Raw genomic sequence first — 72,089 nt, 5'->3', positions numbered from 1 at the left:
GTGTCCTTTGCCAAAGACAACATCTATTCTCTTCTACCCCCTCATCTCATGGTCCTTTTAAGAACAGCCCTCTTAGTTTTCTTCTATTCCTGTGTGAACTTCTAATTTAAAAATTATCTATTGAGATTCAAATAGATAATTATAGATTCACTTTCATTTGATGTGTGGCCCAAAGACCACTTGTATCAGAAGCACCTGGGGACCTTGTTTAAAATGCGGATTCCAGACACCTATCCTAGACCACTTTATTTTTTAAGGATAGGATCTATAATCTGCATTTGTGAAATGCTTCCCAGGTACCTAATTCTGATGTACCTAAAAATTTGAGAACCAACACTCTAAATCAGTATGGTTTGGTGTATAAAAGGAGTAATGGTACCAGGTACTGATAACTTAGTGAACCTGGCTCTACAACTAATTCCCTCTGTGACTTTAGGCAAATCAATTAATTTCTCCAAACTTCAATGTCTTCATTTGTAAAAAGGAACAATTCTCTCGTTTCCATCCTCTCAAAGTTGTGTACATCAAATGCAAATATGTATGAAAGTTCTTTTAAAGTTTTATAAAAATAACACACATTACTTTTATGGGTGAGGTCAAAAAACAGACTGAAAAGGGAATGCTATTGGCAAGGACTGAAGGGAGAAGAATCCAGTTTCTTTCTTTTTCCTATTAGAGTCCAGACAATGGATTATAGTTTTGTGGAATTTTAAGGTTCTTTCCAAGTCACAACCTCCCCGCTCCTTCATGCATTCACAGTTGACTGTTAACAGTGAAAGAAGGCTCTTCTCTTCCACCATATTCTTTTAGTTGAAAAAGCTGTCTTAGCTGGTTGAGGTCAGCTCCAGGTTCTAATCGGTGCCCAACAGAGCACTGTCAGTCTGTAAGATACTTCATCTTTCCCTTTATTTATTGGAAGAAAATTTAATTAAACAATAATGATCTGCATACTGGCAGAGGAGGAGAAACAAAACAGATATTTTTGTTCTCGTTCATAATCAAGCTTAGGAATGGTATGTGCCACAAGTAGTCATCTTAAAAGACACAAAAAATATTGTTTATTCTTCATGCCTAATAAGTCCAAACATTTGTTTCTGATATAAATGGGGTGATCTATTTATTTTTAAGGTGCATTACCCTAGCCCCCTTCCTTATTCTCCACTCTCCAAAGTTTTAGTCAAAGGATTTCAATACTTCTAAGATTCGAATTGGGTCTAGGATTTTGTCCAAACATCTGGCTTTCAACTTTGGAATGCCTAGGTCATTTCTGCCTCTTGGAAAAGAATGTCTGCCCATTCTTGTCCATTCCCTGAGTGCTCCAACTCAGTGACTTTCTTCTTTGCTATTTTGACTTTCCAACCAGGAAATGAATTTCATTAACTTTAGCTCACAAAGCAGAGGCTGTATCTGAGGTGACTCCAAAATTCATTCAAATATTCCAACCAAATGCAAGCAAATGCTGTATGGGAAATCACAAAAAGGAGGAAAAAAGAGAAAGATGAAATCAGGCTTTGACAAGCAGTTCAGCCCAGCCAGTCCCTAGGAAGGGAGCCAGTGTTGGTAAGCAGCAGCAGCTCTGGGTCAGTCAGTCTGGAATGCACTTCAGTACAGCCCAGCCTCCATCTCGTTAGAGGCCTAGCGTTTGATGATTCAGCTGCTTCCTGGCTGCCAGGAGAGATCTGGCCAACTGTTTGAAAAACACTGTTTGCCCCAGACCACACTTGTTTTTATTCTCTGCCTGTTGTCAGGGGCCTCTTCTGAAATGGAACACCTCGGGAAATCAGATGCAAACTCTAAGGAGTTTGTGCTGCCTCTTGTGCCCCTTTTTCAAAGGCAATTATACCAAAATAGGAATTGTTTGCAACAAAGCGCTTGCCTAGTGATGTTGAAAAGCAGACAATGTGTTATCAGGAAATGATCTCTCATTAGATCTCCTTTAGATCAAATGAAAAACATAGTGTGCTAGCCGACTCATCAGACATTAAAGGCACAGCTGAGATATGCCATTGCTGAACTCCTCATATATCGGTTTGTTCAAAGATGCAGGTTAAAGGGTAATGGAAGGAATTGAGCAAGAGCCTTAGCTGTAGTCTGGACTCTTGAACTGTTTGTTTCTGAGAAGTCCCTTAGAGCTACAGGTCCAACTTTCTAACAAAGAAAGCTGATCCTCAAAGTGAACTGGGCTGCCTCATGCAGAAATAAATATATTACCTTCAATATAGCTTAGCAGTTAAGAGGATGGTCTTTGAAGTCATACTGCCTGAATGTGTAGCCCATTTACACCACCTATTAGTTTCATGAACGTAAGAAATTTAGTTCTCTGTGCCTCACTTTTCTTACCTGTAAAATAATAGTACCTTCTTTATGAGGTTGTGAGATTTAGAAGATAAATGAGTTGATACATGGATACCATAGGATAAATCCTCAATAATAGTGTTAATTATTAATGTTATTAAGGCCTTGAAGGTATTCTAACTAACATCTCTTTTGTACTGTGTAATACAGTGATTGAGAACACAACTATTTTAGTAAGACAGTCTTGGGTTTGAATCCTAGTTCCACCATTTACTTGCTGTTTAGACTTGGGTAAGTTGCCTAACCTCCATAATCCTCATTTTACCCCATCTGTAAAATGGAGATAATAAAGCATAGTTACCCAAGTTAGTAAGAAATAAAAATGGAACTTCTCTCTCCTTAACCCTTAGATGCTTTAATGGTCTCAACAGTCACTTGGGACAGTCAGCTGAAAAGGGAACCAGTTGAAGCCAAACCAGGGTAAACTGGCAATTACCAAACTCCATTTTATGAAAATGCTGGGTTGTTGGTCAGACTTTTGGCCCACACAGTACCTCTCAATCTATCCTTCGTTTCTCTTGAATGGTGAAAACCTGAATGGAAAAGACAGTAAGGGAAAGAAACAAATTCCTGGCCCCCAAAACCTTACCTGTGGCCTAGCATGGAAACCTGATTTCCCTTTCCAGAGAAGATAGTGTAACCTTGCTGAGAAAAGAAACCAATTCAAACAGTTGCAGTGATTCTGTACTTCTCTTATGCTCCAGCATGTTCCTCAGCTGAGAAACATTGTGCTTTAGAGAAAAAAACATGATCCTTCCTTTCTCTTACACTTGCTGTGTGAACAGGAAGAAGGAACCATATTCTCTCTCATTCTTCAAGCAACAAATACACTGAGTTTGAGGAGGACAGCATTGCTTTAGCTCCATCTTGGGGCATGAAAAGAAACTAGATCCAAATCGACAGTCTCAAAAAATGATTTAATGTATCACTGGAGAATTTGCCTCCACAATCTTGTAACCTGACCTTTTGCCCAAATCTACAGAATTGCACATGTAAGTCCTGGCAAGGAACACCCTTGCGTGTGGCTGTGGTTCTGCAAAATCCAAACTAATTCTCTCCTTTCTCTTCCTTGATTTCTAGTGTGGTTTCAAAGCAGCTTCAATAGAATTCCTGATTTATGATTAACTTTGTCCTCCTCAGGCCCTTCTCGATTCTCTTGCCCCCACTCCCTTCATCTTTAGCATCTTCACCAGGTCTGAGAAGATAGTAACACAGTTAATCCCTTTTGAAAGCCCTGCCTTGCTTCCTACAGATACAGTCATTAACAACCAATTTTATTTTAACTTTCAAGGAGACAAATAAAAATATATGCAGGGTCCATTTTCTATTACTATGTAAAAACAATAAGATGCCATAATGTAAGTTCTCAGCATTTTAACAATAAAAAGCAGTGAACAATAATAGTCACTGTAAACAGCAGTCCACTGGACTGTGATTCTTAATAATTATTCATAGGGTACAACAGAATACAGAATAGACTATTCTGGTAGATAGATTTCTGTGATTCATTGTCCAAAACCAACCTGGGGTGCAAAGTGAAGCTTGCATAAGCAGATCCCATTGACACTGGTTTAAAGAAGAGCAAGAAGTATCAGGATAGAGGCTTTAAGGATGGTCACACTTGTCCATGTGGGGTGGGAGAACAGGAGATTGGTTCTTAGAGGTAAAGTGTCTACCTTCTCAGATCTGTGGGTCCAAAACCTTGAGAGACAACTTACTTAAGGATAATTGAGCCCCATATCACTGGTTTAAGGCATTCTAAATCTGAACTGAACCAAAATCCAAGCCTGAACATCCCGTTTTCTATACAGGATAACGTCGTTGTTGTTGTTGTTGTTCAGTAAACATTTATTAAGCATTGATCTAGGTCCTATGAATACAGAGCTGAGTCAGATGTACTTGTTGGCCTTAAGGAGTTTAGTTTACTTAAAATAAGATAGAATATCATAGGCGTTATTACAGAGAACTAGAGATCTTCATGAACTATAACTCTTTATCCTAAATCTCTAACATGAATTGCAGACAGCTATTCCTTCAACTGTCTACCTGAGATCTCCACTGAAATACATAATGTGCAGCTCAAATTTAATATGTCCAAAACTGAGCTCCTTATTTACTGCTCAAAGCTGCTCCTTCTGCTGGATTCCACATGGCAAGAAATTGCAACTCCAATCTCCCAGTTGTTCAATCTAAAACCTTGAAATTATTATTTCCCCTCTCTCCCTCTCTTCCTCACTTCTTTTTTATTGAAATTAACTTTATTGGGCTAACAATGATTAATACAATTATATAATTTTCAGGTGTACATTAAAATTTGACATCTGTATATTCTATTGTGTTTACCACCCAAAGTCCAGTTTCCTTCAGCTACCACATATTTCATCACCTTTACCCACTTTACCCTCCCCCTGAACCCGCTTTACACCATCTACCTCCCCAGTCCTAACCTACCCCACTAGTAACCACTATAGTCTTTGGTAAACAGTAGCCTATAGTCCATGTCCATGAGTCTCTCTTTGTTTGTCCTGCTCATTTGTTGCTTTTAGGTTTATATTCCACAGAGAAGTGATATCATATGATTTTCAACTTTTTCTGTCTGGCTTATTTCGCTTAGCATGATTATCTCAAGGTTCATCCATGCTAATGCAAATGGCAGTATTTCATCTCTTCTTATGGCTGAGTAATATTCCATTGTACATATATACCACTGCTTCTTGAGCCAATCATCTATCGTAGGATACTTCGGTTGCTTCCATGTACTGGCCACTGTGAATAATGCTGCTATGAACATCAGTGCACAAATAATTTTATGGATATGGGTTTTCAAGTCTTTGCGGTAAACTCAGAAAAGGGATTGCTGGATTATAAGGTAGGTCATTTCTTAGTTTTTTCCATACTGGCTATACAGATTTGCAGTCCCACCAGCAGAGTAAGAGGGTTCCTTTTTCTCCACATCCTCTCTAGCATTTGTTATTACTTGTCTTGTTGATTACAGCTATTCAAACAGGTGTGAGATGGTATCACATTGTGGTTTTGATTTGCATTTCCCTAATAGCTAGCGATGTTGAGCATCTTTTCATATATTTTTTGGCATTTGTGTGTCCTCTAGGGAGAAGTGCCTGTTCAGGTCCTCTTCCTATTTTTTGATTGGATCATTTGTTTTTTGCTTTTTTTGTTTTTTTTGCTGTTATTCAGTTGTATGAGTTCTTTGTATATTTTGGATATTAGGCCCTTATCAGAGGTGTTGCTTGCAAATATATGTTCCCATTCGGATGGTTGTCTCTTTACCTTGTTGATGATTTCTTTTGCTGAGCAGAAGTTTTTTAGTTTGATGTTGTCCCAGTCATTTATTTTAGCTTTTACTTCCCTTGTTTTTGAGGTCAAATTCATAAAATCCTCTTTAAGTCCAAAGTCCTTGAGTTTCGTTTCTATGTTTTCCTCTATACATTTTATTGAATCAGGTCTTATGTTCAGGTCCTTAATCCATTTTGAGTTAACTTTGGTGTGTGGTGATAGACAACAACCTAGTTTCATTCTTTTGCAGGTGGCTATCCAGTTTTCCCAGCACCATTTACTGAAGAGGCTTTCCTTTCTCCACTGTATGTTTTTGGCTTCTTTGTCGAAATTATTTGTCCGTATAAATATGGGTTTACTTCTGGACTCTCAATTCTGTTCCACTGGTCCGTGTGCCTGTTTTGCTGCCAATATCATACCGTTTTGATTACTGTTGCTTTGTAGTATAATTTGAAGTTGGGCGGAGTGACGCCACCAGCCTCGTTCTTTTTTCTCAGGATGGCTTCGACATTTTGGAGTCTTTTGTGCATCCATACAAATCTGATCATTTTTTGTTCTATTTCCTTAAAAAAATGCCAATGAGATTTTGATGGGGATTGCATTAAATCTGCATAATGCTTTAGGTAATATGGTCATTTTAACTATGGTGATTCTTCTAATCCAAGAATACAGAATATCTTTCCATTTATTTGTATCATCTTCGATTTCTTTTAATAGAGTGTTATAGTTTTCATTTTATAGGTCCTTCACTTGTTTCATTAAATTTATTCCTAGGTATTTTATTCTTTTTGTTGCAATTGCAAAAGGAATTATTTTTTCCACTTCTTTTTCTGACACTTCATTATTAGAGTACAGGGATGCTATGGATTTTTGAATGTTGATTTTGTGTCCAGAGACTTTACTGTATTTGCTTCTTGTTTCTAGAAATGTTCTTGTGGAGTCTTTAGGGTTTTCTACATAGAGAATCATGTCATCCACAAATAGTGACTGTTTGACTTCTTCATTTCCTATTTGGATGCCTTTTATATCTTTCTCTTGTCTGATTGCACTCGCTAGGACCTCCAATGTTATATTGAATAACAGTGGACAACCTTGCTTCGTTCTTGCTCTTAAAGGGATGGTTTTTAGTTTTTTACCATTAAGTATAATGTTGCCTGAGGGTTTGTCATAGATGGCCTATATTATATTAAGGTATTTTCCTTCTATACCAATTTTGTTAAGTGTTTTGATCATAAATGGATGCTGTATCTTGTCGATGGCTTTTTCTGCATTTATTGATATAATCATATGATTCTTATTTTTTAATTTATGTGGTGTATCACATTAATCAATTTGCGCATGTTGATCCATGCCTGTGCCCCTGGGATGAAGACCACTTGATCGTGGTGTGTAATCTTCTTAATATGTTGCTGTATTCGGTTCGCTGGTATCTTATTTAGGATTTTTGCATCTGTGTTCATGAGAGATATTTGTCTGTAGTTTTTTCGTGTGTGTGTTATTTTTACCAAGTTTTGGTATCAGGGTAATATTGTCCTCATAGAATGAGTTGAAAAATTTGATTCCTCTTCGATTTTTTGGAAGAGTTCGAGGAAAATAGGTATTAAATCATCTTTGAATGTTGGTAGAATTCACTGATGAAGCCATTTGGTCTTCATCTTTTACTTTTTGGTACGTTTTTGATGATTGTTTCAAATTCCATACCGCTGATCGGGCTATTTAGATTATTCAGATCTTCTTGATTCAGTCTAGGAAGGTTGTATTTTTCTAAGTACTGCTCCGTTTCTTCTAGGTTATTAAATTTGGTGTTATATAATTTTTCATATTATTCTTGTAAGATCCTTTGTATTTCTGTGATGTCAGTCATAATTTCCTCTCTTTCATTCCTGATTCTGTTTATTTGTGTCCTTTCTCTTTTTTCTTTAGTGAGTCTAGCCAGGAGTTTGTCAATTTTATTAACCTTCTCAAAGAACCAATTCTTTGTTGCATTTAGTTTTTCTATTGTTTGTTTTCAGTTTCATTTATTTCTGCTCTAATTTTAATTATTTCTTTCCTTCTGCTGACTTTAGGCTTCATTTGTTCTTCCTTTTCTAGTTTTTTAAATTGAAGCCTTAGGTTGTTTATTTGGCCTCGTTCTTGTTTCTGGAGATAGGCCGGTAATGATATGAACTTTCCTCTTATGACCACTTTTGCCATGTCCCAAATGTTTTGACATGTTGTACTATCATTATCATTCATTTCTATGTATCTCTTGATCTCTCCTTTTATTTCTTCTCTGACCCAGTTATTTTTCAGTAAGTAGCATGTTGTTTAATCTCCATGTATTTGTGGTCCTTCCTGATTTCTTTCTGCAGCTGATCTCCAGTTTCGAAGCATTGTGATCAGAGAATATGGTTGATATGATTTCAACCCTCTTATATTTGTTGAGGCTATCTCTGTGTCCCAGTATGTGGTCGATTCTTTAGAATGTTCCGTGTACCTTAGAGAAGAATGTATAAACAGCTGTTTTAGGAGGGAAGGCTCTGTAAATGTCAACTATGTCCAGTTGGTCTAATGTGTCATTTAAGGATGTAATTTCCTTATTGATTTTCTGTTTAGATGATCTATACATATCTGAAAGTGTGGTATTTAGGTCCCCTACTGTGATAGTGTTTTGGTCCGTTTCTCCCTTTAGTTCTGTTCGTAATTGCTTTACATATTTTGGAGCTCCCTGATTGGGAGCATAGATATTAATAAGTGTTATGTCTTCTTGGTGCATGATTGCCTTTATCATTTTGAAGTGTCCCTCAGCATCTTTCTTTACCTTTTTTATTTTGAAGTCTATTTCATCTGATATTAGTACTGCTACTCCCACTTTTCTCAGAATGCCATTTGCTCGAAATATCATTTTCCACCCATTCGCTCTGAGTCTATATTTGTCTTCGGAGCTGAGATGTGTCTCCTGGAGGCAGCATATGGTCGGGTTTTGTTTTTTGATCCATTCTGAAACTCTGTGCCTTTTTATTGGTGAGTTCAATCCATTTCCATTTAAGGTGATTATTGAAATATAAGGTCTTCTTATAGCCATTTTATCTTTTGTTTTCTGGTAGCTCATTGTTTCCATTGCTTTCTTGGCCTTGTGCTTCTGTTTTCTTTATTTTGGTTGGCTTTGGGGGGTTTTCCTTCTGGTACTCCTTGTTTTATGTTATATACTTCAATTCTGAATCTTTGGCATGTGGTTATCATTTGAATATGTAAAGAATAGTTATACGTATACAGTCGTCCATTTTCTTCTGTGAGTGCCTTATCTCCATTTCCCTTTGTGAATTTGGATCTTTGAATCCTCCCCTTTTCAGTCATTGTTATCTCAATTTGTTCTTATGTATGCTGAACATTCATTACTATCTTCTTATAACAAGTCTCTTCTTATTACTTAAGCTTATAATGCCCTCTTCTTAGTAAGGGTTGCACTCCTCTGCTTCTATTTGCCCAATAGTCACTTTTCTCCTTATTATGTATTTTTTTGGCAGTTTGTTTTAGGTGAACTGACCCCTTTCAGTATTTCCTATAGTGCAGGCCTCGTAGTGGAGAATTCCCTCAATTTTTGTATGTCTGGAAAAGTCTTAATTTCTCCTTCATAGCTTAAGTAGAGCTTAGCTATATACATTATTCTAGGCTGGTCGTTCCTTTCACTTAACAGTTGCAATATTCGATTCCATTCCTTTCTGGCTTGTATGGTTTGGGCTGAGAAGTCCGATGATAATCTACTGGGTTTACCTTTATATGTTACCATTTTATTTCTCTCTACCATGAGAATTCTGTCTTTGTCATTGATTTTTGATAACTTTAATACAATGTGCCTTGGTGAAAGCCTTTTTGGGTTGAGATAATTGAGTGTTCTCTTGACTTCTTGAATTTCAAGCTCCAGCTCGTTCTTTTTTTTTTTTTTTTTTTTTTTTAGCTTTGGAAAATTCTCGTCAACTATTTGTCTGAAAATCCTTTCTAATCCCGGTTCTTTTTCCTTGCCTTCAATAATGCCTATTATTCTTATGTTTCCTCTCCTGATGGTATCAGCTAGTACTTGAATTTCTCTTTCTTTATTTTTCATTCTTCGGTTTCTCTCTTCTTCCTTCTGATTTATTTCTAGATGTCTTTCTTCGATATTACTGATCCTTTCCTTCATTTGGTCCGCTCTTATTTCCCAAACTTGCTATTTCATTTTTCAACTCTTGCAGTGTGTTCTTCATCTCCAGAAGTTCTTTTTGGTTCTTTTTGAGGGTTTTGATCTTCTTGCTTTGCTCGTCTAGTTGTTTTTTCAAGTCCTGAAATTGTTGAATTGTTTTGGATCTCATTGAGTTTTTTCAAAAATACCATCTTGAATTCTCTGTCGTTTAAGTCACATATTTCTATGTCTGTAAGTTTATTTTCTGAAGATTTTTTTCTTACTTTCTGAGATGCCATTTCATCTTGGTGCTTCATGGTTGTTTAGTGGACTATTTCTCCACCTAGGCATTAATAGAAGTGTATTACTGTTTTTCCAGGAAGACTTTATAAAGGTCTCTCTTTCGCCTGTTGCAAAGAAGGCGCTTTTCTTTTGGTTTCCAGTAGGTGGCCGTCTAAGCCTGTTGGATCCCTGCTTTTATAAAATCTTAATAACGCTTTTTAAATTTTCTTGTAGATATTTAATCATGCTTGTAACCCTCAGTTTCAGTCCCTGTCAGTGTCAGCGAAAGTCTCGGCAGCGTTTGCTCAGGTTCCCCTGGGGCTCCGCAGTGATCGGACTCCGAGGGTATGGGTAGAGGGGCCCCCTGGATTGGGGTTTCGGGGCTGCGGCTCATCCTCAGTTTTGCAACCGTGGCTGGCAAAAATCAACTGTTGTTCCTCTGTGGTCCCGTCCCGCTTCTCTGCTTTCTTTCCTGATGACTGGGCCCTACAGCTTTCCCAGGTAAGGCTGTTTGGAGAACTTGCTGCAGGAACTTGCCTCTCCTTATCCCCTTCCCCTAGTCCTGCTGGGAGCTCCCGCGGCTGCGAGATGCAGGTACTGTATTACTCCTGGTCCACCACCCAACACCCGGGGTTCTGACCTATGGTAGCTCTTATGCACAGATCCCATGCTCAGACATGCTGGCATGCAGTTTGGGTGTTTTTTTTTGTTGTTGAGGTTTAGATATTCAGCTTATTGTTGTTTCAAGGGGAAAGATCTGGAGACGTCTCTCACTCCACCATGTTTCCAAACATCTCTCTTTATGTTTTAAAAGCATATACCATACCATAGTGTCTTTCACATAGTAGATGTAATGTGTGTTAATTCACTTCTGGTCTTATTAAACACAGGAAATATTTGGATAACCATAAGTCAGGGAGGTAAACAAAAGAGAAGAACTCAAACACTTAAACACAATTAAGTCATATTGAAGGGCAAACACAAAGTTAATATTACTATTCTTAATCACCTTCCCCACTTCTCACTCTCCTCCGCGTCCCCCCTCCACCCTTGAAAGTCATCCAGTTTGATCTTCAAATCAATGCATTAGAGCTGGCTGCCTTCCTGCCTTAGGACTTCATCCAAACCTACACCCACACAAGCCACATGTGTCTACTCCTTCCTGTATCTTATTAAAGGCCATGTTGATGATCGAAACAGAATAGGAAAATTATGTTTGGGAAGAAGAGTGTATGCCTGGATACACTTGGCTAGGCCAGAACTTGCTTGTCTACAGAAGTTTTCTGAGGATCCCTCCAATAAAAGAGTGAATTGTGGTTCCTAGCCTCTCAGAATATAATCTGTAATAAAGTTGCATTTTGTTGCACTATACACTCTCCAAAGAAGTTTTGAAGATGTTATCTCATGTGATATTCACGAGAAACTTGTGAGCTAAACAGACCATTCATTCAGTAAGTATTTAACACATCCTACTATATGCCAGGCTTTGTGCGAGGCATTGGCTTAAGCATATAAATAAGGTTAACTGCTACTCATCCTTCCAGTCTCAACACAAATGTCATTTTTTTTTCAGAGAGAACTTTGCTTCCCCCCTCCACTTATCATATCTTGCTTGTATCTATCATAGGACTTATCATAATTTAACTATAGATTTATTTGTTTATTCTCTGGCTTCCCTATTTGCACTGTTAGCTTCAAGAGGGTTGAGACTGTCATGTTCTCCACTGAATCTCTATACATAACACAGTGGAGAAGAGTTCAGAGTCTGGTAAAGAAAAACAGACAAGCATACACATAAGTATAATAGACAAGTGCTGATGCCTTGGAAAACGACTGTTTAGAGTAGGGGCCAAACAACAGGAGGAACAAATTCTATTTTTATGTGTAAGAAAAAAACTTCCCTAATGGAGTTAAACTTGAGCTGAATGTTGAAAGATTATAAGGGAACAAAAATGGGTAAATACTCCCCAAAACTGAAAGCAACATAGACAATAGTTTGGAGGCATAAAGCAGCATGCCACATTCTAGGAACTATATATATTTTTGTTATTGCTAGAGCATGTAAGAATGAAGTAAAGGGGGTGAGCTGGTAAGAGATGAGCTTGAAGAAGAAGGAGCCAGGTTAGCAAGAGGACCTTGAATGCTGTACTACCCAATTTGAACTTTATTCCATTCACAATAACAACAGCTGCTATTTGTTTACTACTTCCATTCATAATAATAATAGCTACTATTTATTGACTACTAATTTTGACCTGAGCACTTTATATTTTCTTTACAAAAGCTATTATGGAAAATTTGTCACACATATAGAAGAATGATATAATGAACCTCCATGTGTCCATTACCCAGCTTTAACGATTATCAATTCATGCCAATTGTTCCAGTTATCCACTGCTGCATAAAGAACTACCTTCCAAACTTAGTAGTATAAAAATCAACCAGAAATTTGGGCAGAACAATTCTGCTCCTTGTAGCACTAAGTCCCCTGAGTAGTACTTGGCTGATAGATGCACTAGTATGGAGGGTCCAAGATGGTTTCACTCCTAGGTTTGGTGGCTTAATGAGAATAGCTGGAAGATTGAGATGAGCTAGAACATCGACTGGAATACATAAATGTAGGCTCTCTGGTATGGCAGTCTCATGGTAGTCAAATTTCTTGCTAGTTTCTCTCTGAGCAAGTGTCCCAAAAGAAGGTGGAAGCTTCACGACCTTGTCTGACCTCACCTTGAAAGTCATAATATAGCATCACTTCTGCCACATTGATGATGAGTGAGTTATAAGGCTTGGTGAGATTTAAGGGAAGCAGAATTAGATGCAATAGCTTAAAGGTTCCCTCTGGCAACCACCAATCTGCTTTCTGTTTCTATGGTTTTACCTATTCTGAATAATTCATATAAATGGAATCACATGGCTCTTCGTGTCTGGCTTCTTTCACTTAGCATAATGTTTTCAAGATTCATCCATCTTGTAGCATATATGAGTACTTTATTCTTTTTTATAACTGAATAATATTCCATTGTATAGATGTATTACTTATCTATATTTTATCCATTTATCAGTTGATGGACATTTGTTTGGTTTTTTTCCACTTTTTGGTTATTATGAATAATGCTACTATGCTCATTCCTGTATATATTTTTTGTGACCTTTTGTGTCTGGCTCTTTCTCTTACCATGTTTTATATATCCAATGTGTTTGTTTAGGCTCTCATCTTAAAGTGGAAAGATGGCAAGGTCACACTGTAGAAGAGCATGTGGGATGGGAGATATCATTGCAGTAATATTTGGAAAACACAGTCTGCCACACCAATCTTGTTACATCTATACCCCCATCCACACCCTACTCACTGTCATGGACTATTGGGAAGTAAATCCCAGATATCATATCTTTATCTGTGAAATTTCTGCATATAAGCACTCATTTAATCCTCACCCTGCCATCTATGAGGTTAGAAATTTTTATTGCCATTTTATGAATGAAGAAACTGAAACTGAAAGAAGTTTGATTCACTTACTAAAAATCACAGAACTAGTAAGTGGTCCAGGCAAGACTTGAACCTAATACGTTTGATTCTAGTACCTATGCTCTTACCGTCTTGCTATTTCATAATGGGAAGCTTCTGGGGGATTTTAAATAGAGAACATAATCAGCTTGGCCTATTGAAAAGATTTTCCTAGTCACAATGTAGAAGGTGGATTGGGAGGGGCTACAGTTGAGATGGAGAAACCAGCTAAGAGGCTGTAATTAGTCTAGGCCACTGCTTCTCCAATTTTAATGTTTATATGATTCACCTAAAGATCTTTTTAAAAATGCAGATTCTGTTTTCATAGATCTGGGGTGAAGCCTGAGATTCTGAAGTTCCAGCAAGCTGCTGCTTGGCTATAGACCGTATTTTGGTTAAGAAGGGCCTATGCTAAGGATGATGAGAGCCTGAACTAGAGAAGTGATACCGGAAAAAAAGGAGTGGCAGAAAAAAGAAAATGGAATCTGTAGAAATTTTTTATCAACAGGTAAAGCATCCCCATTTTCCAATTGATTCATTGGGAAAGTTAAGATAGCTCAAAAATTATATACCCAGTTAGCAATTAAAGCTATGACCAGACCCCAAACCTGCCAATTTCTTATCCCACTTATTTGGCCACCCAAGGGAAGTCACACAATACAGCTACAAAGCATTAGTGTTCCAAGTAAAATCAAACAATGAACGTCTTTTATCAATGAATTACACATAAAATATAGTTCACATTTGTTCCATCTTAAATTCATCTCCCTTAGAATGATTTACCATATAATTTATTTACCTATGTTAAATTAAAATACTGGAACATTGTATGGTATTTAATTAAGAGTACTAATGATATCCAGGAATTATGCTACTGAGTCACGGGGCACTTCTATTCTGAGTTTGATGGAGGGAAGTCTTTACAAAGAGGGTAATATTTGACCTGGATCTCACAGGATGGGAAGGATCTAGACAAGGTGAAAGTAATGAAGAAGGCATTTGCAGAGGTAGAATGGTGGGGATAAGATCCAGAGGCAGGAAAATAAATACTGCGAACTGTATATATAAGTTACATGGTAAGGCTCTGTTCACTTTTCCAAAAACAAAATCACAAAAACAAAACCACAAGTGACTTTTTCTGCACCAGTTATTTGGGAGAGAATTCCTATTGCAGTAGAATGCCTGCTATTTAGAGAGGTGAGAGGTGAAGGTAGAGTTGGGGACAGGACAGGAAGTGACACCAAAGGATGAATATCATATTCATATATCTATCCGTCTATCTGAATGAGCATGTGTTTAATGAATGACTAGCCCACCCCTGGGAGAGCGGGGAGGCCCTCTTGCTATTCTGTTGATACCCTGAAAACTCCCTACCCCAAGCTCAGGAAACATTAATAAATACAGGGGTTCTATGTTTAACCATCTGAGGAACTGCCAGACTGTTTTCAGAAGCATCTATACCATTTTACAATCCCACTAACCATGTATGAGGGTTCTCATTTCTCCATATCCTCACCAACACTTGTTATTGTCTTTTTGATTATATCCATCCTGGTGGGTGTGAAGTATTATCTCACTGGGGTTTGCATTTAATGTTGGGTAAGGTCGTTAAGAAGATGTGACCACTGGTTTGACCCACAAGTTAGACCCAGGCAATTGGAGGCTCCCTACCTACTCCTCTGTGCTTGCAATGTGCACTCTGTTTGCCTTCCTTGCTCCCGGAGGCTGCTCCAAGGACACAGCCTTGAGATAGAAATTTGGTGTTGAGACCATTTTGTCTGCATATGTGATTAAACCCAGTTAAGGCCGCCTGTGTATGTGACTGACCCAACTTAAGGCCTCTGTATAAACTTTTAAAATTTGGCCAGTGGATACGGAAAACTACATGTCTTGAAGTTACCCAAGACAAACCTCGTAAGTTCCCTTGCTTATTAAAACTGCCACCTACCAATCTGAAGTGGTCTGCCTTTTTATTCAGTCTCTCCTTGACCTTAGCTATGGGGACTAGTTTCAGATCACACCTGGAAAGCTCCCTGCCATGACACTGGGGCCCAACATTTGCATTTCCCTGATGGTTAATGATGTTGAAAACCTTTTAATGTGCTTATTTGCAACTGGCTCTTGAGAGCTGATTATAGGCATCTGTTCCCACTTCTGGTAACATGGAGTTACCATGTGACCCAGCAACTCTACTCCTAGGTACATACCCAAGAGAACTGAAATGCTCACACGCAAAAAAAAAAAAAATTATACAAGAATGTTCATGGTAGTATTATTCATAATAACCAAAAACAGAAAAAGCCCACTCAAATGTCCATTAACTGAAGAATGGATACAAAAAACTAAGAATTGAATTACCATTTGATCCAGAAATCCCTCTACTGGGTATTTACCCAAAAATCTGAAAACGTTTATCCACAAAGACATAATCATAACTGAATGTGATGTTCAAAGCAGCATTATTCACAGTGGCCAGGACATGGAAGCAACTGAAGTGTCCTACGATAGATGACTGACTAAAGAAGCAGTGGTACATATATACAATGGCATAATATTCAGCCATAAGAAAAGATGAAATACTGCCATTTGCGACAAGATAGATGGACCTCGAGATAATCATGCTAAGCGAAATAAGCCAGACAGAAAAAGTTGAAAATCACATGATATCACTTATATGTGGGATATAAAGCTAAAAGCAACAAAAGAACATGACAAACAAACAGATACTCATGGACATGGACAGTGGATTATTGGTTACCAGAGGGAAGGAAGAGACTGGGGGTGGGTAGATAGGAGTAAAAGGAGTCAAATATTTGGAAGGAAATCTATCTATCTATCTATCTATCTATATAATATATATATATATTATATATATATATATATATATATACTGTTGAATTGTACACTTGAAATTTATTGGATTTTGCTGATCAATGTGACCCCAATAATTTTTAATTAAAAAAAAATGGATAAACAAAATGTAGTATGTGGTATATCTATACAATGGAATATTATTCAACCATACAAAGGAATGAAGTACTGATATATACTATGAGATGGATGAATCCTGTAAATATTATGCTAAGTGAAAGAAGCCAAACACAAAGGGTCACAGGATTCCATTTATATGAACTATCCAGAATATGTAAATTTATAGAAACAGAGAACAGATTGGTGGTTGCCAGATGCTAGGGGTAGGGCAAAAGTTAAGATAGCTCAAAAATTATATACCGAGTTAGCAATTAAAGCTATGACCAGACCCCAAACCTGCCAATTTCTCATCCCACTTATTTGGCCACCCACGGAAAGTCACACAATACAGCTACAAAGCTGTATATGGGGTTTTATTTTGGAGTGATGGAAATATTTTGGAACTAGAAACATGTTGCTGAATTGTTCACTTTAAAATGGTTAATTTTACATTAAGTTCACTTTGAATAAAATTAAGAGCCAGGTGGAGCTGGCTCCAGCATACCATTGCCTAAAGACTTTGTCCCTCCAAAGTCAGGAAGATCCTACTGTTTATGCCTTATAAAAGATACATGCAGCTGCTTGAGGCAATGAGTACAGAAATGACTAGCAACTGAAACAGGAAGGGGTGAATTTTACTCTGGAGAGTAAAAATTCAATATTTCAAATATATTATTCCATAACTTCTGTCTATATTCCTACTCACATTTATTGTTATCGTACTTAATTCTTACAATTTTATATATGAAAAAATTGAGGACTAGATATAACCTAACCAAGATCATACACAACTAAGAAGTGTCAGAGATGGGATTTAAACTGAGGTCTAACACAGCCTGTGCTCTTATATTCAAATGGAAGCCTAGGGAACCCACTGTGGTGGCACACAACCATGCTCCTTTAGTAACCCCAGGCCATGCGGAGACCTCTACGGTGAGTATGGCTGCTTGCCAAAGACTTCAATCTCATTCAAGAATTGGTGGCCTTGGGACCTTCTGAGGAACTGTGGGGCTGTAGAGCTACTTAGCTGTAAGAAATGATCTGGTCAGGACCATGGGGATTGCTCTGAGTCTTCCTTTGGCATTTTTCAGAAAATTCAAAGAATTTAAATAGTTCAGGGTGTTGCAGGAAGCTGAAATATGTATCACTTGCGGGGGCCTAAAAGACTATCTTTTCTAAAGACCTCAACTGACTAAGAAACGGAAGCTTATAGAAGGGAAATGACTTGCCTACGATCACAGAGCTGGTTCAGTCAAGAACCAAGACTAAATGAAAAAGTAACTGGAAGAAGTTTGTCCTCATCCTCAATTCTCCATTTCCCATTTTTCCTTTTCTCATGTTCCTTCCTCAGTTCTCTAGTCTGGATATGCTTTAAACAGAGAGAGTCTAGTATGCTTATTCAAAACAAGGTATAATAAGGTATACCTAAAATAAAATTTTAAAAAACCTTTATTATAGAATTTTCATGTATATTATTTATTTACAAGTTTATTATAGTTATATTTTACTTATCTGCTTGTTTGTCGCTAGAATATTTTAAAGCAGGTTCTAGACTGCAAGGCATATATTCTTAAAGAAAAGCAGTATGATATAGCTGTGGGTCTCGGCATACAAAACAAAAACAAACGTAAAGTCTACACTGGGCTGAAGGTAGGGAACTTAGGCCTTGTTTTACATAGCTCTGCCACTCACTAGCTATATATGATCATGAGAAAGTTGTTTAATCCTTTAGTCTAAGACCTCTTTCCCTAAGAAAGAACAAAACTAGACTTTATAACTTTATAACATTAAAATTCCATAACTCTTAGAACTCTTCTAAGGAAATTTAAAAAGAGACAGGTGTTTAATATACCTCAGTTATCTGGCAAAGGATAATGGTTTGGGGGAGCATTAATTAGAGCTGTTGGGAAGGGAGAGGAATTGTTCAGAGGTCTTCAAGTTACTCTTTGAAGGCAGCTGCCACAGAAGGCTGATCTTGACTACGACCATGAAGTGTGGCTCTAGGAAATACACAATTATGCCATCATTCCTCTACTAGTGAAGTTTCAGGATTAGTTGTTTAAATAGCCTGAATTAAACTGGGGAACTGTGCTGTAAGGAATGTTTTCCAGCTTCAGACAAATGTCCATTTTCTGAAATACCTGAACACTCCACAATTTTTTAACCATAAGGTTTCTTCCTCTCTCCCTTTTTTCCTTCCTTTCCTTTCCTCCCTTCCTCCCCTTTTCTCCCTCTTACCCTCTCCCCACTTCTGTGGGGTTTGTAGGTCAGTGAAAGGCAATATTTTAGAGGTTGAATGCTGCCATCTGCTGGTTGAGCAGCAGTACTGAGCTGGAACAGGGAAGTTTTTCTGCCAGATCCACAGACCCACAGCAAAAAACAAAACCCCACACCAATCTGCAGTAAAAGGGATCAAATATGTGGTGACAAAAAGAAATCTAATTATGGGTGGTGAACACACAATGCAGTATATATATATATGCCTCACTGTTGAATTGTACACTTGAAACTTATTGAATTTCATTAACCAATGTCACCATAATAAAAATAAATTAAAAAAAATAAAAGTTAATTACTTAAATTCAATTGATTGATTTAATTAAAATTTTTAAAGCCCCACACAACTAAAGGCACTGGATTTACAAACCAAAAAACAACTTAAATACTTTTATGACATTATTTTACCCATAACTGTATTTATTTTTTCTGATAGCAATGTGATTATTTCAGAAAATTCGTAAAATCTGAAAAAGTGGATGTGGAAAAACACCAATCTCTAACAAAATTCTTAGTTCCCAAATTCTAACACATGATGGTACATTTTTACCAATCTTTGTTTAATGTATTTTTTTGCAATACTTTTTTATTCAAAATGCATTTTTTCATGACTCTGACTTTCCCTTAATGACAAATATTTATCACCACCTTCTATGTAACAGGTATTGTGTTAGGCACTGGAGATAAAACAGAGAAAAAAAGAATCAAGAAAGTCCCTGCCCATTCCCTTGTGCTTACAGTCAAGGGTACGGGTGACAATAAACAGATGAAGATATAATTAAATGTTAGATAATGATAAATGCTATTTTAGATAGGGTGATCATGGAAGGTCCCTTTGAGTTGTTGTAAGAAGTGATATTTGAGCAGAAACCTGAATGAAAAGAGGGGGAAATGTCTTCTGGAGGGAAAAGTGTTCTAGGCTAATGGAAAGGCAAGTGCAATTGCTCTGAGGCAAGACTATGCCTAACTGTGTTAGAGGCATAACAAGGAAGATAGTGTGGCTAGAAAGATGTATGGGAGAAGAAAACTGGAAGGAAATAAGAGAAGCCAGGGATCAAATTATAAAAAGGCCAAATAATAGTGTTTCCCCTTTTTAATCCCATGTAACATAACACAGCTGAAACAAAGGAACAAAAGAACAATTCCAGAAGAGACAACAATATTGAGGCAAAGCCATGAATGCTATAGAGGGTAAGAGCATGGGCTCTGGAACTTGAGAGATCTGGGTTCAAATGCCAGCTCTGCCACTTACTTCTATGATCTCCCCTTCCACAACCAATGAATAGCATGTAATAAGTTGGTACATCTTGGGCCCTATTGCTAGGAAACCTAAGATCAGATACAGGTGCCTGCATTGAGAGTGCTACAGGTGAACAAAGCAGAGGGTCCTCCAACATTCACTATTATATACAGGATAGAGTATTAGAGTGGGAATGTAGTTGAGGGGAGAGATGCAGGGCATTTGACATGTAAAAAGTAACAAGTAGAAAGATTGAAACAGATGGAGAGAGACAGGAAATAGTCTCTTCAATTTCACTTGGTCTTGGGTAGATTTTTAGTTACCACTAAGGCGCAGTATGCTATAAAATCTCAGACTTGAGCATGAATTCCACAGATTGCTGGGGCCTACAGCCAGAGCTTCTGATTCAACAGGTCTAGGGTGAGACTCGAGAATGTGCAAGTTTCCAGGTGATGCTGATGATGCTGGTTTGAGGACTTCACTTGAAAAATTAATGGTATGATTACTGCCAAAGGAGGCAAAATGGAAAATTCAGTCCGCTTGTTTCTTTGTTCATGTATTGACAAATGGCTAGAGTGTTTATCTTTTGGCATTGACCGAACCGGTAGTTTACGCTCTTGTACTTCTTATGTTATTCAAGGCAGAGAGGAAGAGAGTTATGAGTTATATGGCCAGTGTTTAATATAGAAAAGAGACCGTTCGAAGCTTGGAAAATATTGCTAGGTTCATTGACTTATGCTTTTTCTCTTTACCCATTATTATCCATTACCAAACAAGGCATTGAAAACAGTATATCTCTCTTATATTCTCTGTTGATGAGGGTATGAGAAAACAAGCCTTTCATATTCTGTACAGCAATTTATGAATATGTGTAACATTCTAAATAAGTATTATCTTATCTAGCAATTCTACTTCCAGAACATGATCATATGGAATGAATTGAAAATGTACTGCAAAGATATAGGTACAAGGGTGCTTATCTTGAAGCTGCAGCTTAACTAAAAAGATAACATTTAAAGTTAAGGATAGATATGTGGAAGCTTGCGTAATATTTGTAGTTAAGCTTTATGGTTCCTTGAGATGAAATCTTAGTCAATAATCTGCTTTTGTAAGCAATATCCAGTTCTCAAAAATGTAAGGATAGATAACAAAGCTATACTAGAGTGATTTAAAGATAGTGGTTTTACAAACAACAGTCATGAGATATTCATTTAGTTGTTTCGCAGGTATCAGGAGACCAACTGAATCTAGAGATAACATGGAGGAAAGACCTTGACTCCAAGAAGTCTACAATAACAGGAGAGGACACCTTAGATACCATGGCAATGTAGAAGAATTGATGCAAGATTCCTGCAAAAACTGCCCTCTACCCCAAAACATTAATCTCCTTTATCAAGATTTAGAACTACTTAGCTTCTCTCTCTTTGCAAGGAAAGGTTCCTTTCAAACCCCTTAAAACCCATCGTCTTTTCCCCCTCAGGGACATGGATTTGGGCTTCCTCCTCATCTCATTTGGGTGCCTCTAGAAATAGACTCTTTGCTTGTTACATACTCGATGCTTTCATGATTGGTCTTACTGCACTCGGCATACAAATTTGGGTGCAATTACAATCACAGTTTAATTTACAAAAAATCAAATTAGAAATAGCCTAAATGTCTAGCAATGGGGTACTGGAAAAATACTGTGGAAAGCTTTGCTGTGAAAGAAATCTCAGTGTAAAGAAAGTAAATATGAAGGTACATATTACAGCTGTTATATGTGATTGGGGGGGGCATTTTGTGTTTTGTAAAATTTCTTCGGTGAATAGGTACTGTTTTTGTAATCTGAAGAAACATTGTCTCTCCAAACCACTTTACACAAATTACATTATGAAGCTTCATGTACATTGTTATTCTCTGTATTCAAGATTAGGACTTTGCAGCAAAGCTACAGTAAAGTATACAGACCTTAAATCAAATTGAAGATTGTTTTTATCATCTGTTAGTTTGGTTCAGAAAGCAGTGAAATAAATGACCCAGACTAGAATCCAACTTTTCTTATATTTCTATACTGTATTTCACTTTCCTTGCACAAACAACTATTAAATGTGATGACTTGATTAAATTAGGCTAAAATCCACCAGCCTTACATGGAAGTATGAATAATTATAAATCAATGTTTTCAGTGTACTTACAACAGGCTTAGCTGGACACAGTTGAGGTCCAAGTTGTACTTTGATAATCTGTATCATGATCATTATTGCTTTGGACACCAAGTATCAATGGACAGGAAAAAAGCCACAGTTTGATTTAAACTTTATTAACTTAACGTGTTCACAGAAAATGACAGAACAGTTTAAAATTTGTATTAATTTATGTCAAAAGTAAAAGCATAAATTCCTAGAAAAAAATGTAAAAGTTTGGATACAAATTCAGCGTTTTAATAATCAAAGAGTAGAATTTAATCTTACTAACTTTTGAGGCACAGAATATTTAGTCATATAAGATGCTTATCAATTACCTTGCTCTACTGTTGAAATAGAGTCTACTTAGGATTCACATGTGGCTTCTAGAGCTCAAAGAACAAATTTAAACAAAGAAACGAATTCTCTAATATTGAAAAGACATGTAATTCCAAAAAAATAGGTGTTTTCCTAAAATCTCACATTCTAAGCGATCTTCCTTCTTACTTTTCTGTTCTTTTATGCAAACAAAGCTAAACATTTTTTTCCTTTTATGTAAATGCATAGTTTTGACAGAGTACTTACATCAAAGCTTACATAAGGAAAATATATTAACAAAAATCAGTAAAAAGTATCGAAAGAATATATATATGCCCTTGAATAAAATCCAGTGCAGTATCCCTGTTAACAGCAAACCTTTAAAATGAAAGAACTTTTTGGTCTTCAGAATGGCAACAGATCCTGGTCTTCCTTTTCAGCTTAGAGAATCTCTCATTGAGTGAAAGTTTAGTCTATGAAGGAGAGAAAAACTATGAGCTCGGGGAATTAACAATCTCATAAAATACTCATGAAACTTAGTGACTAAAAGTAGACAGGAGATGGTTGAAGGCTGTGAGTGACAGAAGGAAGACTATGAGTTTAAAGAAAATGCACAGAGCTCTTCTCTGTGACCCTAGAAGCATGAAGTAGTTGTCAGATCTATAGTATACTACGGAGGCTACTTTTTGGTTCTTATGTGCTAAACAGTGGCATCGAAGGGCTTTAATTGAAGGTGTAGGGAAGAAAGCATACTATTACCTGACAGAGTAGGTGGGTAAGCTTCCAAGGTGGGATGAGGGTCAGGCTTACTTTAATGGAGTGGAGATTAAATGCCTCGACTATGCCCAGGAATGTGGTAATCTGCCTTGTGAAGACACCCCTAGAGACAGGTGACTTCCAACTGGCATTTTTAGTCTACAATGAGCTGAAACACCTATCTCAAAAACCTCAGAAGACTTAAGTTCCAGCTCCATCCTTATTTAGTCTGCCACTGAGCCTAAGTTTCTTCAAGAAATACTCTTTTAAATATCACCTCAAAATCTAAATCAGAAACCAGATTGACACTGTTTTGAGGCATAGGTGATCTATATCCATTACTAAATTACTACATCCATCACTATATATTGCCTATTTTCTACTTATGAGTCATATATTTTTATGCAGAACACAATTAATCAGAATATGGATGGAATATGATGCTCTGGTTAATTTAATTTGTTGCTAACTTAAGGTTGGCAGGTAATTCTTTTGGTTTCAACTTCTGCTGTGAAAAAATGTTTAAATATGTTAGTATATTTATTTGCTTTAGTACATAATCTGGTAAACATAACTGTCTCCTTGGCAAATGAGAACCACATTGAGCCTTAAGGCCTCCACAGATGTAAATGTATAGTAGATTGAGCTAAATCCATGTTTAACTTGAAGTTCATTTAAAAGATAAGTAATTAAGGTTGGCTTATTTTCTTGACCATTATGTCTTTCACAAAGGTGGAATACAATGAAGAAATTCCTTGTGTATTAAGGGCTCCAGATAGACTCTGGTTAACCACATTTTTTCCTATAAATAAAAGATGCCATTGTACATACCTAAAAAAGGCATGAACTATTTAACATCTCATGAACAAGCTTACCGTGCAATTCTATTACATTTACCTGATTACCCATTTCTTGAAAGTTGAATTTCAGGTATATTCCTCTGGGCTGGTGCAGAGAACTCTTGGTTGTAGTATATTTAGTCTTTATGAATAAAGCTTTAACCTCCTGTTTTATGTATATCGATTAAGCATAATATTTAATAAAAATATATATTTGACAGCTACTAATTAGATGAACAACATTGGACCAATCAATTTAATCCCTCAAGGTCTCATTTCCACTAGCTATAAAATGAAGATGGTATATTCAAGAATCTTCAAGCTTCCTTTTAAGATTCCAAGTAATGAATCTAGGAATGTTTATATAGCATTCAAAGGATCACATGCATGCATTAATGTAGCCTTTTTTATATTGTCACTTCAAAACCAGCAGATGAGTTGTTATACTGTTTAAATGCCAAAGCAGTCTCACTATTATTTAAGTATGGTTGTGCCTGTATGCATTTTGGAACAAAAGTAGCCAGAGCTTCCATATATAGAGAAAATGGATCAGTAGTTGCCTTGGGCTGGGGGGAAGGAGGGAAGGGAGTAAATGGGGAGTGGCTATCTCCCCATACTAATGGCTATCAGGAGTTTCTTTTGGGGATAAAAATATTTTTAAAATTAGATTATGATGGTGGTGGCACAACTCAGTTAATATACTAAAAGCCACTGAATTATATACTTTAAATGGTTGAACTTCATAGAATAAAAATTATATCTTAATAAAGTTGTTACAAAAAACATAGCTGGAGCACGTAAGGCATTAATACAAAAAGCTACCTGGCTATCCAAAATTTTTATTCTGCCAGGTTGCAGGGGTATCCCTTATATAGAGTCTCCTCATTGGTTGCTAGTGGGTCTGGTTTTTGCTTTGTCTTAATATAACATCTCTTCATGTAAATTAACAGTAAAAATTTTTTTAAAAAATGGATGGTTAAATAGTTTAAAGGAAAATGTTTACCACATGTAGTGTCTTAGTCTGTTCAGAGTGCTATAACAAAATACTATAATCTGGGTGACTTATAAACAACAGAAACTTATTTCTCAAGTTCTGGAGGCTGAGAAGTCCAAGATCAAGGTGCCAACATGGTCAGGTTCTGATGGATTCCCTCTTCTGGATTGCAGACTGCCAGTTTCTGGCTGTGTCCTCACATGGTGGAAGGGGCAAGTAAGCTCTTCAGGGTCTCTTTTTATAAAAGCACTAATCTCATTGGCTCCACCCTTATGACCTAGCCACCTCCCAAAGTCCCTACCTCCTAACACCATCACATCGGGCATTAAGATTTCAACATATGAATTTGGGGGACACACACTCAGACCATAGCATGTAGTCACACTCTAACAGATGTAGAGAACAACAAAAACCCAAATGCTGTGTGGTTATCTTGATATTGTCAATAAAGTTGCTGTAAAACCACTTATTTAAAAGTGGTTTTAAATAAATCAGGTACTTTTCCAGTTGTTTTTTTTTTTTTTTTTCTGGTTACAAATATTGTTCCTACTAGGACTCAACTGGACCAAAATCAGTGTTTGATTTGGAAAAAAGACAGAGAATGCTCTGAGCAATTAAATAAATATTGGTTTCCAATTTAACTTTTAGTCATAATTCCTCTTTCTTTTTCTTCATTTTCTTTAACAACATAGCATAGAACATGCTCATGTTTTTTGATTTACTGAATACAATATATTACGTTCTTATTTTAAAAGCAGGTAAGTGTAACAATCTATATGTGGTAGGCAGAATTCTAAAAATGGCTCCCAACGAGTTCCTTCAGGATATGACACTGTTTTGAAGGTGGAAGGGGCCGCATGAACGGGAATTCAGGCTGCCTCTAGAAGCCAACAGGGAAATGGGAACCTCATTCCCAAAAACTCAAGGAACCGAATTTTCCCAATAACTAGAATGAGCTTGGAAGCTTCTTCTTCGGAGTGTCCAGATAAGAGAGAAGCCCAGGGCCAGGACCCTGATTTCAATTCCATAAGACCCTAGCTAAAAAGCCAGCCAAGCACACTTGGACATCTGAATTATAGAATTGTGAGATAATAAGTGAGTGTTGTTTTAAGCTGCTGTTTGTGGTAATTTGTTTAAGCAACAATAGAAAACTAATACACTAGGTTTTTAAAGAATTTAACCTTGTCTTTACTTGTATTTGTGAAGAGACAATATGGTAGAGTAGAAAGCCCACAGGTTTTGTAGCCACACAAACCAAATTTGAATATATCATTTAAAATTTGAATTAGATTGTTAGTTGTATGACTTCAAAGAAGTTAATATACTCTATTGAGCTTATTTTATTCATCTGTAATATGGAAATATTCATACCTTACTTCAAAGAATGCACAGAAATCTAAAATATAAACATAAAATCGAGCCAGGTTGTTTTATGAATTTTCTAGTTCTACATTAGGATTGTTTACAGAAATTGTTATGGATTGTTCAGAATCAGCTTCTAGAAGCCCTCTGCTGGAAGTTACATTTATTCATTTTTCTTTCATTTTACCCCTAAGAATAATTACATTTAGTTATACAGATGTTTGTATGCAATTACCTTTCACGTCTTCGATAATTTTCACAGGCGTTATGATTATTTTCTGGTGATATCTAAATGGGAAAGGTTGAAACAAATCATGCAAAAACCTTTGTTACTCAGTACAAGGTGCTTACTTTCTGTATTTTAAATTGATTAACATTTTCAATGACACGATTCTCTCTGCTTGATCCTTAGACAATTCTCTCTGCTCGATTCTTAGTCAAACATTCAATTTCAGGTTGTTCTTCCCTTTTCATAGATCAAGAATGTCAAAGCTAGCAGACCCTTAGAGATCAAGCAGTCCAACCTCCTCACGTAAACATAAGGAAATGGTGATTCAGAAAACTCAAATGATTTCTCCTAAGCCTTGCAGTAGTAGTGACCCAGAAGAAAACTCTCAAGATCTAGCTGTGGCCTGGATCCACACACCATTTATCTGAATCAAGGGGAAAGGTAATAATTGTAGATAAAATCCACAAAGGGTGTCTTTCTACTCTTTATATAAATAGGCTGTGACCTGACTCTATTCAAGATAAGTGAGATAGAGAACTGTATTATCCTAACAACTTAATTTTAGAAAGTCTTACTTCTAACTCAATCAGGTATTTCAGGTGAATGTTAGGATCTTTTTCAATAATTAACTTAAATCCTTATTCCTATAATTATTTTATAAGTGACAACATAGGTTACACCTACATGTGGTCAATGAAACAAACCAAAGCATAATTAAAACACTCCATCCAAATGTTAATTGGCTCAGATCACTCCATAACTGAACTGGTTTCAGTACATCCAGTTATATGTAGCTGGTGGTTGCTGGTTCAGCTGTTTTTATATAAAGTCCTGACCACAGTTATAGTTTGCAGGTGGATTTGGTATTAACAGCCTTACAAATAATATAAGAGCAGCCAAGACGTCTGTATAGCCAGTAGACTATAAAAGTACAATAACACATGAAAGTATTCTTAAAAGTTAATATTTACATGTCAAATATTCTCTTATTGGAAAGCTCTTGTTTAGGTTGGAAGCACATATTAGTGTTTACAAGTAAAGATGCTTCAGAAGGCAGCCTTGAATTCAAGATGGATGTGTGTCTAATGGCAACAACTTCATGAGTTAAACAGTTTCATATACCCTCTTCACCCCATACTCTACTGATAGCATTAGTCAACAGGGTCCTTGCCAAAACTAAAGAAAGATAAGGGTGCCAAGAGAATGGAGGTATAGTTTATATGGAAATTATGGCAGATTATCCAGGAGCTTAACTAGGTGATACATAAACCAAAGTAGAAGAAATGAGAATAGGAGCCATGGAAATGGGGAAACAAGGGCAGGAATTTGAACTAGAAACTATTGGAAGAAAGGGATTTGAGCTAATGTGATTATTTCTAAAATAAATTGGTCAATATAATTTCCTTCCTTAAAGTCAATAGTTCTGCATTACCCTCAATATAGAATCCATACTCTAGCATGACACATAGGCCATCAGTCTCCTGACTTTCTACCTCTCCACACACCTCTCAACAGTTCTGACAACACACTTTACACCTGAGCTCAGTGATTTTCAAACTATTTTTAACAGTGGAATAATCCTTAGTTCTAACAAAATCTTACTTGGTATCTCAATATGCAAAATACTAAAAAGCAAAACTGCCTTCAATGGCCCGAGATACCTCTTTACAACCCCTAGAACTTCGCAGTACACAGTCTGAAAATCACTGCAGTCTGGCTAAACTAAGCTAATTGCAGTTTATTAAATATGCCATGCTTTCTTTCACTTCTATAATTGTTACACATGATGTTTCCTGTGACTGGAAAGCCTTTTCCACCTTTTTTGCTTTGCTTCCTCCTACTCAGCCTCTAGGACTCAACTTGAACACCATCTCCTCTAGGATGCCTTTCTTAACCTCCTTAGCTGGTTTGGGATTCCCTCCCCTATACTCACTGCCATACATCTAAGTATTTATGCTTGCTTTCCTTCCTTCTTTCCTTCTTTCCTTCTTTCCTTCTTTCCTTCTTCCTTCCTTCCTTCCTTCCTTCCTTCCTTCCTTCCTTCCTTCCTTCCTTCCTCCCTCCCTTCCCTCCTTCCTTCCTTCCTTCCCTTCTTCCTCTTTCTCTCACTCCCCCTCCATCCCCTCTCTTCTTCCTTCTTTCCTTCTTTTTACTCTTCCCTCCCTCCCTCCTTTCCTTTCTTCCTTTATTTCTTTTTTCCCTTTTTTCTTTCCTTTCTTCCTTCTTTCCTTTCCTCTGCCCTCCTTCTCTCTCTCTCTTTCTCTTTCTACTTCCCTTTTCCCCCCTTTCTCCCCCCTCTCTCTTAAAGATTTTTTCTTAAGTACATAGAACATTTCTGGCATATAATAAGAGCTCAATAAGTGTTGAATGAATAAATGAAATACTGCAAAGAAATAGCAGAAAAAGGGGACTAAAAAAGGCCCTTGAATTTGACAATAAGGAAGTAATTAAAAAATGTTTGATAGCAAAATTTAGAACGGTAGGAACTAAAGTCAGACTCAAGAAATGAATTGGCAAACAGAAACAGCTATGAGGTTCTAACTGTATCCGGAAGCCTATTAGAAGAGATTTTGTTCCTATTTAAAGGATAATCATATTTGCCCCTATATTACCAAGGGGATCTTGGTAATCCCCTGAATAATGAATGGCATGTATAGATACATCTATACGTGTATGTATATATGTATATGTAATATATGTTAATAACTGAATCACATAAATTTATTAGAATATAATAACTTTTAAAAAGGCATGCATTTAAAAAATAATCACATCAATATGGCCGTAATGAACATTTGGTGATTATAATGAATAATTTTATATAATCGTCATCAGTAATGATAAAATAATAATAACTCCAATTTATAGAATGCTTACCACAATCCAGTCTCAATCCTAAAATGTTTATATGTATTTCAATTAATCATTGCAGCAACCTATGAGATCATTATTCCCATTTTATAGCTAATAGTCCCATTTATGGGCTCAAAGGGCCTTGCCCAAGGTTCCTCGACTACCATGTTTCATTAAATCTAAGACACCATGATTGTAAAATGTACTGTTATTTTATGTATAAAACGTTTTCAATTTAACTATGATAAATTATTAAATGTTAGACACTTTCTGATTTTAGATAAGTTGAAACCTGAAAAAAGATATGTGTCTTAGAGTTGGTCAAATACAGTATTAAATGACAGAAATATGATTCCATCCAAATGTGAATCCAAAGCCTCTGTTATTAACCATTACACCATACTGCTTAGATCTCTTTTGACCTCTCATAGATGTCCTTCATTCTAACCTCATTTACAAGGGAAGAAAAGTAAGATTGAGGATTATCCAGGAAAGAAAGCCATGTCTCTGAGACCCAGATTAGACCTCTTTACACTGAATCATATTGATTTTTAAGCTAATCTTTTTTCCTGTAGGTAGAGAGGTATTGGAAAAAATACCAGAGTGTCATGTGTAAAAATAAGTAATAGATGTCTCACATAGGAGCTACATGTACTCAATAATATATTTCATCTAAATGCTTATGCCAAATAGACGTGTTCTGTACTAAAGATGGAAATTTCCAACAAAAGAGACTTAATTGGCTTAATCAAAATACTAATCACTTTGTCTCTTATAATTGCTGTTCACAGATCATCAGTAAATAAATAATAAATAAAATAAAGACAATGCCCTAAAAATTCAATGGTTATAAAAGACTTTAAAACAATACATGCTATTAAATTTTATTTGTACCATCCTTTCTCAGTGTTGTCTACTGTCTGCTTAGACGCTAAATAATATAAGGTAGATTAGGGGCTAATGGAGCCAAGGGAGAAACTTTTGTAAGCAGTTATACTATAAGGCTGGAAAAACTTGACCTATGTAGACATGTATGACATATGTGCTTCTTCCTACACAGATGTGGGTAAATAGGTTTTAAAATGTATTAAAGTAAATACCACTATAAATAGATGCCAAAATTAGAACAAAGGCTGCAAAAAGGAAGTCTATTCAAATTAAATGATATATAAAGTCACACAGATTCTGTGCTATCAAGTTGAAAGAGCTGATGCTTACTCTTCGATGCATGTTCATTCGATCCTTTCTTTGCTGCATCTGTTTCTGGGAGTATTCATTCCTTGTTTTTGTCATAAAAGACCTGATATAAATAATAAAAGGAGATACTTTGAAAAACAATCTTTTATTTTGAAAGAAATTATTATTTAGAATGTATGTCTTCAAGCAATATTATTTTATTATACATATTTAAATGTCTGATTTAAGACTGGACTCAAGATGCAATTAAAATCCAGAATAGTATTCTGATAAGCAATTTTCAGCTTAGGTGTGAATTATTACTTTCTGCATGCATAACAAAGATCAGAAGTTAAAGAGCCATATGGCAGAATATTTCTGTTTAAATTTTCTTTTTCAAGATTGACATTAGCAAGATGGCTGTTATGGACTGCATGTTTTTGTTCTCCCAAAATTCATATGTTGAAGCCCAAACCCCCAATGTAATGGTATCTGGAGGTGGAGCCTTTGGGAAGTCATGAGAGTAGGGCCCCATGATGGGATTAGTATCCTTAGAAGAAGAGAAAGAGACCAGAGTTCACTCTCTCTCGATCATGTGAGAACAGACAAAAGGTGGCAATCCACAAGCCAGAAAGAAAGCTCTCACTGGAACCCAACCATGATGACACCCTGATCTCAGTCTTCCATCCTCCAGAACTGTGAGGAATAAATTCCTGTTGTTTAATCTACCCAGTCCATGGTAATTTGTTATGGCTGCTCAAGCATCCCAAGACAATAATGAACTAGGAAGCTACAGGCTCTCCTTCCCTGCCAGAGATACAAAGTTAACAACAATATACAGACTAGAAAACCTCTGTGTGAACTGTAGAAACCAGTTGAGAAGCCACAGCACTCAAGTCATTATAAAAACAAAAAGAGATTCCAGTGAACGGGGTTGGAATATTCACGGCACTTAGTGCATCCATTTGTATATCTCTCCCTACACAACAAAGCATAGAGCAACCAGAAGGAAAACTCCATACTGGGGCACCTCCCTTGGGATGGAAACTAAAACGTGGACCATGTATCAAATGTTCTGGTTTCTCTGGGGGCTGCCTGGGGGCTGCCTGAGGACTGATATATGTCTCTCAGACTCTGAGCATTGATGAGACCAGTGCCAGAGTTTGGAAGCCATTGAATACAGATGAAAGCAGCATATTAGAGCTGCAACTCTGCAGGTAGATACCAAGGGGAGCAAGACTTCATAAAATGTTTGAGAGGTCCTAAAACAGCAAATTGGTGATCTTCCCCTAAATGAAGCCAACGTGCAGAGACTGGGGAAAAGATGTTTAAAATGCCCAAATCTGATGAAAAAATTAATGACAAGGTACACAAAGAAACAGAAACAGTCCAATCAAAAGACCAAAATAAAAGTACACAGAAATCAAACTTAAAGAAATACAGATCTATGAGCTGCCTAACAAACAATTTAAAATAACAGAAAGATGCTCAATGAGCTGAAAGAGAACACATATATACAACTAAATTAAATCAGGAAAATGACACATGACCAAAATGAGAATATCAGCAAAGAGATAAAAAATATAAAAGAATCAAACAGAAATCCTAGAGCTAAAAATACAATAACTGACCTGAAAAATTTATTAGAGGAGTTCAACAGAAGACTGGATTAGACAGAAAAAAATTTATTAGAAGGGTTCAACAGAAGACTGGATTAGACAGAAAAAAAATCAGCAAACTTGAAGACAGGTCATGTGAAATCATCAAGTTGGAGAAGCAAAAAGAAAAATGAATGAAGAAAAATGAAGAGAGTTTAAGGAACTTATGGTATATTATCAAGCAGGCCATTATATGCATTATGAGAATCTCAGAAGGGCTGAAGAGAGCATATATGAAGACGTGGAAGCAACCCAAATGTCCATCAACAGATAAATGAATAAACAAAATGATATATACATAGAATGGAATATCATTCAGCCTTAAAAAGGAAATAAGAAAAATACTAACAACTAGGTAAACAAATGGAGCTAGGGAAAAATGAAGAATTTGGAAATAAAAATAGGGTAATCAAATAATCAGTCTGAAAAGACCTCTGTTTTCAGAGTGATATATAGTATATTAGGGATTTTAGACCTAAAGATCTGATTTGTCAATTACAGTCAAGTTTGAATCTATTTGAAGAATTACTTGGAATGCTGAAGTGGTGATGACATATCTGTTATCACTCTATAATTGGAGTTTAAATGGCAAGCATTCTAAAACTCAATATAGTCATGGGTTGCTTAATTACAGGGACACATTCTGAGAAATGCATCATTAGGTGATTTTGTTGTTATGCAAACATCATAGAGTGTACTTACACATACCTAGATGGTATATCCTACTACACAGCTAGGCTATATGCTATAGCCTATTGCTCCTAGGATACAAACCTGTACAGCATGTCACTGTACTGAATTCTGTAAGCAACTATAGCACAACGGTAAGTATCTGTATCTCAACATATCTAAACATAGAAAAGTACGGTAAAAATACAGTACAAAAGATTTAAAAAGTGGTACACCTGCATGGGGCACTTACCCTGAATAGAGCTGACAGGACTGGAAGTTGCTCTGGGTGAGCCAGTGAGTTAGTAGTGAGTGAATGTGAAGGCCTAGGATATGACGTGTACAGTACTGGAGACTAAAAACACTGTACACAGGCTATGCTAAACGTTTTAAAGTTTTTTCTTCAATAAAAATTAACCTTAGCTTACTATAACTTTTTTCTTTATAAACTTTAATGTTTTTTTGAATTTTTCAACTTAGCTTAAAACACAAACACACACAAGTAAAACACGTACATTGTATAGCTGTACAGAAATATCTCCTTTCTTTATATCCTTATTCTATAAGCTTTTTTCTATTTAAGAATTTTTTTTTAATTTTTAAACTATTTTTGTTTAAAAGTAAGATACAAACACACAAATTAGCCTAAAGCTACACAGGGTCAAGAAAATTAAAACACTGTTTTCCAACTCTACATCTTGTCCTCTGAAAGGTCTTCAGAAGCACTAACAACCATGGAGTTGTCATCTCCTATAATAATAACGCTTTCTTCTGAAATACCTCCTGAAAGGACATGCCTGAGGCTATTCTTGAGGAGGTGTCACTCTTTTCAGAAAGATGTCCATGGTGATTTTCTTGTTTGTTTCTTGTTTCATTATAGGTTTTCTTGTAAGTAGTAGTGCACCATGAACATTCCTCTCTATTAATGAAAACCTTTTGGTGTTAGGGTCCATGTTTGCAAACTTTTTAAAAATAACTTTTTATTTCTTTAATTACAGTTGACATACAATATTATGTTAGTTTCATGTACAGACTAGACATTTATATAACTTATGAAGTGATCACCCCAGTAAGTCTAGTACCCATACAACACCATACATAGTTATCATAGTTATCACAGCATTACTGACTATATTTCCTATGCTATATTTTACATCCCCATAATTATTTCCTAACTACGAATTTGTACCTCTAAGCCCTTCTGCCCTTCACCCATCCATAAGCCCCTCCCATCTGGTAACCATCAAAATGTTCTCTGTATCTGAGTTGGTTTCTGTTTGTTTGTTTATTTCATCCTTTAGATTCCAATATAAGTGAAATCGTATGGCATTTGTCTTTCTCTGTCTTACTTCACTCAGCAAAATATCCTCTAGGTCCATCCATGTTATTGCAGATGGCGAGATTTCATTCTTTTTAATGGCTGAGTAATATTCCACTATATATATGTTCTACCTCTTCTTTATCCATTCATCCATTGATGAACACTTAGGTTCCTTCCATATTTTGGTTATTGTAAATAATGCTGAAATGAACATATGGACTCACATGTCCCTTTAAAGTAGTGTTTTGGGTTTCCTCCGATAAATACTCAGAGATGGAATTACTGAGTCTTTCTTTGTCTCTTGTTATAGCCTTTGTTTTAAAATCTATTTTGTCTGATTTAAGTATTGTTACTCCTGCTGTTTCTGCTTCCATTTTCATGAAATATCTTTTCCATCCCTTTACTTTCAGTCTGTGTGTCTTTCGATTTCAAATGAGACTCTTGTAGACAGAATATGTAAGGTTCTTGTTTTCTTATCCACTCAGCCACCCTATGTCTCTTGACTGAAGCATGTAAGCCATTTACATTTAAAGTAATTGTTGACAGTTATGTAACTATTGCCATTTTCATATTTATCTTTTTTTTCTTCCTTGTCTTCTTAAAGAAGTCCCTTTAACATTTCTGGTAATACTGGCTTAATAGTGGTGAACTGCTTTCCCTTTTTCTTATCTGGAAAGTTCTTTATTTGTCCTTCGATTCTAAATGGTAGTTTTGCTGGGTAGAGTAATCTTTGTTTTAGGTCTTTGCTTTTCATCACTTAAAACTCATCCTAAACTCTGGATCAGGGGAGACAGATTTGTGCCTTGCCTTCTGTCTCCTGGCTGTTTGACTTGGCAATAAAAGCCTCTATTTTCTCAAAAGACAATATCATAGCATTAGCTTCTATGTGCATCAGGCATTGAGCCCTTGCTCAGTAACAAGTGCCTTAGTGGAAGTATTATACTACTTAACAAACAAAGATGTGTAAAATGAAGTGATATAGACAATAATATTGTAATAACTATGTATAGTGCCAGGTGGGTACTAGACTAATCAGGGGATCACTCTGTAAATTACATAAATGTCTCACCGTTCTGCTGTACACCTGAAACGAATATAAAATAATATTGAATGTCAACTGTCATTGAAAAAGAATAAAGTGAAGTAAATCCTGAAAATCTCTGATAAATGCAGAAACATGAATTTCTTGTCATTAGTGTTAAACATATTTTAATTTTTTATAGCAAATTATTTGTATACTGCTAATATTAGTCTGGGGCATTTAGCATTAAAATGGTACTTACATGAGACATTATCTATATATATATATATATATAATAACCTATGCATACATTTTGTGAATAATTTTTAGCTAAGATTAGCAATTCTATAGAGTTGTTAATATAAGTTAAAATATTTCAATAGACATTTACAGTCAATGCAAACTGAAGACAATCACTGAGATTTTCAAACAAAAAGTAAATTTTTACTAAATTATCTCACCGATGACAATAAAAACGTCCTGTTTTTAAACTCTAACAATCTGCAATAATATTAAATTACTCTGGTTCTTTTGCTAGAGCAGACAGACTTGACAGTTTTATAAGGCAGCAGTGAATATATACAATATATTCAAACTATACTCAGAAGGTTAGGGTTGCATCTATAAACAGAATAGCATCCTCTCATTTGAGGAAAGCAGCAAAGTTCAGCTGCCCAAAGATACACCTATTATTTGTCTGATGAGGACTCTTTGAAGACTTTTTAGGAAGAAGATAGAGGAGCAAAACAAAGAAATTCATTATCAGAGATTACATAATATCGATCTAGCACAGCTTGTTTTACATTAACCTGCCTAGTAGGTTGAAAGGTTCAGATGGAATGAGACACTGAGTATATATATTTTGATTGTGGAGAAGGCTCAGTAGCAAAAACTGAGTATATGGGGCTTTGCCTGGAAAAGCAGACCTAGACAGAACAACTTAATTAGGGTACACTGAGAAACTGGATGATAGCTAGAAGACATCAGCATGTTGAAAGAATATTGAGGTCAGAAGCACACTGGAAAGAGAGATGACTTCAGATCTCTCCCCTTGAAATAACAATAAGCTGAACATCTAAAACTCAACAAATAACACCCAACCTTCACACAAGCACATCTGAGCTAGTGATCTGAGCATAAGAGCTACCACGGGTCAGAATCACAGGAGGCCAGCAGTAGACTGGGAGAAACAAAGAAGCTGCCTCTTGCAGCCAGAGCTTCCTGTAGGAGGAGAGGGAGGGGAGAAGATGCAGCAGGTTCCCTGAACAGCTTTGCCTGAGAGAGTTGTGAGATCCATGCAGCAGCAGTATGCAGGAATCAGGGCAGAAAGCAAGACAAAGTGGGACATCAGAGAAGCAACAGCTGATTCTTACCAGCTACAGTTATAAAACACAAGCCTGGGCCACAACCCCCATCCTCCAACCCAGAGGGCACTACCCCATATCCTCCATGACCAAATACTGCAGATCTCCAAGGGAATATGACCAAACACTACCAAAATTGGCGCTAACACTGACAGGGACGGGGACTGGGGCTGAGTGTAGCTATCGTGATTAAATGTTTATTAAGAAAAAAATGATATTATTAAGGCTTTATATAAAGCAGAGACACAAGAGGCTTAGATACCAGCTACCGGAAACCAAAAGAAAAACTCCTTCTTAATAACAGGCTAAAGAGAGACCTTTATATATTAAAGCTTTCTGAGGGGAAAACAACAACAACAACAATACAATGCACTTCCATTAAAGCCCAGGCTCAGGCTCAGATATAGTTCATTAAACACCAAGAACAACAAAGGTGACAAGGCAGCTCAGAAAGAAGGAGGTAAATCTCTAGGAACTAAGATTAAAGACATAGAAATATGCAACTTAAATGACAGAGAATTCAAGGTGGTACTTCGGAAAAAACTCAATGAGATCCGAAATAATTCATATCAATAATTCCGGAAATTGAAAAAAAAAACAACTAGATCAGCAGAACGAGTATTTTAGCCAGAAGAGTGAAACCCTAAAAAGGAACCAAATACAAATTCTGGAGGTGAAGAACACACTAAAAGAGATGAAGAATGAAATAGCAAGCTTGGGAAATAGAGTCAACCAAATAAAGGAAAGGATCAGTGATACTGAAGGCAGAAATATAAAAATAAAGCATAAGGAAGAAGAGAGAGAACAAAGAATAAAAAATAATGAAAGAGGAATACAGGAACTAGCTGATACCATCAGGAAAGGAAACCTAAGAATAATGGATACTCCCAAAAGTGAGGAAAAGGAGCAGGGACTAGAAAGCATTCTCAGACACACAGTTGATGAGAATTTCCTAAATCTAGGAAATGAGCTGGAGCTTGGAACTTAAGAAATCAACAGAACACTCAATTATCTCAACCCAAAAAGGCCTTCTCCAAGGCACATTCATTGTATTAAAATTATCAAAAATCAATGACAAAGAAAGAATTCTCAGGGTGGCCAGGGAAAACAAGATGGTAACCTATAAAGGAAAACCCATTAGATTATCATTGGACTTCTCAGCACAAACCTTACAAGATAGAAAGGAGTGGAATCCAATATTCAAACTATCAAATGAAAGCAACTACCAGCCAAGAATAATGTATCCAGCAAAGCTCTTCTGTAGATATGAAGGAGAAATAAAGACCTTTCCAGACATACAAAAATTGAGGGAATTCTCCACTACGAGGCCTGCACTACAGGAAATACTGAAAGGAGTCAGCTCACCTAAAACAAAATGATAAAAAAAAAATACATAACTAGGAGTAAGATGACTAACAGGCAGATAGAAGCAGAGGAATGCAAATCTTACTAAGAACAGGGCATTACAAGCTTAAACAATAAGGAGAGATATGCTATTGCAAGATAGTAATGAATGTTCAGCACACATAGAGAAAATTGAGAAAATAACAACTGAAAAGAGGGGGGATTCAAAGATCCAAATTCGCAAAGGGGAATGGAGGTAGAGCACATGGGGAAGAAAATAGATTACTACATACATACATACATACATACATACATATATGTATATAACTATCTATTACATATTCATAAGGGTAACCACATGCCGAAGATTCAGAACGGAAGTACATAACATAAAACAAGAAGGACCAGAGTGAAAATCCACACACAAAAAAACAAAATTAAAAAAAAAAAAATTAAAAAAATAAAAAACAAAATTAAAAAAACAGACAGGTAGAAACACAAGGACAAGGAAGCAATGGAAACGCCAAGCTACCAGAAAGCAAAAGATAAAATGGTTATAGGAAAACTTCATGTTTCAGTAATCACTCTAAATGTAAAGTTGGTCTAGTGTGTCATTTAAGGATGTTATTTCCTTATTGATGTTCTGTTGGAACTGGACTCACCAATAAAAAGGCACAGAGTTACCGATTGGATCAAAAACACAACCCAAACATATGTGGCCTCCAGAAGGCACACCTCAGTTCCAAAGACAAATATACACTCAAAGTGAAAAGGTGGAAAATGATATTTCAAGCAAATGGTATTCAGAGAAAAGCGGAAGTAGTGGTACTAATATTGGATGAAATAGACTTCAAAATAAAAAAGGTAAATAAAGACACTGAGGGACAATTCATAATGATACAGGAAATTATACACCAAGAATACAAAACACTTATTAATATCTATGCTCCCAATCAGAGAGCTCCGAAATATGTAAAGCAATTACTAACAGAACTAAAGGAAGAAACAGACCAAAAAATATCATACTAGGGGACCTAAATACCCCACTGTCAGATATGGAAAGATCATCCAAACAGAAAATCAATAAGGAAATAACATCCTTAAATGACACATTAAACCAATTGGACATAATTGACATTTACAGAGTCTTTCATCCAAAAACAGCTGCTTATATATTCTTGTCTAGTGCACATGGAACATTTTCAAGGACTGAACACATGCTGGGACACAGAAATAGCCTCAACAAATATGAGAGGGTTGAAATCATACCATATTCTCTGATCATAATGCTTTGAAGCTGGAGATCAACTGTAAAAAAAGAAGCGGGAAGAACCACAAATACATGGAAATTAAACAACATGCTACTGAAGAATGACTGCGGCAGAGAAGAAATAAAAAGAGAGATCAAGAGACACATAGAAATGAAAAAGTACAACATATCAAAACTTTTGGGACACAGCAAAAGCAGTCATAAGAGAAAAAGTTCTTATCATTATAGTCCTATGTCAAAAAACAAGAACAAGCCCAAATAAATGACCAAGCATTTCATCTTAAAAAACTAAAAAGAGAAGAACAAATGAAGCTTAAATTCAGCAGAAGGAAAAAAATAATTAAAAGTAGAGCAGAATTAAATCAAAATGAAAACAAAACAAACAAACAAACAAAAAAACAATAGAAAAATAAATGCAACAAAGAGCTGGCTCTTTGAGAAGGTTAATAAAATTGACAAACTCCTGGCTAGACTCATGAAAGAAAAAAGAGAAAGGACACAAATAACAAAAACAGGGGTCAAAGAGGGGAAATTATGACAGACACCACAGAAATACAAAGGATCATACAAGAATACTATGAAAAAGTATATAACACCAAATTTAATAGCCCAGAAGAAATGGATCAGTACTTAGAAAAATATAATCTTTTGAGACGGAATCAAGAAGAACTGGAAAATCTAAACGGACCAATCAACAGTATGGAAATTGAAACAATCATCAAGAACCTACCAAAAAATAAAAGTCCAGGACTAGATGGCTTTACCAGTGAATTCTACTACTAATTCAAAGAAGATTAATACCTATTCTCCTCAAACTCTTCCAAAAAATCGAAGAGGAGGCAGTACCTTCTAACTCATTTTATGAGGCCAATATTACCCTGATACCAAAACCTGGTAAAGATAACACACACACATACACAAAAAACTACAGACCAATACCTGTCACGAACACAGATACACAAATCCTATTCAGCGAACTGAATACAGCAATATATTTAAAGATTATATACCGTAATCGAGTGGGCTTCATCCCAGAGGCACAGGGATAGTTCAACATACATAAATCGATTCATCTCATACACCACACAAATTAAAAAATAGGAATCATATGATCATATTAATAGATGCAGAAAAAGCCTTCGATAAGATACAGCATCTATTTATAATCAAAACACTTAACAAAATTAGTATAGAAGGAAAGCACCTTAACATAATAAAGGCCATGTATGACAAACCCTCAGGCAACATTATACTTAATGGTGAAAAACTAAAAACCTTCCCTCTAAGATGAAAAAGACAAGACTGTCCACTATCTCCACTGCTATTCAATATAACATTGGAAGTCCTAGCGAGTGTAATCAGGCAAGAGAAAGATATAAAAGGAATCCAAATAGGAAAGAAGAAGTCAAACTGTAACTATTTATAGATGACGTGATTTTCTATATAGAAAAGCCTACAGACTCCACAAGAACACTAGTGGAAACAATAAGCAAATACAGTAAAGTTTCTGCATATAAAATGAATGTTCAAAAATCCATAGTGTTCCTATACTCTAATAATGAAGTGTCAGAAAAAGAGGAGAAAAAAATAACTCATTTTTCAATTGCAACAAAAAGAATAAAATACCTAAGAATAAATTTAACGATACATGAGAAGGACCTATATGATGAAAACTGTATGATCCTTTTAAAAGAAATTGAAGAAGTTACGATGAGATGGAAAGATATTCCGTGTTCTTGGATTGGAAGAATCAACATAGTTAAAATGACCTTATTATACCTTAAAGCATTATACAGATTTAATGCAATCCCCATCAAAATCCCATCGGCATTTTTTAAAGAAATAGAACAAAAAATCATCAGATTTGTGTGGAAGCACAAAAGACCCTGAATTGCCAAAGCCATCCTGAGAAAAAAGAATAAGCTGGAAGCATCACTCTGCCCAACTTCGCATTATACCTCAAAGTGACAATAATGAAAAAGACATGGTATTGGCAGAAAAACAGACCAGTGGTACAGAATCGAGAGTCCAGAAGTAAACTCATGTTTATATGGGCAAATTATTATCAACAAAGGAGCCAAAAACATACAGTGGAGAAATGAAAGCCTCTTTAATAAATGGTGCTGGGATAACTGGAAACCCTGCAAAAGATCAAAACTAGACTGTTGTCTATCACCACACACCAAAATTAACTCAAAATGGATTAAGGATCTGAATATAAAACCTGAAACAATAAAATGCATAGAAGAAAACATAGGAACTAAACTCAAGGACTTTAAACTTAAAGATTTTATGAATTTAACCTCAAATGGAAGGGAAATAAATACAAAAATAAATGAATAGGACTATACGAAACTAAATAGCTTCTGCACAGCAAATGAAACCGTCAACAAGGTAACGAGACATCCAAATGAGAAAATATGTTTGCAAGCAAAGCCTCGGATGAGGGCCTAATATCCAAAATATATGAAGAACTCATACAACTCAATTAGCAGCAACAACAACAACAAAATCCAATTAAGAAATGGTCAGAGGACCTGAACAGACACTTCTCCCAAGAAGACATTTAAATGGCCGACAAACATATATGAAAGGATGCTCAATATCGCTAGCTATTAGGGAAATGCAAAATCAAAACCACAATGAGATGCCATCGCACATCTGTTAGAATAGCTATTATCAACAGGACAAGTAATAACAAGTGTTGGAGATGATGCGGAGAAAAAGGAACCCTCATACACTGCTGGTGGGACTGCAAATTGGTACAGCCACTATGTAAAACAATATGGAAGTTCCTCACATACTAAGAACTGATCTACCAAATTATCCAGTAATCTCTCTACTGGGTATTTACCCCAAAGACTTAAAAACCCATATCCGAAAATTATTTTCACATTGATGTTCATAGCTGCATATTCATGGTGGCTGGAATATAGAAGCAACTGAAACGTGCAAAAATAGATGATTGGATAAAGATGTGGTACATATATACAATGGACTATCACTCAGCTATAAGAAGTGATGGAATATTCCCATTTGTGACAATGTGGATAGACCTTCAGATAATCATGCTAAGCAAAATTAGCCAAAAAGAAGATGAAAACCACGTGATATCACTAATATATGTGATATAAACCTAAAAGCAGCAAACAGGACAAACAAACAGAAACTCATGGACATAGGCAAAAGACATGTAGTTACCAGAGAGTGGGCTGAGGGGGGAGGTAAATAGGATGAAAGTGGTCACATATATGGTGACAGAAAGAAATATAACTGTGGGCAGTGAACATACAATGCAAAATATATATGACTTACTGTTGAATTTTAAAAAAGAAAAGAAAAGAAAATTTACAACATATAGGAATATACCACGTTCATGAATGAGACTAATTAGCATAATAAACATGTTACTGTTTCCCCCCAGAAAGAGAAAAAAATATTGATGCCATCTATATGTTACCTCCATTCTATTAGTATCTTTGTCCCAATATAAGGTGTTACAACAAATATAGTCATTAAAATTTAGATATATAAAGCATGCCTTTATGTTATGCATATCACTTAACACATTAAACTAATGATTAAGTATTCATTAAGATTTACCTGTCAAATCCAGACTCAATTTTGAGTGAAGTTCTGAATCTTCCTTCTGGTGAATATCTTCGATATCTCCCTGACTGTCCATGAGATCTCCCTGACTGTCCGTGAGATCTCTCTGATTGTTCATGATATCTCCCTGATAGGATATAAGATCTCTCTGATAAGACATGAGATCTCCTCGAGTGGTCATGATATCTCTCTGAGTGACCATGATATCTCTCAGAGCGGATATAAGATCTCTCTGATTGGTCACGATATCTCTCAGAGTGGCCAAAATATCTCTCTGACTGGCCACGAGATCTCTCTAATTGGCCATGAGATCTACCTGATTGACCATGAAATCTCTCTGACTGGTAACGAGATCTCTCAAAATGGCCATGAGATCTCACTGATTGACCATGAAATCTCTCTGATTGGCCATGAGATCTTTCTGGGTGGCCATGAGATCTCTCCGATTGGCCATAAGATCTCTCTAATTGGCCTCGAGATCTCTCTGATTGACGATGAGATCTCTCTAAATGGCCTCGAGATCTCCCTGAATAGTGTCGATTTTCTTCCGATTGGCTTTGAGATCCTTCTAATCGATGCTGGTTCCTTTTTGATTGGCCTCGATTCCTCTCTGCTTGGGTCTTAGAATTGTCATCGCACTTCCCCTGCAAAGAATCACAATTTCACAAAACCAATAAAACACATACCCCATGATTTCAGTAAGTCACAATGATATTTTGTCAAGGCCATTTCTATCATCCTTTTTTTTTTTTTTTAGAATTCCACTGCCCGCACTTTTATAGACTAAACAGTTTTCAGCACTAATTTGCAGAAAGCTCTGATGCCTAATGTCTTTGGCACAGAGTATTATGCATGTAAAATTTTAATGAAATGTTTTAAGTATCGGAAATTAGTTGCATTACAAATTTGAATATACTTCAAGGTCATATTCTACCTACCATTGTTTTGGATCTATTTTTTACCTAAATAAACAACAGATTTTGTGACTTTATAGTTAAGAAGAGATAAACTATTTAATAATATTTTCTAGTACAAACCCTTAGAACCAAAAGAAAGTGTTCAAAATCATACTATTTATTCTTCAGCTGTTCAGGGTCATTAATATTTAATTCTAGAGAGAAAGACATATAAGTGAGGGGAAAGATGGCTATAAAGAAAGCAGAAGTTTGGCTTAATGCTGTTCAAGTAAATTGGTCTGGCAACAACTCAGTCTTTCTACCTTTTCAATTTTTAAACCAAAAGAGCAGTGGAGTGAATCAGTGAAACTGAAAGAATGAAATCTTTAACAGAGTTCTATGATGCTACATCATAGAGGATAAAGTTATATGGACCATGAGGAGAAATCAAACTTTCCACTAGCAAATATTACCTGGCAAACAAAACATGCTCTAGATTTGCCATTGTGACTTTCTAGTATAACACTGCCAGAAGCTGGAAGCAATTGTTAAATGATGTAAAGAATACAATTCCCATAAAACTTCAGTAAAGTAAAAAATACGACAAATTTGTTGCTTTGCTAAAGCATAAAGCCATAGTCATTCTCCAGCTTTTCTACTGTAAAACATAAATAAGGAGATTGGGTGGAAAGCACTTGCACTTCTCTTTTCAAAATGACTAATGTTGGGAGAACAGTGGGTCAGCATGAAATATTGAGACCCATTTTCTAAAGATCATATACACCCAAGTCCCTTTCCAAAGGAGCTTGTAGCGTTTTTCAAATGTTTATACAAGAAACATTTTCATCAACATGGACACTACACATTTCTATCTTTAGAAAACAAAGTGCTTGTTAGTTTTTCTCCTTGTAGAAACTCTCTATCAAACAGAATCTCTCTATCAAAAAGAATTATGTTGAATAAATACAATTGTATCCTACTGATATGAGGATTAAATTTTGTGAAGTACAACACTAGCTTATTAGAATTTTCAAAGCATGATTAAAAGCAAATTGTTATTCAATTTATTGGTGAAATAATTATTCTTAATATATTACATTAAACATATAATTATATTAAGTATATATGTTATTTTTAATATATTTCTTTATAGGAAAGTACTTTTCTCTGGTGAGTTCTGCTATAATGATAGTCTCAAAAGTATGAGAGAAAGATGCTTTCAATTTGAAAATGTTGTTTTATAGTACTCTTAGTTCATTTATGCATCATGTAAGCTCATATAGCTGACATAAGCTCATGTCCATTATTCTAAATTTTATGAAAAACCTCTTCACCCTACACACTAAATGTCATCTCCTACATCAAACTTTCTCAATCAGAATGAATTACTGCATCTCCACAATATATAACTTATACTCCTATTAGAATATGTATTGTGACCTTCCTGGCATTAAATTTTTCTTTTTTCTCTCCTATCATTACATATAATATTTGAAGCAGGGCTGTTCTGGTATCTTGCATAGTGCCTGCATAGAAAACATTTAATAAGTATTTACTAAATCAATTTAAATTAATACTCAAAATATTCAAAAATGCAACAAGTTCCTCTCCAAAAAAAATTGCATTTACATAATTTGGCAAAAATTATTTAAGCTCCCAGAATCATCATTTTTACTAAATGACCACATAACATCTTAAGAAGGATCAGGTTATAGGCTAAAACAGTAGCATCAACGTTGGCTAATGAATCTGGATATGAGCACCCTTCAAATTCCTATCCAGTGACTGGCTCACCTATGAAAGTTTAGAAGTGATGAATTTGTACAACTATAATATATCCCAACAGCAAAAATAATAATGATTATACAAGACAAATCACAAAACCAATAATCTCTTTTGGCCTGTTATAAATTCAAAATTTCGAGTAATGATTGAAAATAGCAAAAATTAAATGTTTATCAAAACAGTTACAAGAAAATATTAACAAATATTAATGTTCAAGGAATCATGAAGGAATAGTAAGAAAAAATCTTTTCTCTCAACAGAATTTAAAATTTTCCTTAATATTAAGAAATATATTAAATTTAGGACCTTTTATATTGATTAATTCTTGGTATTTATTTACCTGTTTAGTTAAAGGCTGACTGTTTAAAGGGCTTTGTCCAGACTTGAATCCAGAAGTTCCTTGGTATGGTTTTTTATCATTTCCTTCCTTGACGTTGTTTTTGAATCTTGAGTATCCTTTGAAAAATAATTATTTTCCATATTTTCAGTCAGTAAATTCAGCATATCTTTTAGAATTATTATCTGTGATCTTATTGTTTTAAAACTATGTACTGGGTTTTGCAAAACTTTTGATTTCATTAGTCTGATATCGTCAAGGAGTCGCACTGAATTTTAGAAGTCTTTGCCATACTATTTCTATTTGCATACACTTTTTTTTAACTTTTTCAAAACTAGTTTCATGTATACAGTACATTGGTTAGACATTTATATAGTTTATGAAGTGATCCCCCCAATTACTCTATCACCCATCTGGCTCGACCCATAGCCATTACAATACTAATGATTATATTCCTTATGTTGTACTCTACATCCCCTTGACTGTTTTGTAACTACTAATTTGGACTTCTTCATCCTTTCACCTTTATCTCCCAGCCCACCAACCCTCCTCCCCTCTGGCACTTACCTGATTGTTCTCTGTGTCTGTGAGTTTGTTTTTGTTTAGTGTTCCTTTTGTTCCTTAGATTCCACATAGAAGTGAAATCATATGGTATTTATCTTTCTCTGACTTACTTCACTCAGCATAATAACCTCTAGGTCCACCCATATCATGATCTATCAGTATATCTTAATATATTAATATTCTTTGTATATAATACCTCAAATTTGGTTTTAGATGCCACCAAAATTGGGGCATATTATTCAGAACTGAAAAAAAACACACTAATAGAACAAGGAGAGATGGGGAGAACTATCTGCCTGATATTAATCATGTGAATATTTGCCTCATCTGTTTTGCTTTGGGTGTAAAGAAAGCTTAAGAAATGTTCAAAAAATGTAGATCTCCAAAAGGCTCATAAAGATCAATTTTACGTTTAGTTAGAAACATGAGAATGGACCACCTCATCATTCTTAGCATCTCTGCCTTTATAATACCTACCATCCCTTCCTTTACTCAGAACCTGCTAAGCCACTGACGGATTCAAATAAGGACTCTAGTGAAGCTGGTAGGCAACTGGCATGGGCTTAAGAGTATGTACAATGTAAAGATGGTTCCGACCTGTTGACTAGACCATGAAGATCCATAATTGTTGAAAAGACTTTTCTACTATGGCAATCTACAGTACATTCATATTAAAATACGCGCACTGCACTGACTAATGTGGTTAGGGATGCAATCAACTGTCTTCATGTTCTTCTACACTCTCTATGCCCTACAGCATTTGTTTTTTCAAAATGTGGATGCCAGGGGCTTCTGGTCAACATGGTGGAGTAGGTAAATGCTGTGCTTGCCTCCTCTCACAACCACATTAAAAATAAAACTATACTACAGAACAACCATCATTGAGAAGCACCTGAAATCTAGCTGAACAGAAGTCCTACAGCTGGAGATACACAGAAGAGGTTACCACGAGACTGGTAAGAGGTGAGGAGATATGAAATGGGGAGGTCCCACACTTACATGTGCTGGTTGAAAATTGGGTGGAATATCTTAGCTACAGAGAGCAAGAAGAACCGGCTCCACACTGGGCTCCCCAGCCCAGGTTTCTAATGCTGAGAAGAGAAGTTCCCACAACTTCTGGCGGTGAAAACCAGCAGAGATTGTGGCAGAGTTAGATGGAGGGGCGTGGGAACTACAGATGTTTCTTTGAAGGGGCCTGTGTATGAACTGACCTCCTGATGGATTCACTCTCTCTAAGCTCGAGCACTAAGGTAGCTACTTAAAAGATCCCAGAGATATACAGGGAGGAAGTACTGGGAGAAACCATGGGTCCTTTGTTGAACTCTCCCTCACCTGGCTTGCAAACAGAGGTGGCCACCATATCTGATCCTCCATCAATCTGACTAAAACTCTGGTTCCCCCACCTGGTGATTCCCTTAGACCTCACCCCACTCAACTTGTGAGCCCACTTAAGCTGCTTGCAGTGGATTTTTCATACAAACAGACTGTCTTGGCTCATGTCGTGGACTTTACTAAAATCTCTCAAATGTTCATATAACCTAAACAAGCAGCATCTGGCCTCATTGCGCCCCATACCTCTTGCTGAGCAGCCTCAAGCCTAGCACTAGTGGCAGCCAGCCTCGGTTTGTAGCTTGGCCTCTCAAGGCACCTCCAAGCTCAGTGTGGTTGGTGACCATTGGCATATTGCTTGGTGGCTCATTCCAGGTGGCTCCAGGCAGGGCACAGCCTGCGACTAAACTTGGCCTGCAGTGGGGCCACTTTCAGAAAGCCCCAGTCTGCATGCCCAGTGGCCGGCTTCAGTCTAAGCTGGAGCACTACCTGGGGCCATAGCCCAGGATGATGCACCCAAAGGGCACTCAGGGCAGGCACCAAAGCCCTGCTAAAGTGAATCTTGCTCTGTAGGTTCAGACCCTGAACAATAGCCTCCCCCGTACTGTAGTCATGGCAAGTCTTCGCAACCAATCAGCCCCAGGGTCAACCCTCCATGCCACTGACTTGCAAACAGCAACCAAGACTCAACTACTACAAGAGGGCACATACAATCCATATAAGGGACACATCTGGAGCACCCAGCTCAGGTGACCAGGTAGACTGTGCCACTGGACCTACAAGACACCTACTACATAAGGCCACTCTACTAAGACTGGGAGATATAGCAGCCCTATCTGATACATAGAAAGAAAAAAAAAAACACAGGAAGTTAACCAAAATGGAGAGACAAAAAAAAGTCCCAAATGAAATAACAGAACAAATCTCCAGAAAAAGAACTAACAAATTGGAGATGAGCAATCTACCAGATGAGAGTTCAAAATGCCAGTTATAAGGATGCTCAGTGAACTTTGGGGAAGAGTAGATAAACTCAGTGAGAACTTTAAGAGATAGAAGACAAAAATTAAGATGGAAAACGTAAAAGAAAACCAGTCAGAAGTGAAGAATACAATAACTGAAATGAAGAATACACTAGAAGAAATCAACAGTAGATCGAATGAAGCAGGGAATCAAATCAGCGATTTAGAAGATAAGATAGCAGAAAACACCCAATCACAACAGCAACAAAAACATAAGTCCAAAAAACCGAAGATAGTTTAAGGGACCTCTGGGACAAAATCAAGCACATCAATATTCTCATCATAGGGATATCAGAAAGAAAAGAGAGAGGACAAGAAATCAAAAATTGATTTCAAGAAATAATGACAGAAAACTTCCCTAATCTGGTAAAGGAAATACACATAAAAGCCCAGGAAACAGCAGAGAGTTCTAAACAAGATGAACCCAAAGAAGCCCACACCAAGACACATCATGATTAAAATGCTAAAAGTTAAAGACAAACAGAGAATCTTAAAAATAGCAAGAGAAAGTGTCTAGTTATTGACAAAAGAGCTCCCATAAGAGTATCAGATGAATTCTCAACAGAAATATTGCAGGTCAGATGGGACTGGCAAGAAATATTCAAAGTGATGAAAAGCAAGGATCTACAACGAAGATTACTCTACACAGCAAAACTCTCATTTAGAATTGAAGGACAAATAAAGAGCTTTCCAGACAAGAAAAAGCTAAAGGAGTTCATCACCAGCAAACCAGTATTACCAGAAATGTTAAAGGGACTTAAGATCACATAGGTGAGTAAATGGATAAGAAAATACGACCCTACATATGCTGCCTACAAGAGACTCACTTCTGATCAAAAGACACACAGAGACTAAAAGTAAACAGATGGAAAAAGATGTTTGATGAAATAAGAAACAAACAAAAAGCTGGGGTAGCAATACTTATACCAGACAAAATAGACTTTAAAACAAAGACTATAATGAGAGACAAAGACCCAGTTATGCCACTTCTGGGTATTTATCTGAAGAAATCCAAAATACTACTTTGAAAGGACATGAGAATCCATATGTTCATTGCAGCATTATTTCCAGTAGTCCAGATATGGAGGCTACCTGGGTGTCCATCAATGGATGAATGGATAAAGAAAAGGTGGTACATAGATATAATGGAGTATTACTCAGCCGTAAAAAAAAAAAAAAAAAAAAAAAGAATGAAATCCTGCAACAACATGAATGGACATAGACGGTATTTTGCTGAGTGAAGTAAGTCAGATAGAGAAAGACAATACCATATGATTTCACTTACATTGGAATCTAAAGAACAAAATAAAACAAAGAAGACAGAAACCAACTCATAGATACAGAGAACATTTTGATGGTTGCCAGATGTGACGGAGGTTGGGAAGGTGGGTGAAAAACGGGAAGAGATTAAGAAGTACAAATTGATAGTTACAAAATAGTATAGGCTAAGAAATATAGTCAATAATATTGTAATAACTATGTATGGTGTCAGATGTAGATTTGTCAGGGTGATCACTTTGTAAGTAATATAAATGTCTAATCACTATGTTGTAAACTTAAACTAATATATATGCCAACTGTAATTAAAATAATTTTAAAAAGCAAAATAAAAGCAATTTTTTATGTATATTTAGAAAAAAATACGGACCCCATGGTGCCCGGATTATTAACCATCCTTCTCTTGTATTGCCTCCTAAATGTGGAATTGGACTAAACAGCCAGGCCCATTAACAACTATGAAACATTTCTCATTCTATCTAGCTCTCTTTCAAGGAAGTAACTTATATAAATTTAAACTTTTTTCATTTGTCTTGGAATAAGCTCTTACCAATCTGTATGCCTACTTTATAAGAAAAAGTAAATTTGAGACATTATGCAACTTCAGAAAACACTCCAATTTTGTAAATTTGCTGACCTAGTTACTCACAAATATTTCAGACTCTTTTTACAACATGTGATTTTTTTGTATACTTTACCTCTCTGCTTATGATGTCTAGGAGCATTTGGTTGACATTTGGAAACTGAATTCTTTTCTCTCTCATTCTGTGTTTCCATTTCTCTTTCTTCAGTGCTTGTATTTTCTATCTTTCTAAGGATTATTATGTCATCTGTATGAGAAAACAAAAATGAAGACAATGGAAAAAGCCAAATTACGACATGTTTCAAGTGAATAATCTATATTGTACCTCATCATACTGTAGTACATTTTAAAATTTCGTAACCCTAAAAAACAAAAATAACAGTATAATAATAATGAACTTGTGAAATCATAATAAAGATCAAACAATGCAGACATTTTAGTATTACTTTCCTGGAACAAGAGACAAATTTCCTGTTAAACAGATTTATAGTAACTTCATTTATGCAAAAATAAAATGCCTTCAGAGTAAAGTAGCTTAAGGAGGAAATCAAAGAAATGATTCTACTAAATATTATTTTAGTTTTAAAGAAACAGAGCAATAGTGTCAACCTGATTAAATATAAGTACTACAAAATTAGTTGCATTCATTTTCTTTTTTCTTTCTCAGCTTTATTGTAATGTAATAGACAATTAGTTGCTCATACTTACATTGTACAATTCAATAAGCTTTTTTTCAATTATAGTTGACATACAATAATGTATTAGTTTCAGTTGTACAGCATAGTGATTAGAGCTCAAGTGATCACCCCATTAAATCTAGTACCCATCTTCCCCCTTACATATTACATTGTTGACTATTTTCCTTATGCAACACTTTATATCTCCATGACTATCTTGTAATTATCCATTTGTATTTCTTAATCCCTTCACTCTTTATCACTGTCCCCCCAAACCCCTTCCCGTCTAGTAGCCCTCAAAATATTCTCCATATCTATGAGTTTGTTTCCATTTTTGTTGTTATTGCTGTTTATTTTGTTCTTTAGATTCTGCATGTACGTGAAATCATGTGATATTTATCTTTGTCTATCTGACTTACTTCATTTAGCGCAAAACCTTCTAGGACTATCAAGGCAATATCTTTTTCCATCCCCTTTCTTTTAGTCTGTGTGTCTTTTAATTTGAAGTGAGTCTCTTACAGGCAGCATATGTAGGGGTCTTGTTTTCTTATCCATTCTGCCACCTTACCTTTTGGTTGGAACACTTAATTCTTTTCCATTTGACGTACTTGTTGATAGGGATTTAGTTATTACCATTCTTTATTCCTGTTTTTGATACATGTTTTGTTTTGTTTGTTTTTTTTTCTTAAAGAAATCTCTCCAACATTTCCTGTAATACTGGCTTGGTATTGATAAATTCCTTTAGCTTATTTTTGTCTGAGAAGCTCTTTATATGTCCTTAGACTCTAAATGATAGCTTTGCTGAATAAAGTGTTCTTGTTTGTAGATCCTGGGTTTTCATCACATGGAATATTTTGTGCCAAGCCCTTCTGTCCTGCATGGTTTCTTTTGAGAAATCAACTGCCAGTCTTATGGGTGCCCCCTTGTAGATAACTGCTTTTCTCTTGCTACTTTTAAGATTCTGTCTTTGTATTTAACCTTTGGCATTTTAATTATGATGTGTCTTGCTGTAGGCCTCTTTGGGTTCCTCTGTCTTGAGACTCTCTGAGCTTCCTGGGTTTGTACGTCTATTTTCTTCACCAGGTTAGGAAAATTTTCCATCATTATTTCTTCAAATAGCTGTTCAACATCTTGTTTTCCTTCAGGTTCTCCAAGACACATTTTTACCTTTAATCATGTCCCACAGGCTTCTTAAATTATTATTATAGCCTTGGCTTTTTTTTCCTGCCATTCTGATTGAGTGTCCTTAGCTTTCCCATCCTCTATATCAGTGGTTTGATCCTCTTCTTTATCCACTCTGTTGATTCCTTCTAACACACTCTTCATCTTCATCTTCATCTTCATTTCTGACTGGTTCCCTTTTATAATTTCCATTTCCATTTTTATGTTTTTTATCTCTTTGTTAAAGTTCTCACTGAGTTCATCTACACTGCCCTTAGGTTCATTGACCATCTTTATAACCAGCGTTTTGAACTCTGCATCTGTTAGATTGATTGATTCCATTATTTTTAGATCTCTATTCTGTTCTCTCATATGGTTTCTGCTTCTTTGTCTTCCCATTTTGGCAGTTTCTATGTACTGAGAAAAGCTCCTAAATCTCTTGTTCTTATTAGCATGGGTTTGTGTAGTAGGAGTTCAGTGGCACAATCCTGAGAGGGGTTCAGCTGCAGGCCAAGTTTAGCCCCAGGCTGTGCTCTCCAGAGCCCCCATTAAGATTCAGCAAGTAATCCACTGATGCTGTGCTTATAGTTGCCTCAATAGGCCACGCCAGAATCCGAGGTCAACTGTGAACAGTGTGAATCTTGGTTCTGCTCAGCAAAGAGCATTTGACTTGGCCAAGGACATAACTGGATGTGGCTTGGGTGGTGCCGTGAGTTGGAGATTATGGAGTTTCAAGGAATACTCTGGGTGGAGGGACCTCTGTTATCCAGTTTGATGACGTCTCAGCTATGGCAGCACTGTTTCCGAACACTGGGTTGGGGGTAGGGCTCAACAAAAGAACAACGGAGTCCCCCAGCACTTCTGCCTGGGAGAAAGCCTCATCTTTAGCCCTCACTCCGACAACTCAGTGTCTCCCTGTAAGTCCCTGGTGCCCCGCCCCCCACACCGACCTCGAGTAGCCAACCAGGCGCTGGTGCTCAGAACAAGCAAGTCAATCTGCAAAAGTCTGCTCTCAAACACAGCCTCTTTAAGAGGTGTCTGCAGCTGCCATAATCTCTGTCCCACTCAGCCTCTGGGGACCAGGCAGCCTCACACCCTCGCTCCCTCCTACCTCCTCCTGATGCAGGGTGATTTCTTATTTCTCTCTGTAGTTGTAGGGCTTCTGTTCATCTAGACCCTGGCTACTCTGCTTGGTGTTTACTCCGTGTTTCTGTCACAACTTTGATGTGGTAGTAAGAGCAGATGAACAAAGCCTCTATCGTCTATGCCATTTTGCCCAGTGTTACATTTATTTTCTTGACAACTGAAAAAGGAAACAGTGGTGATGGATGTTCACAGGAAATATCAAAGGGGCAAAGAATCAAGATTAGTGTAGTAGCAGGAAGCAATCAGACTTTACTTTGTAATCAGGCATGTTTTAAGGCAGTTAGTAGAGAGAGTACTTACATGGCATGATTTGAAGGATGAGAGACAGGTACGACCTGCTCTAAAATAGCTCTCCTAACATCTAGAATGGAAAGTTCTAAAGGCTGGAAGTTCTATTAATAGATGAAAGCTTACTTGGGTCAAGGTATCTTTAGAAATAAGCACAAGTTAGGCATTTGGAAAAAGCTAGAGATACTAGGAAAAAGATAGGGAGCTGAGAAGGGTGTAAAAGAGAAGGCAGTTGGATACCAAAACCCATTCCTTTATGATTTTGCTTAGTACTAGTCCTCCCTCTGGTCTCCAAAACTCTGATTCTGATTTTCTTTGAAAAGACTGTCATCTCCCAAGGTAAAAGTCAGCATAGAGCTCAACAATCGAGTATCATTAATTGACAACCCCATTTTAAGCCTTTGTTCTTTCTGCCTCTCTGCAGCTAATGGTTGTAACATCTCCTGCAGACAGTCTTTAATTTTCGTTATGCAATTCCTTTTCTTTTCACTTTTTTCCTCTGTTGTTTCTCCTGTATTCTACATTTAAAGTCTGTACAAATCTCCGTACAGATTTTTTCCTCATTACAGTATAAGGGAGTGTGCTAACAGAACATCTTACAAGACACCACAGGAAAATTTTTAAATCTCCAACCTCTCCCCTTCATCAGCCCTGAAACAATCACTACCCAGTTTATAGGGACCCAATGAGTTGGGCAACTTCCTAAATAGGAAAGCAAAACTTCAGAGAAGAGAAAAGAGTAAGCTCTTTCATAAGCTGGTACTTTTCATAATGACATGAGGAAGTGCTCTGGGATCAGTTTGTCTTGTGGCATTCATAAACAATTTACAGTGACTTTTAATTTTTCCTGTCCTTGGAGTCACCAAATATAATGGCAAGCTCCATCTTAAAATTTTGTAAAGTTTAAGTAAAACAGAAAATTTCTCATGCAGACCTACAGCTACAGTTGAGAAACATTTGCCTAATGCTTTATAACGGGGATGAATGGATAAACTATGTGGATTAATAAAACAACTTTAAATTGATAGTACTTTAAATTTTACTAAGCACGTCCACATAAAAGCTCTTGACACAGTACCAGACATACATGAGACACTCAATACGTAAGATAATAAATGGGCAAACATTTACTATCTCATATATGCCAGGTAATACACCCCCATGACTAAAGGTCAGGAGAGATTATCCTCACTTTTTAAAGATGGAAAAAGACTCAGGAAGTTTATAAAGAAGGAAACAGACTTCCTCAAGGGCATAAAATTAATAATGTTAACAAGCTGGGACAGATTCTAAGTCCGAGTTGCTTACTATTACATTACACTTCCTACTTCAGAAGCACAGTTATCCCAAAAATTATGACAGCAACACCCAGGCTAGTAACCATTTATAGTTCACATTCAATAGGTATTCCTATTAAAATAGCATTTTCCTGTAAATTATTTTCAAAAGTAATTGCACATCAAATTTAGCATTCAAATATTATAACAGCAACATCTAATCCAGTATAAGAGCACCCACTTTGCCATGTCCCCTTGATTCTTTCAGCCTAAGATTTGGTACACCACCATTATCGGGCTTGTTCTGAACCATATAGTACCATATAGCATAGCTCTAAATCCTACCAGTGATCTCATTTGACCAAAAAGACTTAAGTCATTTGAACTTTCAAACTACTCTGCGACTCACATAATCCTTTTCAACTCATAAGTAAAATATATAAAATGGCTCTGGGAATGCCTGCGGTCTTCTTTCCCCATAATCAAATCTTTCTTAGTTTACTTTTCAGCTTACAAATATTATAAACTTCAGTCTTAGTATCATCCTGACAGTGCTAGAGGATTTTTTGATTCTTCTCCTTCTGAATATATTACTGCATGGAAGCATTTTGCCATCTCAATCTGACCCAATCCAAATATCACATAACTCCCTAGTACTATGAATGAACAAACATAAGAGAAAGAGTAGCAAACAACGGTATTATAGAAAGCAAAACATTGTATTTTTCACATACGATGGGGTTTTGATAAAAATGACATTCCCAAATAGGCTTTACAGAGATTGACTGTCATAGTTCACATTCAGCAAATGGGTATAAATTTCATATCTGCTACCTGGCCAATAGCATCAAGATATTTTGACTCACAATAATTGTTCTACAAGAGAGAAGGTAGAAAATACTCTGGTATTCATCCAAATCTATAATAAGGAGGCTTTTAGTCAATAATAGATCATTTTTCTACTTATTTTGCCTTACTCTAAGGCTGTTCATTACCCTAGACTACAAAGTATTTTGTTATGGTGTTGAAATTTAAATTTTCTTAACAATGGGCCACTACTTTCATTCTATTTAGACTCATAAGTAATAGTACTGGCAACTCTTTAATATATCAGCATTTGACCCCAAAGTGGCAGAATATACATTCTCTTCAAGTGGACATGAAACATTTTCAATGATAGACCGCATGTTTGGCCACAAAACAAATGTCAGTAAATTTAAGAAAACAGAAATAATATCAAACATCTTCTCTGACCACACTGGTATGAAAGCAGAACTCAACTACAAGAATAAAAATGTAAAATATAAAAACACATGGAGGCTAAATAACGTGCTACTAAACTATGAATGGGTTAACAATGAAATCATGGAAGAAATCAAAAGATACCTAGAGACAAAGGAAAATGAAAACACAGTGACTCAAAATCTGTGAGACACAGCGAAAGAAGTCCTAAAAGGCAAAGTAATAGCAATACAGGCTGACCTCAAGAAACAAGAAAAAGCTCAAATAAACAATCTAACCTTACACTTAAAAGAACTAAAAAAACAACAGCAAACAAAGCCCAAAGTGAGTAGAAGGAAGGAAATATAGATTAGAGCAAAAATAAACAAAATAGAGTCTAGAAAAACAATACAAAAGATCAATGAAACCAAGAGCTGGTTCTTTGAAAGGATAAACAAAATTGATAAACCCTTTACCTGACTCATCAAGAGAAAAAAGAGAGGACCCAAATAAATAAAAGCATTAATGAAAGAGAAGTAACAACGGACTCCATAGAAATACAAAGATTGTAAGAAAATACTATGAGCAATATGCCCACAAATTGGACAATCTGGAAGAAATGGATACATTCCTAAAAACATATAATCTTCCAAGACTGAATTAAGAGGAAACAGAAAATCTGAAAAGACCACTTACTACTAATGAATTCAAATCGGTAATCAAAACTCTTCCAAAAAACAAAAGCCCTGGAACAGATGGGCTTCACAGGTGAATTCTACCAAACATTCAAAGAATTAACACCTGTTCTCAAATTATTCCAAAATATTCAGAAGGAGGGAAGGCTTTATGATTCTTTTTATGTGGCCAACATTACCCTAATTCCAAAGCCAGATGAAGATACTACAATAAAAGAAAAGTATAGGCCAATATCCCTGATAAACATTGATGCAAAAATCCTCTACAAAATATTAGGAAACTGAATTCAGCAATACATTAAAATATTATATACCATGATCAAGTTGGATTAATTCCCGGGATGCAAGGTTGGTACAATATCTGCAAATCAATTAATGTGATATACTGGATTAACTAAATGAAAGAAAAAAATCATATGATATCAAACCACAGCTTCACCCTCTTCTACCTATCTCCTTGCAAGCACAAAGCTCTTCCTCCTCCCACCCCCACCCCAAGAAAGAAAGGGTGTTTTAACTGCTCTAACTAAAAACCAGTAACTAAAAGAGTGTACAAAGCCTTTCAAATTCCTTACTGAGTACATTCCATGGGGATAATCATATACACATTTCAACAGTTTCAACATTAGAGACATGATTCTACAAAGCAGTGCCTGTTCCTTCTACATCCTGATAAAAGTTTGCCTTGAAGAATAATTGTTTTCAAACTCTATTCTCAGACTCCCTGATGCCAACAGGGCATGATGACCTAACCTTAGCTGTACATTCTCTTCACTTGATATAAAGCTGTTAATTATTGAAATGCATGTACCCTAATTGAAACTTCTAAAGCACTAGATATATTTCTCTCTCACTCTTTTTTTTTCTATATAAACAGCTCTCACTTTTCCAAGTCAGAGTACTGTTTCAAGGATTCTTGGAGCTCTACTCTTGGACATGTCCTCTTGTTTGGCCCAAATAAACACTAATTTCTTAACTTTACAGAGGATCAAGTCTTCTTTTCATTGACACCCCAGAACTCACAGTATTCTTGCTGAACCAATAGTTATCAAAGACTTCCCCAAGTCACCAAGGAAATGAGGCTGAACTGGTAAGAGATGGAACCCATAGAGAGATGTCCTTAGAACTATGACATAAGAGATGCCTTTCTAGAATTCAAAGTTTGACCTTGAAACTTGTTTTAGCAAAAACTAGACTACCTAGATTACAAAAGGAGGATATTCGAAGAAAAGGTGAATGATAGGCGTATTTAATATAACATTCAATCTTTAAAAGCAAATATTTGGGTTTTTTCAAGTCAAGATCTGCATGGCTCCCAATAAAGTAGAAACGTTTTATTTAATACAGATCTTTTATCTCACCCTTTGCTAAATGCTGACTATTGCATTTCTCTTTGCACTTAGAACACTGATATGGTGTCACTTTAGGACAAGCCTGTATGGCATAGTACTCATCTAAACTAATGCAGGGTCCAGACAACAGTATTTAAAATACCAACTGTGATGAAAGTCAAGTGAGCAGGAAATTTTAATCTCGAAGGCGCTTCCGATTCAAAAGGGAGAAAATTAATATATTTCAGCTATATAATCTTACACATCCATTCTATGCTAAGTTTTCTAGAAATGAACAGTATTTGGGATTTCATGAACATTTCATTTTAAATTGACAAATGTTCAAATTGAAAAATAATTGGGGAAAAATGTCATTAGGGAAAGATATCTATGCCCTCAACATAAAAATGTATCATGAGACAGAAAAAAAGAATCTCAGGTATAACCTAAGTAGAAGTATCAATGAATTTAGCAATGAAATCCCTTTCATTCTTTTTCTAAATGGTTCTTTGACTGTTAGGTAACGATGTGATTCTGATGCACAGTCATGGAAGGGAACAACTGACCTATAGTATATCCTTTACAAGGCTTAGCATGATTTTCAAAACTCTCTATGTTCAGGAGATTTATGTTCTAATCCCGGTTCTGCCACTAGCTAACCTTAGGCATATCACTTCCCCTCTTTGGGCTCAGTCTTCTCATTTGTAAAATGAGGGATTGATGCATTCCTACTTAATGTTTCCATTCCAATGTCAGGGTGATTCTAGGCCTTTTTCTACCTTTATATTTTAGTTAATGGTATCTTTTATTTTCATCTATTTAAAAAATACTTTGAACTGAATTGATATTTAATAGTTATTGACACACTAAAAAGCTTTCTCAGGTGTATGCATACAGCCTGTAAAAAAACATAATTTTTCTATTACGAGTTTCTTTTTCCTCCTCTGAGTATAAAGGTATATGTTAACCCATTTCCTCTTTAGAAAAAAAAGTGCAACTCACTGCCAGCATTAATGTAATTTTACATAAACACATTCTCTGAGGCTGAAGCAAATCTGACCGATTTTAAATATGAAAACTGTTCTTGGAGTTATTTCTAAACAGAACTTGTCTCTAATCCTAATGTAACAGTAATGTATACATATATCGGATTCATCAAATGAATCTTCGGCTAACAACTGTTCAAGAACGTTTTAACATCATGTGTAGGGATACTACGTTTTCTACGATTTGAGTGATCGAGAATTACTATATTTTTCAAATGGAAATACCACTACTAAAAACAGAATGCTCTAAATTGAACGATGTCATTTGTTTCCAAAGACTATCAATATACTAGAGCGATGTGAAAATAATAAAAGTGAGACATTTCATGGCAAACTTTGGGGGTTAGGTTAGGACTGTAATGTGCAAGTTATCCCAGAATAAATGCTACAGCTGCAAACACCACTGGTTAGTATTCTCAAGGCAAATAGGAAAAGAGTTAAGTGGGACAAAATTAATAATAGATGGGGGGGTTGTGGGAAAACATGGCGGAGTGAGAGACATCCTCAGAGCTCTCCCCTTGAAACAATAAGCTAAACATCTAAAACTCAACAAAAAACTCCCACCAGCACGTTTGAGCATGGGATCTGCGCATAGAGCTACCACGGGTCAGAACCCTGGGTGTTAGGTAGAAGACTGGGAGTAATAAAGAAGCTGCCTCTAACAGTTTCCCGAGCTCCTTGCAGGAGGAGGGGGAGGGGTAAACGTGCAGTGACTTCCCTGATCAGCCTGCCTGGAAGTGCCCGGACTTTTTATGCAGCCTGCAGCAGGGCTCAGTCATCAGGGAAAGCAAAGAAGCAGGTCGGGACCGCATACAAACAACAGTTGATTTTTACTGGTGCCGGTTGAAAAACCGAGGATGAGCTGTAGCCCCCAACCTCCAACCCAGGGGGCCCTTCCCCCCATATCCTCCAAGACCAATCACCACGGAGCCCCAGGAGAATCATAGAAATGCTACCCAAACAGTTGCTATCACTGACAGTGATTAAAATTGAGTGTAGCGAGTGGGATTAAATGTCTACAAAAAAATTTTAAAGACATTTTAAAAATGGGATCTAAGAGGCTCAGATGCCACCTACTGGAAACCAAAAGAAAAGTGCCTACTTTGCAGTAGGCTAAAAAGAGACCTTTATATAATAAATCTTTCTGGAAAAACAACAAAATACACTTCCATTAATGCCCAGACAAAGAAATAGTCCATTAAACACCATGAACAACCAAGGTGACAAGGCATCTCACAAAAAAAGAGAAAAATCTCCAGAAAATGAGCTTATAGACATAGAAAGGTGTGACTTAAGTGACAGAGAATTCACAATGGTACTTCTGAAAAAACTCTGAGTTGCAAAACAAGGCATATCAACAGGAATTGAAAAAACAACTAGATGAGCAGAGCAAAGAGATTGAAACCCTCAAAAAGAACAGAATTGATCTTCTGGAGATTAAAAAAACACACTGCAAGACTTGAAAAATGAAATAGCAAGCTTGGGAAATAGAGTCGACCAAATGGAGGAAAGGATCAGCGATATCGAAGACAGAAATCTCGAAATAAATCAGAAGGAAGAAGAGAGAAACCAAAGAATGAAAAATAATGAAAGAAAATTCAAGAACTAGCTGATACCATCAGGGGAGGAAACATAAGAATAATGGGCATTACCGAAGGCAAGGAAAAGGAGCAGGGACTAGAAAGCATTTTCAGACAAATAGTGGACGAGAATCTAGATTCCCAAATCTAGGGAATGAGCTGGAACTTGGAATTCAAGAAGTCAACAGAACACTCAATTATATCAACCCAAAAGGGCCTTCAACAAAAAACATATTATTAAAAGTATCAAAAATCAATGACAAAGATAGAATTCTCAGGGCAGCCAGGGAGAAGAAAACGGTAACATATAAAGGAAAGCCTATTAGATTATAATCACACTTCTCATTACCAAATAGGCTTTACAGAGATTGACTGTCATAGTTCACATTCAGCAAATGGGTATAAATTTCATATCTGCTACCTGGAAAGGAATGCAATCAAATATTTAAACTATTAAGTGAAAGGAACTAGCAGCCTAGAATAATGCATCAGGTAAGCTCTCCTTTAGATATGAAGGAGAAATTAAGACCTTTTCAGACATACAAAAATTGAGAGTATTCTCCACTACAAGGCCTACACTACAGGAAATCCGGAAAGGGGTCAGCTCACCTAAAACAAAATAACAAAAAAAATAATAATTGGGAGTAAAGTGACTATCAGGCAAATAGAAGCAGAGGAGTGCAATCCTTACTAAGAACAGGGCATTATAAGCTTAAAAAAGAAGAAGAGATTGGCTATAGGAAGATAGTAATGAACATTCAGCATACATAGAAACAAACTGAGATAACAAAGACTGAAAAGGGGAGGATTCAAATATCCAAACTCGCAAAGGGGGGAGGAGATAAGGCACATACAGAAGAAAATAGATGACTATATATATATATATATATATAACTATCAAATATCAAAATATATATATATAACTATCTTTTTCATATTTTTAATGGTAACCACACACCATAGAGTCAGAACTGAAGTATGTAACATAAGAGAAGAAGAATCAGAGGCAAAAACCACAAAAGCCAACCAAAATAAAACAGAAACACAAGGACAAAGAAGCAATGGAAACACCGAGGTACTGGAAAGCAAAAGATAAAATGGTTGTAAGAAGACCTCATATTTCAATAATCACGCTAAATGGAAATGGACTGAAGTCATCAATAAAACGGCAGAGTTGCAGAATGAATCAAAAACAAAAACAAAAAACAAAACCCAATCATATGCTGCCTCCAGGAGATACATCTCAGCTCTCAAGACAAATATAGATTCAAAGTGAAAGGGCAGAAAATGATATTTCAAGCAAAGGAATTCAGAGAAAAGCGGGAGTATCGGTACTAGTATCGGACAAAATAGACTTCGAAATAAAAAAGGTAAAGAAAGATATTAAGGGACATTTCATAATGATAAACAGAATCATGAACTAAGAAGACATAACACTTATTAATATCTAGGCTCCCAATCAGGGAGCCCTTAAATATATAAAGCAATTGCAGAACTAAAGGGAGAAACAGACCAAAACACTATCATAGTAGGGGACCTAAAGACCCCCTGTGAGATATGGACAGATTATCCAAACAGAAAATCAGTAAGGAAATAATATCCTTAAATGACACATTAGACAAACTGGACATAATTGACATTGACAGAGCCTTCCATTACCAAACAGCTGATTATACATTCTTCTCTACTACACATGAAACATTCTCAAAAATTGATCACATACTGGGACACAGAAATAGCCTCAACAAATATAAGAGGAATGAAATCATACCACTCATATTCTCTGATCATAATGCTTTGAAACTAGAGATCAACTACAAAAAGAAACCCGAAAGAACCACAAATACATGGAGATTAAACAACATGTTACTGAAGAATGACTGCGGCAGAGAAGAAATAAAAAGAGAGATCAAGAGACACATAGAAATGAATGATAATGATAGTACAACATATCAAAACTTTTGGGACACAGCAAAAGTGGTCATAGAGGAAAGTTCATATCATTACAGGCCTATCTCTAAAATCAGGAACGAGCCCAAATAAACAACCTAACGCTTGATCTTAAAAAACTGGAAAAGAAAAAAAAACAATGAAGCGTAAAGTCAGCAGAAGGAAAATATCAAAATTAGAGCAGAAATAAATAAAATTGAAAACATACAAACAAAAAAAAACAATAGAAAAAATAGATACAACAAAGTGCTGGTTCTACGAGGTTAATAAAATTGACAAACCCCTGGCTAGACTCACTGAAGAAAAAAGAGAAAAGACACAAATAAAAAAAATCAGGGATGAAAGAGAGGAAATTACGACTGACATCGCAGAAATAAAAAGAACCATGCAAGAATACTATGAAAAAGCATATAACACCAAATTTAATAACCTAGAAGAAATGGACCAATACTTAGAAAAATACAATCTTCCTAGACTAAATCAAGAAGAACTGGAAAACCTATATAGACTGAATAGCAGTATGGAAATTGAAACAATCATCAAAAACCTAACAAAAAAAAAAAGTCCAGGACCAGATGGCTTCACCAGTGAATTCTACCAATAATTCAAAGAAGATTTAATATCTATTCTCCTCAAACTTTTCCAAAAAATTGAAGAGGAGGCAATACTTCTGAACACATTTCATGAAGCCAATATTACTCTGATACCAAAACCTGGTAAACATAGCACAAATAAAGAAAACTACAGACCAATGTATCTCATGAATACAGATGCAAAAATCCTAAATAAGATACTTGCGAACCAAATACAGCAACATATTGAAAAGATTATACACCATGATCAAGTGGGCTTCAACCTAGAGATACAGGGATGGTCCAACATATGTGAATCAATTAATGTGATACACCATATAAACAAATTAAAAAATAAGAATCATATGATCATAACAATAGATGCAGAAAAAGCCTTCGACAAGATACAGCATCCATTCATGATCAAAACACTTAACAAAGTCGATATAGAAGGAAAATTTCATAATATAATAAAGACCATATAAGATAAACCCTCAGTCAACATTATAATTAATGGTGAAAAACTAAAAACCTTCCCTCTAAGATCAGAAACAAGGCAAGGCCATGCACTATCACCACTGCTATTCAATATAACATTGGAGGTCCTAGCAAGTGCAATCAGAGAAGAGAAAGATATAAAAGGCATCCAAATAGGATGCAAAGAAGTCAAACTGTCACTATTTGTGGATGACATGATTCCCTATATAGAAAACCCTAAAGACTCCACAAGAACACTACTAGAAATAAGCAAATACAGTTCAAAAATCCATAGCATTCTAATAATGAAGCATCAGAAAAAGAAGTGGAAAAAATAATTCTTTTTCCAATTGCAACAAAAAGAATAAAATACCTAGGAATGAATTTAACGAAACATGTGAAGGGCCTATATAATGAAAACTACAAGACCCTATTAAAAGAAATTGAAGAAGATACAAAGAAATGGAAAGGTATTCCTTGTTTTTGGATTGGAAGAATCAACATAGTTAAAATGACCATAATACCTAAAGTATTATACAGATTTAATGCAAACCCCATCAAAATCTCATTGGCATTTTTTAAGGAAATAGAACAAAAAATCATCAGATTTGTACGGAAGCACAAAAGACCCCGAATTGCCAAAGCCATCGTGAGAAAAAAGAATGAGGCTGGAGGGATCACTCTGCCCAACTTCAAATTATACTACAAAGGGACAGTAATCAAAACGGCATGGTACTGGCAGCAAAACATATCTATGTACCAATGGAACAGAATCAAGAGTCCATAAGTAAACCCATATTTATATGGGCAAATAATTTTTGACAAAGAAGCCAAAAACATACAGTGGAGAAAGGAAAGCCTCTTCAGTAAATGGTGCTGTGAAAATTGGAAGGCCACCTGCAAAAGAATGAAGCTAGACTTTTGTCTATCACCACACACCAAAATTAACTCAAAATGGATTAAGGACTTAAATATAAGACCTGAAACAATAAAATGCATAGAAGAAAGCATAGGAACTAAACTCAAGGACCTTGGACTTAAAGAGGATTTTATGAATTTGACCTCAAAGGCAAGGGAAGTAAAGCTAAAATAAATGAATGGGACTACATCAAACTAAAAGGCTTCTGCTCAGCAAAAGAAATTATAAAAAGGTAAAGAGACAAACATCTCAACGGGAAAATATATTTGCAAGCAACACCTCAGGTAAGGGCCTAATATCCAAAATATACAAAGAACTCATACAACTCAATAACAGGAAAAAAACAAACTATCCAATCAAAAACTGGGCAGAGGATCTGAACAGACACTTCTCCCTAGAGGACATACAAATGGCCAACAAACATTACGAAAAGATGCTCAACATCGCAGGCTATTAGGGAAATGCAAATCAAAACCACAATGAGATACCATCTCACACCTCTTAGAATGGCTATAATCAACAGGACAAGTAATAACAAATGTTGGAGAGGATGCAGAGAAAAAGAGGATGCAGAGAGATACTCTGCTGGTGGGACTGCAAATTGGTGCAGCCACTATGGAACACGGTATGAAGGTTTCTCAAAAAACTGAGAATTGACCTACTACATGTTCCAGCAATCCCACTACTGGGTATTTACCCCAAAGACTTGAAAACCCATTTCCAAAAAGATATTTGCACACCGATGTTCATAGCAACATTATTCACAGTGGCCAAGGCATGGAAGCAAACGAAGTGTCCTACAATAGATGATTAGCTAAAGAAGCTGTGGTACATATATACAATGGAATATTACTCAGCCATAAGAAGAGACGAAATACTGCCATTTGCGACAACATGGATGGACCTCAAGATAATCATGCTAAGCAAAATAAGCCAGACTGAAAAAATTCAAAATCACATAATATCACTTTTATGTGCGATTTAAACGTAAAAGCAATAAATGAACAGGACAAACAGAGACTCAGGGACATGAAGAATGGACTAGTGGTTACCAGAGGGTAGAGGGTGGGGAAGGAGGGAGGAGGTAGATGAGGTAAAGGGGATCAAATATAGGGGGGTAGGGGAAGGGTGCAGTGGGTAAAGGGGATCAAATATCTAGTAGCCGAAGGAAACTGAACTTTGGGTGTTAATCAGACAATAGATGTCAAATTATAATGTACACCTGAAAACTGTATTAACCAATGTTACCCCAATAAATTTAATTAAAAGAAATAATGATAGATGGTTTCACAGCAGAAAAAAAACCTGAGAAACACCAGAGGTCCTGACTTTTCAAACATAATGGTCTTTCACAAACTTACTGAAAAATTTAATTACTTTTTTAAGTTTCGATTATTTACACCCTTGGAATGTGTAGCAAGTTTTTTTTTTTAAGTGAAATTATACACAATTTTAACTCCTGGACTTTGTAATTCCAGAGGCCACCATTCGATTTGTTGCACTGTAATGGAACTGTATAATAGTAGAGCTGGAAATCAAAGATCTTATCAGCTATGATTTAGAGATGAAATCCAATTGCTGTTCAGCCTCTCCATAGGGAAGAGAAAACAAATGCTTTTGATCCTGGGTAAGGTGTGTAAAGGCACTTTTAACATAGTCAATGAGGTTATGAAGAAAGTATCCTTAATATAACAATCAATCTTTTTCCAGATTCTCATGTCCTTTCTTTTAGTTCTCAAGGTATATCATTACAGAGACACAGTGCTGTATTCATGCTACTCTCTATAGTGATATTCTTCACTGAATCCATCTGGAAGACACTTAGTCAAATCTCTCAAGGAGAACCATCTGGCCCAGGCCTCACCAAAGAGCTTAAGTCAGATACACCTAGTCTCAGAAATATACTGTCAACATTGAAGACAACATTCCTCATAGAGTTTAAAATAGATCAGACTGCTTGAGTTGTCATATGAATAACTAAATTTTATGTAAATTATACAATTAATTTTCTTGTGAAAAATATAATTATATTGCCTTGTATTTTAGAATATGCATGCTTAAATTAAAAAGCACTGGTTTATTATTTGTAAACATTTAAAACATACCTCAGTTTTTGTAAACACTTTCCTCATTTTTTAAATACTTAAAATATTAGAAGCCTCAAAAAATGTAAGAGACTCTGACTAGACATACTTCCTGAATACTTAAAGCAACATATAATCGCACATATTTACTTAACTGCCTCTCCAACTAGATCATGAGCTCCTTGAGAAGAGGTCATTGTTTATTAGTGTACTAAGTGCCTAGCACAGTGCTTAGAACAGAGTGGATGCTGTATAAACATTTATGGAGCTATGATCCAATACATCTAGAAAGAAGAAAGTGTTCCTCTCTAACTACAATACTTTCACTTTAGTCTCCTTTAGCTAGTAGTGGTGAATAGGGAAGTACAGTTCCTATTAAGTTCTTACTGTTGCCAGTTCCAGTTTTGGTCTTATTTTTGCCTTTAATTTCTACAAAGTCTATAGTACCTTTTGGGAATATTCACTAGGTACAAGGACAAAAATAAATTTGTACAACCTTTTCCTATTTTAGTACCTTTTATTACAGTGGAAGTAATATCCTTATATTCAAATAAATAATATATTTATATAATATATATTAAAATAATATAAAATTATGTATATATAAATAATAAAATTGCTTTTCTAATACATATGCATAGTTATCCAAAGACAAAGATATGCACTGTTAAAAGTAATATTTTCACAATAAAAACATGAGGAAATTTATTGGAAAAGTATGGATTTTTCATCAACTCATGGAAACAAGGTGCTATTTGCTCTTTATGCTGTATTTTTCTTGGCTTCAAACTGGAAGGGTTTTTCATACTAGTCAAAAGTTTTGCCTGTTCCCCTGAAAGGATCAAAACCTGGTCTCTCATTTGTCTGAAATAGTATAAATATGGATATGGAGAACAAATGTTTAAGAACACAAAACAATGACCTCTTATGATTTTTTACAACTCTGATTACAAAATTTTACTCTTATACGGAACCTCCAACTAACTTCCATACTCAAGTCAACATCTTTTTTCAGCCTTTCGCATATTATTTGAGCCAAACTTTTCCAAACCAGACTCTCTAATATCCTCCTAGCTGTAATCATCTACTTAAATGACAGTGCCTCCTAAATCCCTTGAATCTGCTATTGTCCAAGTTACATCAAACAAGCACTCCCCACAGTCTCCCAGAGCTTGACATTATCTACTGTTTAAACTCCATGTGTCAACAGGATGTTTTCCATCTCTTAAGTCTATTATGTCACTAAAGTTCAATATCCAAATCCAGAGAGAGAGAAGGTAAGTACTCCAGAGCTTGCAAAATTGCTAGCTGCCCAAAAAGGAGGCTTTAGGTCCACTTTTGGAAGGACATACAACAAATATTTATTCAATTTTTCCACGTGAGGCATGAAGAAAATAATTAACAACAAAAAGACCAGATCAGATCTCATACTTGCACAACCTTGCCTCACTTGCCTCAACTCTTATTCCTTTATTTATATATTTAAAAAAATTATTTATAAGAACAGGTGACCAGCCAGAGGGCTGTAGTTTGTTCATTTGATTTTTAAATATTTCATTAAAATATTATTTATCTTGATCACTGAATTTTTGTTGTCTCCTTAAATTCTGCACCCTTGGCAAGTGCCCCACTTCCCTCATCATAGTCCCAGCCCTACCCAGTGACCAATTATTATTTTTTAAAAGTAATTTTTTTAATGCCTACAGCACCTGGTATTACTAAGTGGTCCCCCATCCAAGTACTAACCAGGACCAACCCTGTGTAGCTTCCAAGATCAGCCGAGATCAGGCACATTCATTTGAAAGTAATTTTAAAGTCACGAAGTATTTTGGAACTCATGTTGGAGCTAGGGGTAGAGGGCAAGGAGCAGTCGAGAATCACAGGAACTGTCTTAGAAGAATGAAGCCTGTTGATACCGATCATGAAATAGATTGTTAAAAACACTTTAAAGGAAAAAACAAACAAACAAGGAAATGTCGTAGGTATTATTCATGGCCATCCCCCTCAGAGGTAAGGAGGAGGGGATTAGGTTACTTCCTCAACCTCATAAAAGGCATCCATGAAAAACCCACAGTTAAAATGTCGATTAATGGTGAAAGACTGAAAGCTTTCCCCCTAAGATCAGAAACAAGTCAAGGCAGAAATAAGTCAAGGATGTCTTCTCACCACATCTATTTAACGTTTCACTGGAAATTCTAGCCAGGGCAATTAGTCAAGAAAAAAAAAAAAGGCAACCAGATTTGAAAGAAAGAAGTAAATCTATCTCTATTCTTAGATTTCATGATCTTGTATACAGAAAACCCTAAGGATACACACACACACACACACACACACACACACACTGGATCTAATAAGCAAGTTCAACAAGGATAGATAATACAAGATCCATACACAAAAATAAATTCTATTTCTATACACTAGCAGTGAACTATCTAAAAATAAAGAAAGCAATTCCACCAAGAAGAACATTCATTAGAGAAAAAAAGTCTTTACAAATGATGTTAGAACAATTGGATATGCACACCTAGAAGAAGCTGGATCTCACACCATATGCAAAAAATTAACTCAAAATGGGTCAAAGATGTAAAAACTAAAACTAGAAAACTCTTAGAAGGAAACACAGGGATAAATCTTCATAATTTATTAGCTATGATACTAAAGCATGGACAAAAAATTAATTGTAATTTATCAAAATTAAAAAACTTTCGTGCTTCAAAGAACACTATCAAGAAAGTGAAAAAGACAACTCACAGAAAATGTGTGTAAATCATATATCTGAGAAGGGTTCAGTATCCATAATATATAAAGAACTCTTACAACTCAACAATAAAAAGGCAAATAATCCCCTTTCATTTAAAAAACTCACTCTCCCTTCTCTGTTCCCTCATCCTTATTTCTAAGGTCCACTCTACTTGCTACCTACCACTTATAAGGTCCTCCTTGGCTACACTACTTTGATCATTTCTGAGATATGCCCTCCTTTTGCTTGTCCAATCTCATTCTTAAGGTCCACTTTCCCTGCTCCTCCTTTCCCCAATTCTAATGATTGTCTTTACTGCTGCTCCCTGTTTCATATTTTTGGTCTGAACTCCTGCTCCTTCCTCATTTCTAAAGTGCATCCTTCTTCTCCCTCATTTATAAGGTCAACCCTCCCTGCTCTGTGCCCTCCATTTCTAAGTTCCACCCTCATTGTTCCTCACTAATGTCTAAGATCTTCCATCTTTACTCCACTTCCATTTCTAAGGTCTTTCACCCTTGCTCCTCTTCACTCCCACTTCTAATGTCTGCTTTCCTTACTCCTCCCTCCTCGCTAATATCCATCTTCTTTGCTTTGCTTGTCCTTCTCATTTTTAAGTCTGCTTCCCTGCTTTCCTACTCTACCCCTTCATTTTTAAATACGCCCCCACTCGCCTGCTCTGCTCCTCCCATTTCTACTATCTGCCTTTCCTGCTCGTTGCCTTGGTCCTCACAGCAATCAACTCTATTTCCCCTCTATTTCTAAGGTATGCCCTCCTTACCCTTCTCACCTCATTTCTATGGATCACCCCCACCTCCGCCACTTCTAGGTTGAACCCTCTCGACTCTGCTCTCCCACCCTGATCACTAAAGAGAAACCTCTTTGCACTTCCCAAGTTTCACCCTCCTTGCTCCTCCCCTTCACATCAAAGGCCCGCCCTCCCAGCACTGCTCCTCCCCCTCTTATTTTTAAAGTCGCCTTTCTAGTTTTGCTCCCTCCCCCATTGCTCAAGTTTCCTCTTTCCCGGCTCTGCTTCCCACTCTCTCCCCTCCCCCACCCCGCCATTTCTAAAGTGCTTGATGGCACATAGAGATCTGAGGTACTAAACTAAAGGGTGCCAGCCGCCAGCAGAAGGGAAAGATAGTCTGAATTGAATAAGCACCACGCAAGTAAACCATTCCTTTGCCCCGGCTTGCTGCTGACTACCACTCCTCGCCAGCCAGCCTAAGGCTTGCTCCTTCTACCCCTGGCACCTAGTTATTTGCGCCACGCGCTCGGATTCTGAGCAGCGAGTGCGGCCTACTGCGCGGAGTGTGCGGCCCCACCTCTGTTAAGGGAGCGAGTAGCCTGCTAGCATTCCTCAGAAGAAATATATGGCAGTAGCCGGCTTTTTATTTCCCCCACCTGTCCCCTCCCAGCAATCCTTAATCCCCACATGACAGCCAGTTTTCCCACCTAAGAGGAGAGGGCTAGAGGGGCGGGAAAAATACGAGCCGAGAAGACGGGCCAGAGCCCGGCAGCCGGCCTTAATGGCGTTGGGGCAGTGACTACCCAACCCACCCAGGGGTGTGGCTCATACCGCCGCGGGCCTGCCCGCCTGACGCGAAATCTCCGGCTCAAAGTCGGCTGCCCAGACCAGCGGGGCCTGGGATCCGGATCTACATACCTAGAGACATATCTAGAAAGGCCATCTTTCCCCAATTCGTAGGGTGTGCCAGCACATTTCCAGAAACTGTTAGGCGGGAAAGCGAAGCCATCTCCTCAGCGTAACCGCACCACACACTGAGCTAAGTAGGTGTAGCGCCCCCTCACTGTTCGCTTGGGTCCTAGCTAAACTCATCCGCCAATCACAGTCTTTCCCTTCACTGTTGCTAAGGCCCAAGGGGTGGAGCTTAGTTTAAACCACTTTCCAGGTTTCCTATCCGGAACTCTGCTCACAAAAATAAAAAATAAAAAAATAAAAAGAGTCGCTAGTTTCTTTCCCACTCTTTCTAAAAGCTGTCTCCGTCTTTTTTGTGCATCCACCACCTAGTCAGTCATAACTTTATTTCTGTGACCTCTTGACCCTTGCCTTTCATAGCTCTTATAAGAACTCTTTTCTGTTCTTTGCTGCTGACATTCCTGGCAAATA

General features: G+C 36.4%; 1 protein-coding gene across 1 annotated transcript; it reads right to left on the bottom strand.

The window, feature by feature from the left end:
* Positions 1–20,376: 20,376 nt before the first annotated feature.
* LUZP4 (leucine zipper protein 4) lies at positions 20,377–51,944 on the bottom strand. The gene is given in 10 exon segments (XM_011386072.1): positions 20,377–20,566; positions 26,728–26,780; positions 30,793–30,874; positions 43,001–43,099; positions 43,141–43,304; positions 43,306–43,650; positions 46,028–46,143; positions 50,913–51,044; positions 51,244–51,247; positions 51,894–51,944. Coding segments are annotated over 10 exon segments (1,236 nt in total).
* Positions 51,945–72,089: the final 20,145 nt, after the last annotated feature.

This window comes from Pteropus vampyrus, unplaced genomic scaffold, assembly GCF_000151845.1.
Source record: "Pteropus vampyrus isolate Shadow unplaced genomic scaffold, Pvam_2.0 Scaffold894, whole genome shotgun sequence".
Lineage (NCBI taxonomy): Eukaryota > Metazoa > Chordata > Mammalia > Chiroptera > Pteropodidae > Pteropus > Pteropus vampyrus.
Note: the sequence above shows the minus strand (reverse complement) of the source record. Positions and strands in the feature narration are given on the sequence as shown.